Here is a 60,948-nt window from a genome sequence, read left to right as displayed (position 1 = left end):
AGGAAGATTTGAGTCCCCATCTTGCCAGTTACCAGCCTGTCTTAGGGAAGGTGGCCATCTAGGCCTTCCTAAATCCCAATGTCGAAGCACAACCCGTCAGGTCCCCGAACTCCAGAGGGTACTCCGGTCAGACCCAGGAGGCGGCTACGTGCTCTCTGTCAGGCTCTTCCGCGTGGTTGGGCCAGCGCTTCTCTCCCCCCGCCCACGCATGCCCCGAGGGCCAATCAGAGCCAAGGGACTTTCCCAGGCCCGCCTTTCTCCTCTTCCAGCCCCTGCGGCCTCTGCCTGGGAGACCGGGCGCCCTACGACCCGGAAGTGGTTGTTCTGGAGGAGGCGGGCCTGAGGAGGTGGGGTCTGTGACGCTCACGCCCCGGGCTCTGGCGCTTCTTTACTCTCCGCTAGCTGCGACCTGAGGGAAAAGTGTTGCTAGGTCTGTGGGGAGCCACAGCAATGCCCTCCGTGCTGTCCTACGAAAGCCTGGTCCACGCTGTGGCCGGAGCCGTGGTGAGGCGGGGTCTTCACGCCCGGGGCCACTGCGGGGTGTGGGGCTTCTGTGGGTCCAGTCCCGGGATATGGCTGGGGGATGGGGATGAGAGGGAGATGGTGGGTTGGTATCTGCAGTCGTGACTGTGGGACAGGGAGGAATGAGACGTAGTCGAGAAGGTGCTGGAACGATTTGGGGTGAGGGCCAGCACACCCTTCGCCGCTGTTTTGAGCTCTTAGAAAATATCTGGGATGTAGACAGCGACGATCCCACATACCCACAGAGAGCCTGGAAGAAAATAATTGCCGTTTTCTTTGCCTTCTGAAATTTAAAGACCAATCACCTCCCTTAAAGGCCGCCACAGACACAAACTTTGTTTCACTGGGCCGGAGGAAAACGTAGATGAGAAGCTGTGTTACTTAGTCACGCGCTTCCCTATAGCCGATTTTCATACCCTTGCTGCAGACAGGTGACAGTACTTAGGATATCTCTGGCCAATATTGGCAGAAGATACTTTTTTTTTTTTTTAATCAAGATGCGAGTTGCTGTCTACCACAGGTATGGTTTGCTGTGTGAGGTATGTGCGTGGGTCTTGGGTTTGTGGATGTCTCAGTTCCATTTGACCCCACTCCCTTTTCCTTGACATTTTCCACTCTTGGCTTGGGTAACTTCCTCCTCTGGTGGTCCTCTTAACTCTCTGACTGCCCTTTCTCATATCCTTCTCCAGCTGTCAAGATGCACCTTTAGCAGTTGGAATCACTGGGACTTCAGAGGCATATCCGAGTCGTTTCCTTTTAGCCAGCAGAACTTCACTGAGAGCTCCTCCGTGCTCACTAAGCAGGGATGAACCCCAACTCTATCATTTGTTAGATTGTAAATTTCATTTCCTAACCTCTAAAGTAGGAGTGTTGAAACCTACGTCCCAGATTTGTTTTTAGAGTTAATTGACAAAATACGTCATGGAAGTGCCTGATTCAGGAGTCTTGGTTCATTTAATTAAACCAGAACAGCCTTTCGGCCAGTACAAAGGCGGTGAAATGGAAGCTTGCTTGACATCATCTAGGATGGTCATGGAAGCCTATGTGTCTGGAGTGGAGGGAATAAAGAGGCAGAAAGGCTTCAGGGGACCAAACTATATCAGACTTTAATTCTGAGTAGGAAAGAAAGCTAGCTAACTTTTGGAGGTCTTGAGCATCCAGCAACTTGATGATTTTTACATTTTAAACATGATCACCCTGGCTGCTCTGATGAGAGTAAACGGTAAGGGAGTAAAGGTGGAAGTAGGGAAATTGTCAGGGGGCTGTTACGTCATCTCAAGCAAGAGATGATGGTGGCTTGGACTAAGATAGTAGCGTGGAGGTGGTTAGAAGTGATCATTAACCTGGAATATAGTTATAAGATAGAGTCGCCAGGATTTGATGGTGGGTTGGATATGGGGTATAATAGATTGAGGGTTGGTTGACTCCCCAAGAGTTTTTGGCTTGAGCAACTGGAAACATTTACATTTACTGAGATAATGAAGACTATAACTGAGCAGGTCTGGGAGAAAGATTAGTTTTGGATTAGTTCAGTTTGAAATGCCATGAGACTGGATAAGTGTGGACTGAGAAAAGTCTGGAAGAGTGAGTGAGCATGCCAACATTAAGAGATTTCAGAAGTGAGATAGCACCTGCAAAGGAGACTAAGGAAGGGCCTATTGGGTAGGAGGAAAACTAAGAATGTGGTGTTCTGAAAGTCACCTGGAGAACGGTAAAGATCAACTGGGTCAAATAAGAAGTGAGAATTAGCCATTGGATTTATTAACTTGTTTCTCAATATGATAAATTCATTGGCTAATTGACAAGTCACATTTTGGTAGATGGTGTAGTGAATAGTTGAAGTGCATCTTAGGAAGAATGGGAAGATGGGAAGTGTTTGTTTTCCTTTCTATCAATAAATGCCATTCATTCAGCACCTGTACAGAGTGCTTTCTATGTGCCGTGTAGTGTTCTAGGTGCTAGAAATATATTGGAAAACAAAGTCATTTTATTCATGAAGAGTGCATTTGATGGGGAAGTCAGACAGTAATTGATTAAACAATAAATAAATTATTTTTGATAGTATTAAGTGCTATAAAGAAAAGTGTTGGCAGACTTTTTCTGTAAGAAGGTAGTTGGTAAATATTTTAGATTTTGTGTACAGTCTGGTGCAGCTACTCAGCATGGCCATGATAGTGTGAAAGTAGCCATTGACAATAAGTAAATGAGTGGAGCTGAGTTCCAAAAAAAATCCTGTTTACAAAACCAGACAGTGGTTTGGATTTGGCTCTTGGGCCATAGTTTTCTGAGCCTTACTATAGAGAGTGACTGTAGGTAGAGGTAATATATTTCCATGTAACCCACAAAGACATTTCTGTATTTTTCTCTCATTAATTTTTTTTTTTTTAAGATTCTGTTTATTTGAGAGAGACAGAGAGAACGAGTGGTGAGGAGGGGCAGAGGAGGGGAGAGAGAGAGAGAGAGAGAGAGAGAAGCAGACTCCCTGCTGAGCAGGAAGCCTGGTGTGGGCCTAGATCCCAGGACCTAGAGATCATGACCTGAGCCGAAGGCAGATGCTTAACCAACTGAGCCACCCAGGTACCCCATCTCTTGTTAAAGTTATGCTTGAAATTATGCACCCTGAATTTGTTATGGTTTTTCTTTCTTCCATAAGCTGCATTAGATTATCTAATAGATATGCTTTTTAAGAATTTTTTTTCTCAGGGCGCCTGGGTGGCTCAGTCGTTAAGTGTCTGCCTTTGGCTCAGGTCATGACCTCAGGGTCCTGGGATCGAGCCCCGCATTGGGCTCCCTGCTCAGCGGGAAGCCTGCTTCTCCCTCTCACTCCCCTTGCTTGTGTTCCTTCTCTCTCTGTGTCTCTTTCTGTCAAATAAAGTCTTTAAAAAAAAAAAAGAATTTTTTTTTTCTCATGCTTCCCCTCAGGGCAGTAATGTTCCTAGCACATATCTGAGAAGTTGCATTATGTTTTTTTTTTTTTAAAGATTTTATTTATTTATTAGAGAGCGAGCGAGAGAGAGAAACAGCATGAGAGGGGAGAGGGTCAGAGGGAGAAGCAGGCTCCCCGCTGAGCCTGGAGCCCGATGCAGGACTCGATCCCAGGACTCCGGGATCATGACCTGAGCCGAAGGCAGTTGCTTAACCAACTGAGCCACCCAGGCACCCTGCATTGTGTTTTTGTTAATTTTTTTTTTTGAACTATTATGCTGAAGAATGTTCTCAAACTTTTTTTTTTTGCAAACCTCATGTTAAACCATGTAACGTAGGCCTTTCTTCTGGTTGCTACCAAAGGAAAAAAATTTCACCACAAAAATGTCACTACAGTTGATAAGAAAAATGGCATTGCTTTTAATGCTATAGTCTTGTCATGGCTCGTGTTTAATTAAATGTCCTGAGCATAGTGTTCAACCAAAGCTTTGAGATGATCAAGGAGTCGGCTTAGCATAGTGGTTAAGAGTACTTGAGTGCCTGAGTGCCTGATCTGAGCTAGGCATCCTGGGTCAGAATCCTGGCTCTGCCTCTCAGTAGCTGCATGACTTCCGTATAAACTCCAAGCAAGCCTGCCTAGAGTAGTTGCTTCTCCCCAAAGGATTGTTGGGTCATTGCTTAAGATGTTGATTTACAACCTTTTTGAGTAGACATGTTTCATGTTTGCTTATTTGCTTCCAAGTTCTACATTTTCACATCAAGTGTGGTGTTGTACACATACACACATTTAAAAATTAAAATAAACTGATTTTGAGTGTTTTGTGGCACACCTTGGGGTAACTGCAGATAATCTCAAGTATTTGAAAATTAGAATTGTACTATTTCAGGAGAATGCTATAGCTCTAATGGATGATTATTATATGATATATTTAATGGCCTCATTCATAAATATTTCTCAAAATTTTGAGTATAATTAGGTTTATAATTTTATATTTTGAGTTCTCATTAGATTAGTTTTGAAAGGTAGATTCTATTTGTAGAAATGTACAGTTGTCATTAAAAGAAATTTTATTAATCTACAATTTGAAAAGTGTAATTGGTTAGAATTGCCTAAGTGGGATTTAGACACTGAAACAGATTTTGGAATTGTAATCCTAATAATTAATCAGGGAACTTCTTTTCTCTCTATAGTTAATTTTAATTTTTTTTTGTTTTTTAATTGCGTAATTTATGTTTAGAGTAGGAGTTTGCTAGGCAAAATGAAACAGGAGGGTAATAAGAGACTTTTAGACACAAAAAGCATGGGCAAAGGTCCTCATATGTAAATCAGCATGTGGAGAACTTCAAGTTAGTTCTGACATAGCTGGTATAAAAGATGAGAGACGAGTAGAAGCCTATGTAGTTGGGGAATCTCATACTGTGCAAAGAAGTTTGGTTTAAATTTTATCAGAAACAGTGTTTGTCAGAATTGGTTGTGTCTTCCTCATTGTGTTTTCTCTGTGTTTATATACAAGTAAGTATTTACAAATAAATTTTTTGTTTATATAACTGGTATTATAGAGTTTAATATCCTGGGGGTTTTGGTGTGTTTGTTTCAGAATATAAAGCATTTCCCCATGTATATCAATTAGGGTTCTCTGGTTGCAAGCTGGAGAAACAGACTTCAGGTGATTTAACAAAACAAAAGTTTACTGGCAGGCTCTTTGGGAGCTTCCAGTGAGATCAGTGAGGAGGCTGAAGACGTGAGGTAGGAAAGAACCAACATACTCCACCGGAGTTTTCCTCACCTCATATGGCCAGTTGTAGATTCACAGCAAAATTGAGAGTGTTGGACACCACTAATGGAATCAGTGTATTTTGTCCCTCTACAGGATTCTGCTCAAGATTTAAAGTCATGGGAGAGTCCCTGTTAGACATGCTCAAGGTTCTGTGCCCAGTCCTTGACTGCATCAGGTGGGAATAGTGTCTCTCAAAAGAAGCCTTCCAGGACTCTTCAGCTAGTGTGGTGGAGGGTGGGCACCTCAATTTACCATCCTGCCGAAATTGTACATAGTGGGATGAGGTAGAGAAGATCAGGCTGCCCTTAGGAAGAAGGAATGATGCCATGTGGCTCAAAACATCAGATATCCACTATGTCATGTCATTAAAAAGATTTCAAAATGTATTGTTTTTTTAATACAAAATATTCTATCATATGAGTATTCCATAATTTATTTATGGACATATACATCATTTCTAACTTTTCACTGGTAAACAGTGCAATGTAAATGTTAATGTGGCCTCCCACACCCCGTTATGGAGAATCTATGGACTTGCTTAGTTAAGTGATTTCCCTAATGTCATTCATTAGAAACAAAAACCTCGGGGCACCTAGGTGGTTCAGTAGTTAAGCATCTGCCTTCCGCTTAAGTCATGATCCCAGGGTTCTGGGATCGAGCCGCGCATCATCCTGCTCAGTGGGAAGCCTGCTTCTCCCTCTCCCACTCCCCCTGCTTGTGTTCCCTCTCTCTCTGTGTATCTTTGTGTCAAATAAATAAATAAAATTAAAAAAAACCAAAAACCTCTATTTCCAGATTCAGTTTAGTTAACTCAGATTTTAATTTGTAAAATGTCTATAACCTCACAGGGTTTTGTGAATATTAATTAAATAATGTAAGTAAAACAGCTTTTATGGTATCTGACACATAAAAGGGGCTCAATAAATGGAAGCTATTAATCATTTTGTGCACAATTACATTTTCTAATTTTCTGTGCATCCTAAGTTGATTTAGTGAATTTGATGTTATATTTAATAGTAGTATTTAGTACTTAGAATTCCCTAACTTCTTTTTTTTAAAAGATTTTATTTTTTTAAATAATCTCTACACCAAATGTGGGGCATGAACTCACAACCCTGAGATCAAGAGTCACATACTCTACCAACTGAGCCAGCCAGGCACCCCTAGAATTACCTTACCTCTTAACCCCCTCTCACATCTGTTAACAACTCTGACCACTCAAGTGGTTAAAAGTATGGGCTCTGAAACCAGACTGCCTGAGCTCCAACTCTGCCATTTACCATCTGTGTGACTTTGGGCATGTTTCTCAACCTCTCTTTGCCTCAGTTTCTTCATCTGTAAAAAGGGGAAAATAATAATACCCACCTCAGGGTTGTTTCTGAGGCTTTTGGACAAGTATCTTTATTCTCACACAGAGACAGGAAAGTGGAAACAGGGATGTTAAATGACTTCCAGGGTTACCAGTGAGTTGGTTATAGGCACAGGGCCAGAATCCAGGTCTCCCCTCTCTGCTACTCTGTCTTCTCTCTGCTGTGCTTAGGTGCCTTCTCTTCCACTCTTCTTGTTCCATTCCTTTGTGTATTTCAAAACCAGACTCTGAATATCCTTAGATGATCAGAAAACAAGTGACAAATATTAAGTATACACGTGTATAAACAAACTAGAGGCACTTGGACACTGATTGTTTATTGGGAGTATTTTAAACTACAGTTCTAACAATGTATATGTTCAGTTCTCTTTGAAAGGGTTTTCCTTTCCACAGCTGATTCATCCAGACCCAGAGTTTAAATCTAGTTGCTCAGATTCCCCATAGAATTAACTTAGGTTGATGTACATCTGAGGGCATTATGTTACTTTGGTTTAAACATCTCAAAAAGTGGTGATTGGAGTAAGTCTTTGTTGTATTATCTTTACTTCCTAGCCTGCTGTTTTACTTCATTTGGGCTTCTGCTAAATTATGATTGAATTATTATGTAGCTTTTAGTCTTTAAGACTTCATTGCCTCACTACCTCCCATCCAAAATATATCTTTATTTCTTAGTAAACCTTTTTTTTTAAGACTTAATTTTTTAGAGCAGTTTTAGATTCACAGCAAAATTGAGAGTGGTGCATTTGTTACAATTGATGAACCTGCATTGACCTATCATAATCATCCAAAGTCCATAGTGTATATTAGTGTATATTCACTCTTGATTTTTTACGTTGTATGGGTTTGACAGTGTGTAATGACATGAAACCAGCATGATAGTATCATGTGGAGTACTTTCACTGCCCTAAAAATCCTGTGTGCTCTCCCTGTTTATCCCTCCTGACCTCCTTAATAAACTTTTTTTGCTAACGAGGTCACTTCCTTTCACTTCTCCTAATCTTAAAGGTTCTTATGCAGTCTTTATTGGGATTCTTTTTCTAACTTTACTTGGCTGCTTTATGCTCGAGTCAGAAAAAGGTTAAAGGAAATTGTATTGTCATACATATAATGGTCTATAACTTTATTTTTTAAATAAATATGGTTTAATAGCTGCAAAGAAGTTTTGGAGTAAAACTTAATTATCCATGTCATCTTGGGTCATTTATGTTTTCTTCTGAACCTGAGTTTTCTGAGCTATAAAATGGGGACAATAACACTTCACTTACTAGGGTCTCCTGGTAACACTTGTGGAGCACCTAGTGCAGTGCCTGGAAAAGTGTAATAAGGCCATAATTTATTTATTTTTCAGATATATCCTTGCAGATACAGTATTTGTACTCAGTTTCAGAAATTCAAAAGAACTGAAATTTTTTTCTCATCTCATATGGCCACCTCTACCCATTCACTTGTAGCAAATGATCTCACCTTTTATTCTCTAGATAAAATGGGGGCTACTGGGATGAGCTTTCTCACTTTTCCATTTTTTCTGATTACAGAGTCAATTGCAGTTGTACCCATGTTTCCTATATTCTGCTGGCCTCAGGAAAAACAGATGCATCCAGTCTCTGCTATCTTTGATCTTGATCTTCCCCCCTCACCCCATCCCCAAATATCTTTTAGAACTTTGTTCCATTAATTTTCACCTCTTTCCTATAGCTTTAACTTTTCTCCAGTGTTTGCTTCCCTTCAGCCCCCAAACATTTTAGCCCTGTCCTGTCATACCAGTCTGGTCTGGAGACTGCCTTTTTCTTAGCTGCTGCTGGTTCTCCTAAGTTTACTTAAAGGATATTCTGTACCTGTTGAATTTGCTTCAAACTATTGTATCTCTAGGCGTCTAAGTGTGAGAGTTAGCTTGATGGCTTTATCAAGGGAAAGACTTCTGTTAACTCTGATTAGGTGAATAACATTTTTGAATATCAGTGCCTCGGTAAGTAGCTTTCAATATTTGGAATTTCTTTGCTTAAGATCTACAGCTGGAAATGTAGTTTAGTTATTTTTCTTTCTTCCTTTTTAAAATAACCCTTCTATCTGGTAATGCCATGTACTCCATGAGGAGAAACCATAAACTGATTTCAGTGGTGCTGTGACTCAACCACCATTTCTAGACTCCTCTCTGGAAATTGACTTTGGAACTGGCGTTGCATTTTTTGACTGTGTTTCACTCTTCAGTGGTGAATTAACATTTTGGAAATGGTTGACTTTGGTGATTTGGTTGGTAAGCTAACCCAAACACATTGTACTTAGAGGCATGATACTCTGCTTCTGTATTTATGCATGTCTTTTTTTTTTTTAAGATTTTATTTATTTGAGAGAGAGAGAGAGAATGAGAGATAGAAAGCACGAGAGGGAAGAGGGTCAGAGGGAGAAGCAGACTCCCTGCTGAGCAGGAAGCCCGATGCGGGACTCGATCCCGGGACTCCAGGATCATGACCTGAGCCGAAGGCAGTCGCTTAACCAACTGAGCCACCCAGGCGCCCTATGCATGTCTTTTAATGAGATACCTGTGTAGAAAAGATCTAAATTCAGATTTCTGGCTTTTTTCCTTCCTGATTTTGTCATTTTCCTAATTTTCGTTCCCAGGGTAAAATAGTAGCTATTTTATGTCTGTTTTGATTTTCTTTAGTTTACTAAATTTTATAAATTTTTCAGAGGCAAGGTATTAAGTTAGAATTTCACTTGTTAAATATCCAGGGAACATAAACAAGTGGTGTTAGACACGTTGAAGTAATAGATTCGAAATGTGAAGTAATAGAAATCGAAATGTGAACCTGCCCTTATACAATCACCCAGTAAGCCTGGAATCCCAAAGAAATATGCTGTAGAGGTGAATGGAAAATGATCTTACTCTTCTGCAGGAATATCAGCTATCTCCAGCCTTGGCACTGAGAAATCACCACTGAGATTTTGAAGCCACAAACTCTCTCTTAGGTTGCAGCCTGAATTCTCACTACTTGCATCATTTGAAAACCTGAAGTGAATAATTTAACTTGGAATGATTCCAGGTTGGTGGGACCCCAGAGTGTCTGGCAGAAATACTTTCCAGAACTACTCATTTTTAGAAGGTTTAAAAGAATGCCCAAAAATAAAATTCTAAGGGAAATGAGCAGTTCAGTCCAAACTAACTAAACTCACAGAGAAACAAGGCATTGTGAACAAGAACAGTGGCATACAACTGCAACAATCAGAAAATGGAATTTTCAGTCACAATCTTAAAAAGCTATTTAGTATGTATAAGGAAATAAAAGAAAGGCTAGAAAATATGCATGAGGAGCAAGAAACTTAAGATTGGCTGAGCGTATTTGAAAGTTAACCTAATAGACTATCTAGAAATGAAAAGTAAAATAACTGAAATTTGAAAGTGAATGCATGATAGTCATGGGAATACTGAAAACTTATTTAAACAAAAATCATAGCTCTTAGGAAGGTAGGACAAGAAGGCAGAGGAGAATATAACAGAGCTAAATTCTCACCCTCCATAATATAAAACAAATAATGTCTAAAACTGATAAATCAGAAGATAACAGGATATTTTTTAATTATAGAGAGATGGGTAGATATCAAAAGAAACAGCTAAAAGAAGCTACAATAATTGCCTCTGGGAGGAACCCTGGGTAAAATGGAGAGGAGTGGGCAGGAACTACTGTATTTTGTCATTTAATATTACATGACTTTTTAAAACTATGTGTGCATCTTTTGATAAAATAAAAATTTAAAGCTAAAATAATTAGTGCATAGCTGTAAATTAATAATTGAAGCTGAGTGATGGATTCAAATTCAAAACATGTTTTCAATATATTAGACACAACTGAAGATGGAATTAGTGAGCGGAAGGATAGCTGACACCTAATGATCATTCGCAATGATGGTAGTCAGAAAATTGTGTTTTCTTCATTTTGCTGAGAGAAAATACATCTTCCTAGAATGCTATACCCAGTGAAAATCTTTAACACATACATGAAATAGAGACATTTACAGACCATTAAAAACAGTTTACCACTAGCAAGATCCTCATGAGAAATTCTGAAGGATGTTCTTCATACAGAAGGCAAGTGATGCTAGATGGAAAGTATGAGATGGAAGAAAGGATGAAGAGTAGAAAAAGTGGTAAACATTGCATTTGTCTAAATCTAAATAACTTTATCAAATAATAAATTAACTGTTGTGTGGGCATTGAAAAAGAAGCAAAAGAAGTTAGAATTAAAGCAGATAACAGTAGCATGAAGGTGAGTGGGAGTGAATGGAATTAAATTTGTTGTTTGGGAGGAGGACAAACCTATTGAATGTTTTTAGCATTGGTAAGTTAGGAATGTATGTTGCAATTACTAGGTAGCTTGTAAAATTTTATCATGAAATAACAAAATTGAATAAACAGCAGAAGTAAAATTAATTAAAAAAAAAAACCCCTAGTCAAAGAAAGCAGAACAGCGCAGAAAAAGCAGCATAGAGTATGTATGACACATAGCACAAAGTAAGATGGCAGCTTTAAATCCAAATACATGTTAGTGAACTAAATGCTTTGGTTAAAAGAGAATGCACTAGATTGTTTTTTTTTTTTAAAGGGAGAAATGCTATTTATAAAAGATGTGTCTAAAAGAAAAGGATACAGAAAGTTCAAAAGTAAAAATGTGAAAAAAGACCTATCAGACAAATACTAACCAAAATAGAGCTATCAACATCAGACAAAAAGACTTCATAGTAATGGCGTCATAGAGGGAAAAAGGCTCAATATGTCAGGAAAATAAAACAGTTTTAAGTTTGCGTTCATCTAATGACAGTCTCGAAATATTTACTTTTTAAAAGATTTTATTTATTTGAGGGGGGGGAGGGTCAGAGGAAGAAGCAGACTCCCTGCCGAGCAGGGAGCCCCATGTGGGACTCAATCCTGCGACTCCAGGATCATGACCTGAGCCCAGAGCAGTTGCTTAACCAACCGAGCCACCCAGGCACCCCTCAAAATATTTAAAGCAAAAATTTAAGAAGAAATATACCAACATCAAAATGGAAGATTTTAATATATCTCTCAGTAATTGATAGAACAAGTTGTGAGGGGAGCTATGAAAATAAAGAATTGAATAATGTATTTAACAAACTTGACCTAATAGACATACACAACATTGTACCAAACAACTACAGAATACACATTCTTTTCAAGCCAAACATGGAAAAGTTATCAAAAGTGACCATTTACTTGACTGTAAAGCAAAACTTAAATTTTGAAAAAGTTTTGAAATAGAATGAAACAAAATGGATTCTTTTTTTTTTTTAAAGGGAGATCCCTGAGCCAAAGGCAGACGCTTAACGACTGAGCCACCCAGGTGCCCCTCACAAAATGAATTCTTAAACCACAGTGCAGGGGATTGAGCCCCATGTCAGGCTCCCTGCTCAGCGGGAAGCCTGCTTCTCCCTCTCACACTCCCCCTGCTTGTGTTCCCTCTCTCGCTGTCTCTGTCAAATAAATAAATAAAATCTAAAAAAAAAAAAAACACCACTGCAATTAAGTAGCAATCAATAACAAAAAGGTAATTAAAAAAAACAACATGTTTGTTTGGAAATTAAATACATTTCTGAAACATCTATGGGTTAATGAAGAAATCATAATGGAAATCAGAAAATATAGAAGAAAGACAAAATTAATGAGCTATACATCCATCTCAAGAAGTTAAAGTATCAAAATTAGCCCAAAGAAAGGAAAAGGAAGGTAATAAAACAAAAAAATTACTGAAATCTTTTCAGTAATTATTTGTTGAGAGTGAAGATTTGACTATAAAAACAAAACAGTATGTAATCCTATATTTTTGGTAAAATAATGACCCCACCCACCCCTAAATGTTACAATTATTATTGCCTCAAAGGTGAGGAAATATTTTATATTTCAGTGACTCCCAAATCTACATTTCTATCCCAGAATCTCTGTATCTTCAGACTACTATCTGGCTACCTGCTGGACATCTTCAAGTAGAAGTCCTCGAGGCACTTAAAATTCAGCTAGTTGAAAGCCAAAATCATCTTCTGACGCAGAATTGCTCTTCCTGCAGTGTTTACCTACGTTATGACCATACTGTATCCCTGGTTCTTTAAGCCAGAAACCTGGGTGCCCTGCTTGAAGTTCCTCTTCTTCCTCTCCCCACATCTGTCTAATCAGTCACTAGAATGTTCCTTATTCTACTTAGCAAAAAAGCCTTTGATTTGATCCCTGCTTACCCCTAAAGACATTCATTCCACTCTTGATTTTGCTGTCTGTATTGCCAATAATAGCTCTTGAATTTCCAGAATGTTCAGCTCCCTTCCAGACTTAGACTTACTTCCCCTTTCAGCATCCTATCATATGTTCTTTAGGAGCTATCTAGTATCCCTGTCAAAAAAACAAGTATCTAATAAATGATTAGCTCTGAGGTGTTAATTATAGGCTACATTTGTTGTTCTTAGAGTTATTTGCTTTTTAAAGAATTTCCTGGAGGGGATAGTGACCAGCCCAAAGGTAGTTGGTGTTTTCAGTTGCTTATGTCACGCTGGTATAATGCTAGTTGAAAGGGATATTAGAAGTGAATGTGTAAATAATTGTGTTTTTTTAAGATTTTATTTATTTGAGAGAGACAGAGAGAGCACGAGCAGGGAGGAGAGGGAGAAGTGGGCTCCCCGCTGATCAGGGAGCCCAGCAGGGGGCTTGATCCTAGAACCCTGGGATCATGACCTGAGCCTAAGGCAGAGGCTTAACCAACTGAGCCACCCAGGCACCCCAATAATTTGTTAACAATGTACGGTTTTCAAATTTAATGGCATGTTTATAACAGCAGTTCTCAAACTTTTTGGTCTCAGGATTTCTTTATACTCTTAAAAATTGTCACAGATTCTGAAGAGCTTTTGTTTATGTGGTTGTAACTATCAGTATTTATTAGAAGTTAAAATTGAGAAAGCATTAACATTTATTTATTGTTTACAACATTAAACCTGTTACATGTTAACATATGTAACATTTAAAAAAACATTTTCCCCAAAGTAATAAGAGTGACATTGTTTTATATTTTTGCAAACCTTTCTCATGTTTGACTTAAGATAGCTGGATCCTTGTATCTGCTTCTGCATCAGTCTGTGACAGTATCCCATATCATGTACCCTCTGGAAAACTTCATTACCTGCTATGAGAAAATGAGAATGAAAAAGGCAAAAACTGTGATAGTATTCTTACGAAAATAGTTTTAATCCTGCAGACCGCTGCAAAGGGTTTGGGGACTTTGAAGGAGACCCAGACAATACTTTGAGAATCTCTTGGCTATATGCTCTTGTATTCTGATGTCTTTAGAGTGTATTTGCTTTTTCCCCACTTCAAAACTAAAACTAACACGTGCTTGTTGTTAAAAAAAAAAAGTAATAATTATATGGAGAGTCATAACGAGGGAAATAGGGCCACCTTTAATTCCTTTCCTCTCTTTACCTATTCACTGTTAAGGTTTATGTGTGTGATTTTCCCAGATTTGAGTGTGTGTGTTTGTACTGTGTACACTTTGTAAGTGGAAGAGAAGAGTCAAGATAAAAGACTGAAACAAGATTGAGAACAGGTAGAACAGTGAACAGTAGAACTAGGAGTCTGAGAGCTCTGGGTTCTAACTCCACCTCTGCCCATCAGGCTTTGGGCAGACCTCTTCACTACCCTGGCTCAGACTCCTTCGTTCTCAGGTGAAGGGAGTCCACCGCAAGATGATTTCTTTCTTTCTTTCTTTCTTTCTTTCTTCCTTCCTTCCTTCCTTCCTTCCTTCCTTCCTTCCTTCCTTCCTTCCTTCCTTCCTTCCTTTCTCTCTCTCTTTCTTTCTTTCGATTTTATTTATTTATTTGACAGAGAGAGACACAGTGAGAGAGGGAACACAAGCAGGGGGAGTGGGAGAGGGAGAAAGCAGGCTTCTTGCTGAGCAGGGAGCCCGCTGCGGGGCTCGATTCCAGGACCCTGGGATTATGACCTGAGCCGAAGGCAGACGCTTAACTGACTGAGCCACCCAGGCACCCCTTGAAGAATTTTTTTTTAGGTTTTTTTTTTTTTAATTTATTTGACAGCGAGAGAGGGAACACAAGCAAGGGAAGTGGGAGAGGTGGAAGCAGCCTTCTTGCTGAGCAGAAGGCCCGATGTGGGGCTCCATCCCAGGACCCTGGGATCATGACCTGAGCCGAAGGCAGACGCTTAACGACTGAGCCACCCAGGCGCTCTTGCAAGATGATTTCTAAAGGCTTTTCTAGCTCCAGGTGCCAGTGCAGTGTAGCAATCAATTCGTTTCCCAAGACCTAATGTTTAAATGCCAGAGGGGGATGGTAGAAAGTTGTGACTAAAAATGTTTGTTTTTGGTGAGACACCAGAAGGTTGTTTCTCTGGAAATGGATTCTTTTAAATTGTAATTAATGTCAGCAGTAGAACTCCCACTCAGATGGTTAGAATTCTGTGGGACTCAAAATAATGGATTTATTTTTGTGTCTCTCTGGCACAACAATATTGTACATTGTGGTTATCTTCTCGGTATTTTGTGCCTTCTAATTTTATATAAGTGAACAGACGGTCCTGGAGGAAAAAAAAAACACTGAGTATTTATGAAAGAGGAGTTTAATTCAAATTCTAAAAAGTCATGTGCTTATATAGCTTGGCATAAGACTCGCATATATAATAAATATTTTCCTTCAGGTAACAGCTGCTTATGAAAAGGAAAGCAGTCATCTGTGTGTTTGCTTGGTGAGGAGACAAATATAGCAAGTTCCCAATGTACAGAACAGCTATGTTCCAAATTTATCTTTAGCATTTTGAATACATTTTTTCATGGATATGAAGTTTATTTGTAGGTGCATACAGTCATACATTAATTAACAAGTTTAGGGCTTATGCTATGCCATGCTGTGTGCTGAGTTTCCGGACTAGTACACGAAAAAATATTTGACACATAAAATAGGTCCCATATTAGTACCTTTTTTTCTTTTTCAGTAATTTTTAGTACTATATTAGTAAATTCTCTTTAAAGTTTTAATTACGGGCACCTGCGTGGCTCAGTCATTAAGCGTCTGCCTTCAGCTCAGGTCATGATCCCAGGGTCCTGGGATCGAGCCCCGCATCGGGTTCCCTGCTCCACGGGAAGTCTGCTTCTCCCTCTCCCACTCCCCCTGCTTGTGTTCCCTTTCTCACTGTCTCTTTCTCTGTCAAAAAATAAATAAAATCTTAAAAAAAAAAAGAAAAAATAAAGTTTTAATTACAACCGTGGTTAAGAGTGTGGTCTCTGGAGCCAAGCTGCCTGTGTTCAAATACTAATTCTGCCACTTGCAAAGTGTAACTTTAGTAAAGTTACAAAATCTCTTAGTATCTTTCCTCATATGTGAAATGGAGAAAATACCAGTACTTACCTCATCAGGTTGTTGTGAGGACTAAATTTTGGGTTTTTTTTTTTAATTGTGTAATTCACATAATATAAAATTAAACATTTTGAAGCATATAGTTCAGGGACACCTGGCTGGCTCAGTCCGAATGAGTTTGAGCCCCATGTTGGCGTGTAGAGCTTACAAACAAGCAAACAAACCCACAAAACTTTAAAGTGTACAGTTCAGCAGTACCTAGTACATTCATAATGTCTCATTCCAAAACATTTTGAGTGGATAAACAAAATGTAGTATATATACACAATCGAATATCACTCAGCCATAAAAAGGGATGAAGCACTGATATACGCTCTAAGGTGGATAAACCTTGAAAGCATTATACTAAGTGAAAGAAGCCAGAAGCCACACACAAAAGGTCACATTTTACACGATTCTTTTTATATGAAATTTCAGAATAGATACATCCATAGAGACAGCAGATTAGTGGTTGTTCAGGGCTGAGTGGTAACATTCCATCTGAGTTTTGAAGAATACTAATAGGACAGCACAGTGTTCTCCCTTGTCAAGCAGGCTGACCTATTTAAATAGATAAGAGACCTGGCAAATGTTTCTTATCTATAAGGTTGACCTAATTTCCAGTTGTTATGATTATTATATGTAACTCTTATTAGATTATTAGCCTAAAACTTGATCTTATGCCTGAGAATATACACCAGTGGGCCTCCATCTGGGTTGAGAACCATAAACCCACTGGAAGATTTCATTCCAAACTAGATGCTTGTGGTTTTTATCTGTCATAGGATTTTTTAAAAAGATATTTATTTATTTATTTATTTATTTATTTATTTATTTAAGAGAGTCGGGGAGCAGGCAGAGGGAGAGGGAGAAGCAGGCTCCCCACTGAGCAGGGACCTTCCCCCCACCCCTCAATGTGGGGTTCCATCCCAGGACCCTGGGATCATGACCTGAGCCAAAGGCAGATGCTTAACCAACTGAGCCACCCAGGCACCCCTATCTGTCATAGGATTTTATGAATGGAAAGACTGGTGTTGGCTTCTGTCCCCGATATTTTTTGTCATTGTGTTACCCTGGATGAATTTATAGAATATTGAGCCCAGATTGTCCCTATTTTACTTAAAACACAAGCAAACAAAACTATTTTAAAGAACAATATGATTTTTATACTTCTTTTACTTTGTAGTAAATATATTAAGCAAAGAGAAAAGAAGTATTTATCTGTTTGATTACTGGATATTTTGGTTTGTGGGGTTATCAGAGCATAGGAGCAGCAACTGACCTATAAAAGGCTAAAAAATCCATTTATCTGCTATATTTTACATGTGTCCTGGGTTGCAAACCCCTAAGTTTGTCCTCTCTAGGGACCCACTTCATTTTCTTTTTCAGTATGAGAAAAAGATTTCTTCTGGAAAATCAGATCCTTATGTTTAAGTATATAACTATAGAACTTGAGCAATAATAATCCCAATATTGTATATGTCTGTTCACTGAAAATCTGATTTGACCCCTTGTTAATAATGAACTTTGGTTCACTTAAAAGTTGTGGCTTTTTGTTTTTGTGAGACTGTAATTGCTAAAGGCTTTTCAAACTTTTCAGGGAAGCGTGACAGCAATGACAGTATTTTTTCCCTTGGATACAGCTCGACTCCGACTTCAAGGTGAGTACCTTTTGTAGGCATCATACTCTTTTCATTTGGTGTTAGGAAGCAAACATATTTTTCTCATAAGTTCTAAGTTAACATAAGGATATCTGTTTTGTTAGCGATCTACCCTTGTCTGTTTCCACTGACTTTAAATACTGGTCATCATTGCTGTTTCCTAATTAACGGAGAGGCATTCATGGATGTGTTATAGTCTCAGCCACTCTCTAATCTGAGAGAACCTGAGTGGGTTTGCATTAATAATTTTGAATCATTACAATTCTTTTTAATAAACAATATGACTTTTTAAAAAAGATTTTATTTATTTATTTGACAGAGAGAGAGAAAGATCAAGCATAGCGGGGGGAGAGGCAGAGGGAGAGTGAGAAGCAGACTCTCCACTGATCAGGGAGCCCGATGCAGGGCTGATCCCAGGAGTCTGGGATCATGACCCGAGCCCAAGGCAGACACTTAACCGACTGAGTCACTCAGGCTCCCTGATTTTTTTTTTTTTTTTTTTAAGTAATCTCTACATACAACGTGGGTCTTGAATTTACAAACCCGAGATCAAGAGTTGCATGCTCTACCAACTAAGCCAGCCGGTGCCCGTACAACATGACTTTTTTAAGGCACAATGGGGAGAGTTTTCGCTGGGGGTAGATCTTCTCAAAAGAGAACAAAGAATAGGAGACACAGTGGAGCCAAACACCCACAGTCACTGCTAAATTGGGCATGTAGTCCTAGTTTGCCTCTCTTGCATTGTAGGACTAGGCAACTCTCTGTAATTCCTGCTTGTTTTTTCCCCAGTATTTCTCAACTTAAAATTATAAACCTGTGCCAGAACTTATGTGAAGAGATAAGAATAAGATTAGCTTTGAACAAACTAATTCCTATGTTAAAACCCTTCATGGCTATTATTATAAATTAATTTTAGAGTTTTGTGATAGGTTTTTTCATATGACTCAAAACCAAAAATATAGAAAACAATGCACAGTACAGTGGAAAATCTTACTTTTGTCTGTCCCCTTTCCCCTTTTCTGTCCTCTGCAGATAACCTCTTTATTATTCTCTCAAATAGTCTTGCAGAGTTTCATTATGGAGTAACAAGCAAATAAGAATATAGAAGTTTTCCCCCATCCTTCCACAAAAAGCATATTTGTCACACTGTTCTGTAGCTTACATTTTTCACTTAACAGCATATTTTGGATGCCTTCCAAATCAGTGCTTTGGGAGCTTCTTCATCCTTCTACCTGTAGAATGGTCCCATACTGTAGATGCACCAGAACCTGTTTCCCCTTCCCCTATTGTAGATTCTCGGATGGTTTCTTCTCTCTCTCTTTTTTTAAAAAATTTTATTTATTATTTGAGAGAGAGACAGAGAGTGTGATCGGGGGAGGAGCAGAGGGAGAGGGACAAGCAGACTCCACGCTGAGCGTGGAGCCCCATGCCGGGCCTGATCCCACCACTCTAAGATCACAACCTGAGCTGAAACCAAGAGCTGGATGCCCAACTGACTGAACCACCCAGGCACCCCTCTTCTCTTTTGTAGAATAGACTTGTTCATATGCTGCTTAGTTTCTGTAAGTTCTATGGGATAAATTCCCAGAAGTGAGATTGCTGGATCAAAGGGTAAGCCTGTTTGTAATTTTGATAGCTATGGCCAGATTGCCTTCTGTAAGAGTTTCCTATTCAACCTCCCACAAACCATATAGATAACAATTTTAATTCTTAGGAAATTGTTCCATTTCTACGTTTTTACATTTTCAAAATATTCTCCAAATGTGGGTAGGAAATGTGAAGTTAATTGAGGTTTTGTGATTTTCAGTGAGAATGTCAAGAAAAGCAGAGTTCTCATCCTTTTTTTAGTTTTAAGTAAGTTCTAGGCCCAAGGTGGGTCTCAAACTCATGATCTTGAGATCAAGAGTCACGTGTTCTACCAACTGAACCAGCCAGGCACCCCAGTTCTCATCCTTTTGAGACCTTTTATTTTTTAGATTAGGAAATAGAGCACAAGCCTAAAACTTTGAAACCTTGAGTTTCAATCCTGGCTCTGCTGCCAACTACATGTGTCCTTCACAGCTTTTGGTCTGGCCTCTCCACTAACAAGGAGATGGTAATTCATTTCCTCTTTACTTTATAAGATGTTAAGATAAAAATGAGAATATGTAACTTTGAAAAAAAAACAAAACAAGAAAGCCTTATGAAATATAAGATTCCTGTCACATCTTTTGCTTTGGGAATTAGGTGTTGAATTAAAATGCTTAAAGGTTCATGAATAACAGATGAGACCCAGGGAATCCTCAGTTGGGAATTTAGCACACAGAAACAAGGAGGATTGGTGAGTTCTGAGGCAAGTTAGGGAGCTCAAAGAACAGGGTGGGAGATTGCTCAGGTGAGGTAAATGGCATTTCAGTGAGACTTGCTGATGCTAAAGATAATAGTTCTCAAAGGATTTAGTTTAAACGTTTATTCTTTTATCTTACAGTTGATGAGAAAAGAAAGTCCAAAACTACACACATGGTGCTCCTCGAGATCATTAAGGAAGAAGGCCTGTGAGTACCACCTTGCCCATTTTGTTAGACAAAGCACCCCGTTAGGAGATTGCTGGGCCTCTAGCACACCTGCACTCACTTTCTTTCCATTCTCATAGACTTATAGTAGTTGTGAATCTGTAATTGCCTGACTTGCAAGTACATAATTGTTTTCATCTTTTAAAGTTTTGTAGTTGGCCATTTTGATTCTTGATCATAGAGTCTTCCATGAAACCAATGCTTTGTTTTATGTTTTATGGTTTTTTTACAGTGAGCTGAAGAAGCTATTGTTTAGTTCATTCCTATCAGATGCATTCAGATTATGTATTTTTTTTTGACTTTTTATTTGGAAATAATTTCAAGTTCACAAAAAGTTGCAAAACTGAAAGTAGTACAAAGAATATCAGTATATGCTTTACCCAGATCCACCTATTATTAACACTTTTTTTTCCATTTATTTTCCCAGTTGTGCTTATGTTCTCTCCCCGCTTTCTCTCTCCTTCCCCCTTCTGTCTTTATTACACACACACCACGCAGACTTTTTTCAGAATTATTTAAGAATAAGTTACACACCATACATCAAAGCCTTTTACCCCTATGATGTTGACATTTTTAAAGAATATAGCTCCCCTCCCCCCCTTTTTTAAATAAAATGTTTCTCATTTTAAGTTTGCCTCATGTTTCTTTATGATTAGACTGAGGCTATGCATTCTTGACCAGAATAATGCATAGGTGATATTGTGTCCTAAGGATATCACATCTGGAGTCACATATTGTCCACCTGCCTTTCATTGGTTAATTATGATTTCTCAGATTCGGGTTAGCCACTGAATAATTTAATTTTTCTTCTCTTGCAACTATCAGCAGTCTGTGAAGAGAAACTTTATTTAGTAGCAGTATAGACTCAAAAATTCCTGGTTTTTCAGTGGTTTACAATTGATTACTATACTATATTATTTCGGTGTTGAAACTGTCCCAGGTGGGAGCCCCTTCAGCCTGGTTCCTGTGCCCTAATAACATGCTGCCATCACTTCTTTTTTTTTTTTTTACACTTATTATGTCTATATTTACTTCATTTTCAAGTGTTGTCACCCTATAATATGTGAATGATGCTATATTAACTAAGAGCCATGAAGAAATTGTCTCTAATTTTACATAGTAATTTGCAGAAGGAAACCAAGGGGAGGAAACTAGTAAAACCAGTAATTGAAAGTGTGTTGTTTCTATGGCATCATTAATGGGAGGAAAGATTTCTTGGTTTGGATAGCCTTTAGAATGTGAGATATATGTACAGTTTGGAGTATGTCGTAGTGTAGGAGTGAACTTTGAGAATATGTGAATGATGATCAGCCTTTCCTAGGACTTTGCCCATTTCCACTAGCTTTTGTCCAGCATCTTTACATTGCTTATTGTGTTTTTCCTCTAGCCTGGCACCATATCGAGGGTGGTTTCCAGTTATCTCCAGTCTCTGCTGCTCCAATTTTGTCTATTTCTACACTTTTAATAGTCTCAAAGCAGTCTGGGTCAAAGGTCAACGCTCTACTACTGGAAAAGATCTAGTAGTTGGATTTGTTGCAGGTAACAAAGTTTTCTGAGTATAAAATTTTTTATATTTTAATATTTATCTTATGGTTCATATATTCCCTAAGAGGTTGTTTTAGCACAAAGTAATGCTACAAAGAATATAATTAATTTTCTGACTTGGCTGTGTGTATGTGTGTTTGGTAAAAACATATAACATATAATTTACCATTTTAACAATTTTTAAGTGTATGCTTTAATAGTAAGTTTATTTACATTATTGTGAAACAGATCTCCAGAACATTTTCATCTTATAAATGTGAAACGCTATAACCATTAGACAGCAACTCGCCCTTACCCCCTTCTCCGACCCCATTCTTTATGTTTCTATAAATCTGACTACTTTAGATGCCTTATATAACTGGAATCATACAGCATTTGTCTTTTTGTGACTGGCTCATTTCATTCAGCATAATGTTCTCAAGGTTCATTCATGTTCTACGATGTAACAGGTTTCTATTTTTTTAAGGCTAAATAATATTTACTTGTATGTATATACCACATTTTGTTTATCCATTCATCTATTGATGGACATTCAGGTTGTTCTAACTCATGGATACTGTGAATAGTTGCTGTTATAAACATGGGTTGTGCAAATACATCTCTTCAAGTCCCTGCTTTCAGTTCTTTTGGATATATACCCAGAAGTGAGATTGCAGGATCATATGTTAGGGGTTTTGTGTGTGTGTGTGTGTTTGTGTGTGTGTGTGTGTGTGTGTGTGTGTGTGTGTGTTTTGTTTTTTGTCTGTTTTTTTATTTCATGAGGAACCACCATACTGTTTTCCATAGCAGTTATGCCATTTTATAATCCCACCAGCAGGGTTTTTAAATTCTCCACATCCTTACCAGCTCTTGTTACTTTCTGGGTGTTTTTTGTTTGTTTGTTTGTTTGTTTTTTGAAAAGGAATTCTATTTATTAACATATAATGTATTATTTGTTTCAGAGGTACAGGTCTGTGATTCATCAGTCTTACACAAGTCACAGTGCTCACCATAGCACGTGCCCTCCCCAATGTCCATCACCCAGCCACCTCATCCCTCCCACCCCCCCACCACTCCAGCAACCCTCAGTTTGTTTCCTGAGATTAAGAGTCTCTTATGGTTTGTTTCCCTCTCTGGTTTCATCTTGTTTCATTTTTCCCTCCCTTCCCCTATGATCCTCTGCCTTGTTTCTCAAATTCTGTGTATCAGTGAGATCATATGATAATTGTCTTTCTCTGATTGACTTATTTCACTTAGCATAATACCCTATAGTCCCATCCACATTGTTGCAATGCCAAGATTTCAATTTTTGATGGCTGCATAATATTCCATTGTGTATATATACCACATCTTCTTTATCCATTCATCTGTTGATGGACATCTAGGCTCTTTCCAAAGTTTGACTATTGTGGACATTGCTGCTATAAACATTGGGGTGCACATCCCCCTTGGGAACACTACATTTGTATCTTTGGGGTAAATACCCAGTAGTGCAATTGCTGGGTCGTAGGGTAGCTCTATTTTCAACTTTTTGAGGAACGGCCATACTGTTTTCCAGAGTGGCTGCGCCAGCTTGCATTGTAGGAGGGTTCCTTTCTGGGTGTTTTTGCTTTGATAATAGCCATCCCAATCATAGTGTGAGGTGATATTTCACTGTGGTTTGATTTGCATTCTTCTGATGAGTAGTGATGTTGAGCATCTTTTCATATGCTTTATTGGCCGTTTGTATATCATCTTTGGAGAAACGTCTGTTCAAGTCCTTTTCCCATTTTTTAATAGAATTATTTGATATTTTATTGTTGAGCTGTAGGTATTTTTTATATATTCTGGATATTATTAGCCCCTTATGAGATATATGATTTGCAAGTATGTTCTCCCATTCTCTGTTGCCTTTTACTCTGTTGATTATGTTCTTTGGTGCTCAAAAATTTTAAGTTTGATGTTTGTCCCATTTGTCTGTTTTTGCTTTTCTGCCTGTGCTTTTGGTGTCATGTCCAAGAAGTCATTGCTATGTCTAATGTCATGAAAACATTTTCTGCTTTGTTTTCTTCTAGGAGTTTTATACTTTTAGGTCTTACATTTGGGTCTTTAATCCATTTAGAATAATTTTTTTAATCTTTAATTTAGAATAAATTTTTGTATGTGGTGTAAGATACAGTTCCAACTTCATTCTTTTTTGTGTGTGGATATCCAGTTTTCCTAATACCATTTGATGAGATTGTCCTTTCCCCCTTGAGTAGTCCTGATACCCTTGTGGAAGATCATTGACCATATACACAAAAAGGTTTATTTCTGAGCTGACTTGGCTTATTTTGTCTTTTTACTCCAGAGAAGATAGTTTTATCCCTGTTTAGCAGTGTTCCAGAATTTATGGAAATTAAAGCCTCTCTCTTTTTTAAAAAAAAGATTTTATTTATTTACTTACAAAGAGAGAGAGAGCATGCAATCAGGGGGTGGGGAGGGGCAGAGGGAGAGAGAGAATCCCAAGCCGACTCCATGCTGAGCAGGGAGCCTGACACAGGGCTCGACCTCACAACTCTGAGATCATGACCTGAGCCAAAATCAAGAGTCAGACACTTAACCAACTGAGCCACCCAGGTGCCCCAAGTCTTTTTAAAAGGAAAAAGATTACAATACCTTCCCTGCTTGCTTTCCATGATTTTTATTTTACTGTTTTTTTTTTTAATTAAGTAAACTCTACCCCCAACGTGGGGCTCAAACTCATGACCCCAAGATCAAGAGTCACATGCTCTACCAACTGAACCAGTCAGATGCCCCCCATGATTTATTTTTTGACTGAGGTCTACACAAGATGTTTAACATGAACAGGACTGACTACATAATTTGCAAGGTCTAGTACAAAATGAAAATGCAGGACTCCTTGTTCATGATTTATTAGCATTTCAAGACAGTTGACAATGAGATTAAACCAGGCACAAGTTGGGTTGCATACCCATGAAGCCCACCATGAGTGTGAAAACATTTAGTCAAATATAACAAAGATATTTTAGCACACAGCCCAGTGTAGTTAGTATCATAATGGTTGTTAATGTGTTAGAGGTTCATAGGAAGAAGAGAGATCACTTTTAGCTGGGAGGGATCTGCTTATAGAAAGCAGTGGCTCTTGAACTGGGCAGGATTAGTAACTTTTGTAGATGAGTGGTGACAGTTTTCTGATGGAGAGAATGGTAGGGAATTGAGGAAATACAGGACCATGTATAGAACAGTGAGCTCTCTAATTTAGTGAGTGAAGTGAGTACAGGAACATGAGCAATAAGGTTGGAGAAGTAAGCAGGAGCCAGATTTTAGAAGACTTTGGATCCTTGTCATCTGAGATTTTAAAAGCTCTAGGGAGGGGCGCCTGAGTGGCTCAGATCATTAAGCATCTGCCTTCGGCTCAGGTCATGATCTCAGGGTCCTGGGATCGAGCCCCACATCGGGCTCCCTGCTCAGCGGGGAGCCTGCTTCTCCCTCTCCCTCTACTGTGCCCCCTGCTTGTGTTCTCTCATTCTGTCAAATAAATAAATAAAAACTTAAAAAAAAATAAAAAATAAAAAGCTCTAGGGAGCCATTAACCTGATAGGAATATTTAGTTACTGTCTGTGTCTCCTTAGTGGAATGTGAGCTCCATAAGAGCAAGTATCTTAAATATATGTATGTTTAATATATATATATTTATATGTATATTTAAGATAACAATATATAGATATATAGATAATATATAGGTAGAAAATATATATGGGTATTTTATATATATGGCTGTATATACACACACACACACACACACACACACAAAGATACAGAACAGATATATATATATGTTACAATTAAATATATTTTTATATGTAATGTATCTTATATATAATTATGTAAGATTACATATATACATATGTGTGTTATATATATATGTATATATATATCATACCTCTTCTTAGGGAGTATATATACATGTTTCCTCCTCCTACTATGACTATATTCCCAGTAAGAACAATTCCTAGCATGTGCTCAATAAATATTTGCTGGATGAACAAAATATTTGTTCAATTAGTCAGACTTTTACTAAAGAGATGGAAAGAAAGTAGATATATTTCCTATGTTTTTTTGTGTATTTATCCATTTTAGTCTGTAACTAAATTAATTAATTAATTTATTTATTTTTAAAGATTTTTTCTATCTATTTGACAGAGAGAGCCAGAGCCAGAGAGCACAAGCTGGGGGAATGGCAGGGGGAGAGGAAGAAGCTAAGCAGGGAGCCCAACTCGGAGCGTGATCCCAGGCCCCCAGGATCATGACCTGAGCCAAAGGCAGATGCTTAACTGACTGAGCCACGCAGGCACCCCCAAATTAATTGATTTAACTGTTGTACTTTTAGTGTTCTATTTTGTGGAATCACTTTTTGGTATATTTGAAAAATTAGTACTTTGGGAGACACACAGTTGAATAATGTAAATGTCCATTTGAAATTTAAATGATTTAATTGAAAAATAGTTACCAGTCCAAGAGCATTCTTGCCCCACAAGTTTTCCTCTTTACCAGTATGAGGCCACTGATGTGTTTTGGCTTGGTCTCTGAGCTTTTCTTCTGCTTAATACTCTCGTTTTGGTCGTGGGTTGATTTAGATCTAATTAACTTTCACCTGTACCAACCTTTTTATTTTATTTTTTAAAAAAGATTTTTATTTATTTATTTGACAGAGAGAGACACAGCAAAAGAGAGAACACAAGCAGGGGGAGTGGAGAGGGAGAAGCAGGCTTCCCGCAGAGCAGGGAGCCTGATTCGGGGCTCGATCCTGGGACCCTTGGATCATGACTTGAGCTGAAGGCAGACGCTTAACGACTGAGCCACATAGGCGCCCCCTCCAACCATTTTTTTAATTGAATTATAATTGACATACAACATTATATTAGTTTCAGGTGTACAACATAATGATTTGATATTTGTATATATTGCAAAATGATAGTTAACACCCATCACCACACAGTTAAATTTTTTTTCCTTGTGGTGAGAACTTTTTTTTTTAAGATTTTATTTTTAAGTAATCTCTACCCCCAGTGTGGGGCTCGAACCCACAACCCTGGAGATCAAGAGTCACATGCTCCACCAACTGAACCAGCCAGGCACCCCTGTGATGAGAACTTTTAAGATCTACTCTCTTAGCAGCTTTATTTTTTTTGTAAAGATTTTATTTTTTATTTATTCATGAGACAGAGAGGGAGAGAGAGAGAGGGTCAGAGGGAGAAGCAGGCTCCCAAGGAGCAGGGAGCCCGATGCGGGACTCGATCCCAGGACTCCGGGATCATGACCTGAGCCGAAGGCAGACGCTTAACCATCTGAGCCACCCAGGCACCCTCTCTTAGCAACTTTCAAATACGCAGTACAATATTATTAACTATAGTCACCATGCTGTTCATTATATCCCTGTGACTTAATGTATTTTATAAGTGAAAGTGTGTACCTTTTGACCACCCACCAGGCCAACTTTTACACAGAGTATAACACACAGGATTTTATTCTCTGAGGAAATGAATAAAGATTTTAGGTAACTCAGGATAGAAATCCAGAAGTCATCATAGCAAGTGCTCTCTCACCCTCCACAATCGTTTGGTCATCAAGAACCATCAGTCTCAGAGATGCCTGACTGACTCAGTCAGTAGAGCATGTGACATTTGGTCTCGGGGTTGAGTGTTTGAGTCCTATGTTGGGCGTAGAGATTACTTAAAAAAAAAAAAGAACCACCATCAGTCTGTCTCCTAAGTATCTCTAGAATCCATTCCTTTTCCATATCCATAGCCATTTCTGTTGTTGCCTCTGAAGTCTTCCTTTTTTTTTTTTAAGATTTTATTTATTTATTTTGACAGAGAGAGACACAGCGAGAGAGGGAACACAAGCAGGAGGAGTGGGAGAGGGAGAAGCAGATCCCCACGGAGCAGGGAGCCTGATGCGGGCCTGTATCCCAGGACCCTGGGATCATGACCTGAGCCGAAGGCAGACGCTTAACGACTGAGCCACCCAGGCGCCCCTGAAGTCTTCCTTACTTACCTACTTTGCATAATCCTGACCAGCTAACCTTTCTGGAAGAATAGTTTTCTAACAGTGTCATAACTCAAAGAATTCAAGTTTGAGATTTGTTCACTTGGGGAAAAAATCAGAATAGATTCAAGGATATCCTGTACAGAACAAACCTTCTTTTTTACATAATTGCAACAAATGGCAATCTAGTATTATCTTTAATACCTGAGACCAAGTATTTGTAAAATTTTAATTTTAATACATTTTAGATTACTGTAGTTTTATGTATTGACATTTAAAAGTTTATGACTCACTGTCAAGGACTAACTCAATAACTTAACATGAAACTACTAATTCATGAAATATATGATGAAATCTTTTTAAATTTTATTTATTTATTTATTTTTATTAACAAAAATGTATTATTTGTTTCAGGGGTACAGGTCTGTGACTCATCAGTCTTACACAACACACAGCACTCACCATAATACATACCCTCCCCAATGTCCATCCCCCAGCCACCCCATCCCTCCACCCACCTCCCCTCCAGCAACCCTCAGTATGAAATCTTTTTTAATTGTCCAAAGCTGTTTATTTGCTGACATGCCGACATCCCATTCTCCACCAGGTACACAACACCCTTGTTATTCTTTCTCTCACTGTGCTCTGCTTTTTTCCTTTCTAACTCTTACACATCTATAATCACAGTAGATTCCCCCATACCTAACACAGCTAGACTGGTATGGTAGGGCAGTTAGTTTTTAAAAGTCAGTTGACATAGGGAGTATCATAAATAGCCTACTTACCTTGTATTTTATTTTAACTTAAGATGTATAAATATATACTTTTTCATTTTCTTTAATACATGGTGAAGGCTTATTGGTTCACTGATAGGAGTTTTGTGCCTTTTCTTGTACATACGCCATACCTATAAACTTTTGCCTGCCATAACAGATTCAACTGACATAAGCAGGTTTGAGAAAAGACATATCATTCTCATTCACTTACACTCTGAAGTGTTTTCTGGAGTATGTAAAAGAAAGGTGAAGTGGGTCTGTGTCAGTTATGAGCCTCATCTGTTATACGTCTTATCAGAGAGATGGTGGGGAACTGCTGTTCTGAAACCCAAATCTAATAATATTATCCCCAGCTTCAAACCCTTTGATGTCTGCCACTTGCATATAGGATAAAGTCATGGTACCTACAGCATAAAAGGCCCCCACCGTATACAGGATAAGAGCCCAACATACAAGATCTGCTGTGATACTGCTTACCTCTAGCTTGATCTCTACTGTTCCCATCCTCTCTTAGAAAACTGTGATTCCTTGAATGTACCAAGCCATTTAATGGCTCCATCCTTCTACAGCTACTGTTGTCTGTCTGATAGACAGTAACAACCCCACCTGCTGCCCAAACAAAGGATTATCCAGCCCACAATCAAAATGTGGATTGTATAACAGTTGAGAGACCCTTGGTCAAATGTATTTTATAGTCCTTTATAATTCTGAGATTCTCTGATTATAGGGTCTCTCTTTTTCTGAAAGTAAGGAATTCTTTGGGAATTACTTTTGTGAGTTTTAAATTTCTCCTCATAACATGTTTTCATATCTTAATACCTATGCATTCTTAGAATTAGAACCACTTTTTCTTTTCCTGCTGTGAGCCTTGTCATGTATTAAAATCACTGTAGAAATGAGTTTCATTGTCTCCAAGGAGAACTAGGAACAGTATAATTGTTATTCAAATTCTGCTTGAAACTTAGAAACTCATTACTTACTGTATTTTCATAGGAAAAAAGCTCATATAGCTTGATACCTTGGGGAGAGATTTGGGAACAGAATCTCACAGAAAATTTAAGTGAAGAAGATACTTGCCATTTTTATGAAATTGGGATTTTTACCAATAACTGTTTCTGAATGCCAGTGGTGTTATTGTTGACAGTTCATATTCCTTTCCTGCCCTCCAGTCTTAAATCTGGTAAGGCAGGTTTGTTCCTGTTGTGTATCAAATTGCATTCCTTCATAGGGAGCCAAGTGGTTAGATTTATGACCTTGATCTGCCTTTTTCTTGTATCAGTGGTCATTGCACTTATTTTCTAGACGTGCATACACAATTAGCATACTTTTTTGTTTTCTGTCCTTAACAGACTCACTGCTAATAAAACTATTTTGTTTTCAAGATTTCAGAAGTAAGCAGCTGTGTTCCAATTATTACTTGAATCAGTGAATAATTTCAGTGCATGTGTTCAGTTATTGTTCATCTCTTAATTTTGCTTCTGTTTTCTTATAAATGATTTTTTACAAAGAAAAATGAAAGTGGAGAATTGAAAGAAAAACAATTTCTGTTATTAAGTAGGTAAAGTAGTATTCCCATCTTAGAAGTGAAGTAATAGCCACAGCTTAGAACTGAAAAAACTTTCTACATGGGCTTATAAATAAGCAGACAACTTTATCCTTCAGCCATATCCATTATGCGTTAGTGAAGTTGGAATCCCTCATCATTACTCTTTGTAGCTTGTTTTTCTTCCATGGAATGCTGTCCTTTACTTCAGTAAAGTTTTGGATCTTCAAATATTTTGAGTGTCTTTTCCCAAAACTCATAAAATTATAGTGATTAAAAAATACCTCTCCATCTATTTTGGCTTAGAGGATGAACAAAGTACTTGAACTTCTCAGATAAAAAGCTTCAAAATACAAATGTTTTCACAAGGACTTTATATTCTCTTCTTTAAATGATATAGTGCATTTTTGTACTTGAGATTGTCCTTAGAATCCTCTCAGTCTTTCAGCTCGAAACAAAGATATATATGAAAGCAGAATTTTATTTTTTTTAATTTTTAAAGGACTCTCTCTCTCTCTCTCTCTTCTTTAAAGATTTTATTTATTTATTAGAGAGAGAGAGAGAGCGAGAGCAGGAACACAAGCAGGGGGAGTGGGAGAGGGAGAGGGAGAAGCGAGCTTCCCGCCGAGCAGGGAGCCCGATGCGGCACTCGATCCCACGATCCTGGGATCATGACCTGAGCCAAAGGCAGACGCTTAACGACTGAGCCACTCAGGCGCCCCCAAAGCAGAATTTTAAATGATGGTTAAATCTTAAATCTAGGCCGCATTGCCTCCAAAGTGTTTTGTGGGTAATTACCTCTTAAATAGAGCATGAAAGGAATTTTGATTTCTGAAGAGTGTGTTTAATAGACAACACGTTTCATCTGTTTAAAAAGGTTTTTACACTTTGCCTATCTACATTATCTACAGAAGCCTGTGATCTCTGTTTCTGAGCTCTCCTGTCTTCATCTGAAAAAAAAACAAATGCAATAGACTGCTCAGTAGTACTTTCTAGTCTCATTTTTCTTGCTGTTGATTTTTCTGTCAAGTGATGTGTGCATTGCATTCAATAGGAACACATTATAAAGTCTGGGCAAGTGGGCATGTATTGATATTCTTCTATCTTGACGTCTTGAGCACTGGCACTCTTTTTAAAAATGAGACTAGCAAGAATCTCTAGGTAAGGCTTTTTCAGATTATGATCAATGCCTTAAGTGACAATGCATGAGGATAGTGAGTCATAACTAAAGAAGACTCCTTGTGTGTTATGTGACTCTTTAAAAATGTAATAAATACAGCTCATAAAATTTTTGATAATGTCTTTTATTTTGAGAAAAGTGTTCTCATAATGCTCTTAAGAAAGATATAACAAACTTTAGCAACTATATACAACAGATGGAAAAATAGGATTTTAATCTCTTGGCTGTTTCATCAAGCTTGTCTTTGGTTGGACTTGTGTTTTCTGAATGGTGTGTTTTGAGAGTCCTTAAATCAAAACATTCTTTCTCCTGTTGTGTGACTTTTAGTAAAAGATATCTCTTCCTTAGGATTATGCCTCTTGGTTCTTCAGAGCCTGGCTAGAGCTAGATAGCTTGATGTGTGGTTGTTTGCTGAGTTTGCTCATTGGTTTATTTGTTCAATATTTATTTAACAAATATTTGTAGAGTATATACTATGTGTCAGGCACTTTGTTACAACTCTATCTGGTATTTTTTTTTAATCATTCCAGGACTGATGAGGAATATTTTAATATCTCAAGATGGTGTTAACTTGGGATCATGTGTTTTCAAAACAGAAGCACCTGGCTCATTGTATTGTTCCACTCTGAGGCAACATTGGGGGACCAACATCCCCATCCTTAAGCTTGTAAGGATCATGATGCTTGCAAAGCTATTTCAGGTGTTTTGTGATGGTTCATAACTATTGCTTGCTGCCTGCCTATCCTAATTCCCTAAGTGATGAGGAACTCTTCTGTGAGCCTCTAGCCCCTGGTGAAGCTCTTTCAAATGTCACCACTTTCTCCCACTTGTCACCCATTGTACAAAATCCATGCTCACTTAAAACCATGTAAGCTACTTACGTGAGAGTTGCAAATTATGTGTTTTATTAGATATTGTCATGGACTTAGCATGTGATCAGTAAGCCTTATTTAAAACTGTCATTTTAAAAATGTACTTAGAATTAGATAAAAATTACTACTTTGGATGCTATATAAGTTGACAAATAGATCATTTCCTGTTATATAAGTGTGGAAAGGTACTGCTGCCAGCCATTTTGCTCTCAGCAAGGCTTCTGAATTGCTTCTAACAGTAGTGGCTTGTGTTGTACCCTGTCACAGAGAGACACCTTACCTCAGGTCTCCCAGTAGGTCAGTGGCAGAAGTATAAATGAAACATTGGTATATAGCTTTAACATAAGACAGCAGAGCTTGCAAGGTTATAGTTTGCTTTCCCCTTGTCTCCTCTTTCTTTTTAAAGGAGTGGTGAATGTGTTGCTAACAACTCCACTCTGGGTGGTAAACACCAGACTGAAGCTGCAAGGGGCAAAATTTAGGAATGAAGACATTGTACCAACCAACTACAAAGGTATTATTGGTAAGTGTTTGTTGAGTGAGTTCCTCTTTAAGGAGTTTCTTTTCTCTCTGTGTCTGGAATTTATTGCCACAATAATGCTTCATATCAGACAGCCTCAAATCTCCACAGGTAACGGTAAGCCTTTGTTTAGCTCATGTGTCTGTGGGTTGACAGGGATTTGACTCATCTAGATCAGCCTACACATATTCTTCTCTTGATGATGGCAGAAGCACAAGAGGACACATCCAATTGTAAAAGCCCCTGTTTGCATCTCGTTTGCTAACGTCCTCTTGGCCAAACCCAATGTCAGGAGGTAGAGAAGTATGCTGTAGTGTTGGTGGGAGGGGGTCAATATTTCTGAAGAATAACCTACACTGTTTCTGTTAGTGTTGTCTTTGGATAAAGTTATCATTAATATCTGATGACTTTGAGTTTAATAATACTATGTTACCTGGTTCTCCTTTCCCATGTATCTGTCTTGGTAATGAAAATAGTGGTTTTCTTTTAAGTCAAATCCCAAGTAATGGATCCCAGGGTACTGTCTGTTGTCCTGGATTTTGCTGTGAAACACATGGGCTATAAGTTCACAATTCTCTGTAAGACAGAGTTCTCAGTCATGGTGGTGGTGATTACTTAGGAAAACCTGACATTCTAATACCAGATTGTCAGGAAGAGTTGCCTGTGATTTAAGTTGGTCTGTCAATAACATGGTGACTGTCAGTGTCTGATGATTATCAAAAAGTAGTTAACTGATGAACTTGCCCCTAGACTATCATTGCAAGAAGGAAATTTTAATAGAGCCAGTATGATTTGTGTTCTGGGTACATTTGAACAAAATTCATATTGTGTTCTCCGGTTAGGGGATTGTAATCAAAAGTCCTTGATTTCTTGCTTAGATGCTTTTCACCAGATCATTCGAGATGAAGGAATCATGGCTTTATGGAATGGCACATTTCCTTCCTTGCTGTTGGTCTTCAATCCTGCCATCCAGTTCATGTTCTATGAAGGTTTAAAAAGGCAGCTTCTAAAGAAACGAGCGAAGGTAATCCCTGATTTTGAAAGCAGCAAATAATAATCTCTGACACTCTCTTATTTGGATTGATGTGGTTTGCTCTTTCTTTGCTTTCCAGCTTTCTTCTTTGGATGTGTTCATCATTGGCGCAATATCCAAAGCAATTGCTACCACCGTCACCTATCCTCTGCAGACGGTACAGTCAATTCTGAGGGTGAGTGCTGGGGTTCTCCCTCCATTTAGTCAAACAACATTCTGAAGTACATGGTTTCTCTGTTTAAAGCAATGTTAATAGAGCAATAAAGTCAGTTGGTAGACTAGACCATTTTTCCACTTGTTTGATAATTGCTAAGCAGGCTGGCTATCAGTTGGTTTCCTCTTTGGTTTGGAACAAAGTTTACATTTGTAATTTCTTAGGTAACATAGTGTCTCAGAAAACCCAAATGTGGGAGGAGGTTCTTTAATGACTTTAGGAATGTATAAGCTTGTTTCCTTCTCATTTAAGTTGACTTGCTTAGGTTAATCATACAAAATCAGGAGTTGATTTGTTTAGTTCATTCAGGAGGAATTAATGATTTAGTTTTTCTGAAGTACTTTCAAATTTCTGGGTTTTTTCATTCAGTTATTTATTCATTCATCAAGGTATTTATTAAGCACCCACTCTGTGTGAGGACTGGGCACACATGGTGAGTAAAAATCATAATCCCTGTGCTCATGGAGGTAACAGGAAAGAATAAAATGGTAAATAAGCAAAATAAATAGTTAATTATAAGTTGAGAAAAGAGCTATCAAGGAGGTGAACTGCATTCTGTGATTTGGTGGAGAGGGGCATGTTGCTGATCTTCTTAGACAGGGTGATTAAGGATTGGGCTCCTCTGAGGAGGCATATATAAAAATCAAGACTTAAAGGAAGATAAGGACCCAGCCGTCAAAGAGCATTCTAGATAGAGGGAACATGATGTGCTAAGAGCTTGGTGCTGACTGAGAACTGAACAGAGGCCACTCTGGCTGGAGAGTGGCTCAAGATGAGATTGGAAAAGTAGCAGGGAAAGCTATAGATGAGGAGTCTAGATTTTGTTCTCACCTGAGTGGGAAGCCTTTGAAGGGCTTTAAACTGGAGCAGTGTGATCTGATTTACGATTCGAGAAGATTCCTGTGGTTGTTGTGTGGTGAATTGGTCCTAGGGTTAAGAGATAAGAGTGGGAAGGCATTCAGGTAGGAGGCCATTTCCATAGTACAGGTGAGAGGTGATGGTCCCTACACTAAGGTGATAGCAGTGGAGAGGAGAGAGAAGACTTGGACAGATCTACTTTGGAGAAAAAAATCGAAGTATTTATTGATAGATAAAATGGCGGTGATGGTGAAAAAAAATTTTTTTTAAAGATTTTATTTATTTATTTGTCAGAGAGAGTGAGCACAAGCAGGGGGAGTGGCAGGCAGAGGGAGAAGCAGGCTCTCCGCTGAGCGGGGAGTCCGACGTGGGGCTCGATACCTGGACCCTGGATCATGACCTGAGCTGAAGGCAGACACTTAACCCACTGAACCACCTAGGCGCCCCGAAAATATTTCAGTTCAAAAAATTTATTACCTTCTGTTAAAAGTGTTTCTACTGATGTGCTGTTTTTAAATTGGTACTTAATTTAAGGGAATTCAGCATCTAAATAAATGTATTTTGATACTTTTATAATGTAAACATATAATGTGAAGAGCTTAGACTGTAGTGGTTCTAACTGATTAGTTTATAAGAACTTTCTAAAGGACTAGAGGGTAAGCCATACCATCAATATCTAAATCTTCATTGTGGGCATGTTTGTTTTCTTTTGAGGGAGTATTTTCCCCATAATTCTCTGAAGTAAAAATTCATGCTTGCTTCATTGAAAAATATTTGTTATTTATTTATTTATTTATTTAATTTATTTGAGAAGAGAGCAGAGAGAATGGCAGAGGGGGAGGGATAGGGAGAGAAATTCTGAAGCAGACTCTACGCTGAGCACAGAGCCTGATGTGGGGTTCGATCCCATCACCTGAACTGAAACCAAGAGTTGAATACCCAACCGACTGAGCTACCCAGGTGCCCCCAAAAATATTTCTTATTTTCATTTATTTCAGTGAAAGAGACAAAATTCATGAAATCTACATACTCGGATATTTTTATTACTGTATACCGTAAGACATTACTCCAACATAATTTTCTCCGCAGGTAGAAATTGATCTGTTTTTCTTCTTCCCCAGTTTGGACGTCACAGACTAAACCCAGAAAACAGAACACTGGGGAGTCTTCGGAATGTTCTCTATCTTCTTCACCAACGAGTAAAGTGAGCTTTGTAGATGCTTCACATTCTGTCCTTTCAGCAGCCATCTCTGCCAGGAAGTGGCTGAATCTGCTTAACTTGTACTACTGCCTTCGCAGTGGCAGCCTAGAAACCTCTCCTCGCATGCTGTGCTCAGACATTTCTCATTTTAGGGGCTTAGTGCAATATGGCAGCATTTAGGGAAGTTATGGAAAAACTTCAGGTCTTTATTCTTTGTAACTTAGAAATACTCAGAACTCCTTTAGAGAGGGAAGCCTGCTATCATCTAATGTAGAGACTGTTCTGCCTTAGCAGTGCTGCTGTCAGTGGCTTAGACTGTGACCTCTCTCGGAGATAGAAATAAACAGATATTGTAGAGCCGTAGTCGTAGTGAGAAAGGGAGAGGGGAGTAGGAAGAGTAACAATAATTATTGTAATGATGACAGCAGTGCTGATGAGTGTTTGCTTTGTGGTAGACACTGAGCTCCGTACCTTAAACGGGTAATCTCACTTAATCCTGACACTGGCCCTATGAGGCAGGTACTTTTGTCATTTCCCTGTATCATTCCATTTAGAGAATCTCAGGGATGTCAAATAAGTCAGGAGCCTCCTTTGAAGCAAAAGCTGCTATAATTTTATAACTGTTCCTAGATATAAGATATTTTGAAAGTAAATAAATTTATTATAAAAACAATATGCTTGGGATAAAAAAAATCAAAGATAAAGAATTGGTATAAAGTTAAAACTAAATGCTCACCATACCAAGTATTGGCAAGAACGTGGAGCAACCAGAACTTTCCTGTGCTGCTGGTGGGAAAATAAAATGGTCCGACCATTTTGGAAAGTTTGGTATTTTCTTCAAAAGTTAAACATACAACTAACATAGGACCTAACCTTTCCTCTCAAGTTATATACTCAAGAGAAATGAAATATGTCTGTGCAAAAACTTGTACACAGATATTAATAGCAGTTTTATTTGTAAGAGTCAAAAACCGAAACAACACAAATGTGCCATCACTGGGTGAGTAGACACAAAAGTTACTATCTATCTACGTAGTGGAATACTGCTCATTAGAAAGGACTTACTAATACATACAACAACATGGGTAGATTTCAAAATAATTATGCCATGTGAAAGAAGTCAGACAAAAAAGAATTCATACCATATGATTCCACTTATATAAAATTTAGAAAATGCAAATACAGTATTCCCCCCTCATCCACAGTGTCCCTTCCCATGGTTTCAGGGATCCACAGTCAACCGTGGTCTGGAAGCAGATGATCCCCCTCACTTATCGTCAGAAGGTCAATAGGACCTAACGCCAAGTCACAGTATCTACATCATTCACCTCACTGCATCTCAATACATAGATATTAGAGAGAGAGGGAGAGACCACATTCCTGTAACTTTTATTACAGTATATTGTTATTCTATTTCATTATTAGCTATTGTTGTTAATCTCTTACTGTGCCTAATTTATAAGTTAGACTTTATGATAGGTATGTATGTATCAGTTTCAGGCATCCACTGAGGGTCTTGGAACATCTTCCCTCGGGGATAAGCGGTAGCTACGATAGCCTGCTTCTTTGATCCAGGAGTTGACTTTTATGAAGAAAAGCTTTTATTTTTTTTTCAAACCTCTTTTCTTTTAGGCGTTTTGGAATCATGGGACTCTACAAAGGCCTTGAAGCCAAACTGCTACAGACAGTCCTCACTGCTGCTCTCATGTTCCTGGTTTATGAGAAACTGACGGCTGCTACCTTCACAGTTATGGGACTGAAGAGTGCCCGCAAGCACTGAGACACCCCACACTGCAAAGTGCAGAAAAATGCTCAAGATGGGGGGTTCCTTCTGTGTGAAGGGAAGTGATTCCCTTTTTATTCTTGCTGTGTGCACCATGAATTTTACCCTCATTGGCTGGAAAAGCGTCTAAGGGTAAACATGGAATATAGCCAGCTGGACCTGTCCACAACTTTAATTTTTAATTTTATGATGGTTGTTTGAATTTTGTGGGGGAGGTTAGTCTAATGGTCCTACAAAAAAAAATCCATTATTGAAAACCTGAAGATGGAAGTTTGTGGGTGTTTATTGTTTTTCTTAAGGTGAACGGACTATTGCTCACAATGTGTAATCTTTTCCAGTTAAAATCTTTCTTAAATTTACCAGCTGTTCTTTTCCTCTGATTCTAGGGACACATTTAATACCATATAATTCTCCTCATATACTTTTGTATGTTTTAATCTTGGTATTTTTCTCACTAAAAATATTATGATTGTTCCACAGGCATGACTTTATTTTGTTGAACTTCTTTCCTCCTGCTTAAGGAAAGGTGTCTCCTTTAGTACATGAGCTATTTATTTTGTGGGAGAAATGAAAATGATTAATCCCAAATGATTCTCTTATAAACTATTTGTGAATATCACTTATTCATTAGTATTTGACATAATTAAAAGTATTTATTTTGAATCAGCCCTTTCATTACAGAAGGCTTGAAGTTTTTATGTTCATCCATACAAGCCCCATCAAATCAAGCCCCAATAAACTGTCAACACAGAAGACATTTTAAAAAGATGCCCTTTATTCAGATACCACATTGGGTTTACAACTAGCTCGTAAAAATCATAGAAAAGGGAGAAGGAGCAGGTACCCTGTTTAGGCTCTGGAATATTCTCTCCCTTTACAAAGTCTTGGTGGAGGCTATCTCTTTTGAGTATAAACATCTGATTGAGATTATTTCTATTTGGAAACATTTCTTATAGTCGTACTATTCAAAGTATATGCATCAATCAGCAGCATTGACATCACCTGGGAGCTTGTTGAGCATGCGGTCCCAGACCTTCTGAATCATAGTCTGCAGTTTAACAAGATCCCCGGGTGATTCATACTCACATTAAAGTTTGAGAGACCTTAGAGCCCTTGACTCAACAGAAGCTGTGATTGGTTTCAATGATAGAAACCAAGACAAAGATTTTTCTCAAAGGAAAGTTGGAATTAAGGGATTAAATAAACAGCCCCTGAGAAAACTGAGTGCCCCACATCATCCTTTACTTTCACCTCATAGCACGTTTGAAGGTGGTTGGACTTTTATTATGCAGCTAGGGGTGAATTTAGGCCTCTCAAGGCCACCCGAGAAGCAAACTCTGAGAGGTCATTTGAGAATAGCCCTTTGGGTTCCTGTGACTTAGTTTTTGTCCCTATAACCAAATGATAGGCTTTTCATTTGTAAGTCTAATTCAGTTGGAGTCAGAGAGAGGAACAATGAAGTGTCTATGGACTCCAGTATTTAGTTCAGTTTTGAAAGTGGAAATGTATTTCTCTTGTTTCCTCTCTGGTCCCTGTGGTAATTTCAAAATATGTGATTATCAAGCTCCTGATAATTGGAAGATGGTTGTGTTGTTCTAGAAAGCAAGATTTAGGAGGAGCTCATAATCTGGGAACTAGACTGAACACTAGTCCCCTACTGAAGACAGAGAATTGCCCTCATTCTACCCTTTATTTTACTTTAAGGTTTGTGTGTGTCTATGGTAAGGCTTGGGTGGGAAGCACAAAACTTACTTTGATTTCTATGCAGGAGAAGAATGAACATAAAGGTGCAATGTGTGTGATTTTGTTGTTTTAATTATGCAGTTCACTTTGGAAACTGAATTTTGAACTCAGGTTGGTATGTTAGAATAATTTCCAAGTCAAATTACATAGTTAAATGAAATGTTTATGATGTGAAAATCTATTTGATGCTTCTTTTTTCTGATTTTATGAGCGAACAATTTAATACTGTGGTTTTATGCTCCCTATGAAAGGAAGCTTACAGACTCACTAGTTGAAACTAGGTAATGACTCACCCAGTTTTGTAAAACCTTTGATTAATAATAAGTTATTTGAGAAGACTAAGGAGCTGAAGTGTATGCTGCAGAAATGGAAATTTTTATTTTTGATTCTTCATGCACTTTCTCTAGAATGCGAGGATAAGAGCCTTTGGGGTTATATTAGTGTCACTGCAGTAGAAAATTTAATTTCTGTAAGTATTTAATCTGTGTTCTGAAGTGGACACTGATATTTCTATCTTCCTCTATTTTACAATTAAGTTTGAAATGCAGAAGCAGGATTGATAGTAAGAACATAAGCAGTGGGAGCTAGAATCTGGGGTTTTATTCCCAGCTCAACCACCGACTGACTAGCACATTACTTCATCTCCTTATGCTTCAGCTTTCTGATGAGTGAAGATAATACTTGCTACCCACTTGAGAGGATGTTTAAGAGCTAATGATGTCAACTAAATCCCTTTATGATCGCCAGAGAGGGAAAATCTGAGTGAAACTTTTGACTGTGCCTAGATTTATATAGCAGTTTTTCTTAAAGCTTCAGCACTTTCTTATCTTATAACCCCCATATCTCTGTGAAGGACAAGGAACAGGGTCCCATTTAAGGAACAAGGAAATCGAGACAGAACTATGAATTGACTTGCCTCGTTGGAATCAGGACAAGAGTTGAGTTTCCTGCAGTCAAGTGTAAGGATGAAAAGAATGGATTCTGGAATTAGACCTAGGTTCAACTCTGGCCCCACTCCTTACCAGCTGTGAGAACAAAGTGATTACTGAACTTGTATAAAACTCAGTTTCCTCAGCTGTGAAATGGAGGTCTTGATAAACCTACCTGTGATTGTGAGGATTAAAGAGATCATATATATAAATTGCTTAGCACAGTGCTTGCCATGTGAGAAGAGCTAGATAAATGTAAGCAACGACTTTTATCATAATACGATTATTACTGTCGAGGGGGCTGGCTGTTTGAATAGATCACACCAGTGAGTGGGAATCACTCTGGGTTTTGAGCCAGACCTGGGTTCAGATTTTCATTCTGTTGCTTAATAGCATCCTGGCCACAGACAAGTTGCTTGCTCACCTTTCTGAATCTGTGTCTTCATCTGTCCGATGGAAATGATTACCTCACAAGGCTGTAATATATGTACAGATATATATATCTTCTTTAATCCTCAGAACAGCCTTGCAAGGTGACCCTTTCTACTGGACAGATGGAGAGATATATATGTGTGTCTGGCACAGTACATGAAATATATATATATGCTTAATGCTGGTTTTTATATTGAGATATATACAACATTATATTAGTTTTGGGTATACAACATAAAGATTCAATACATGTTTATATTGCAAAACAACCACCACAATAAGTCTAGTTAACATCTGTCACCAAAATGTCCATCAGATAAATGCCGTTTGAACCAAGAAGATCAGCTAGGTTTTACTTTGGGGCAGTCTTTCCTCTTTCCATTTGTGTGAATTGTGGCCATTTCTTTTCTGGGAGCCTTATCGGTGTATCTCCTCAAAAGAGAAGTCGAAACCTGTAATTTCATGTTTTGTTCAATATTCAAATTAAGCCCCCCAAATATTGATCAGTTAATCAGTAAAATACAAACTGGTTCAACAGCAGAAAGTCACTGGCTGTGATAGTGTCTCATCTTGACTCTCTGGAAAAACTGGGAAGAGTGCCTTTGTGGAGCCCAATGCCACACATCTAAGGAGAGCCCTTCCTCTGGGCAGGTGAATTACTTACCTGGCAATGTTAAAATGTCAGCAGGATACCAAATATATACAAAGGCTCAATTATAGCATATTTACATATGCAGTACATATAACTGTGACTTGTACGGTTTTTACCACCATCGGAGTGAAAAGGGCCTTGGGTTATACTGGTAGCCCCTGAAAAGCTTGTTCAGTGGGACATAATGGACAAGAAAAAAGTTTTCCACGGACTGGGCAAGAGAAGGAAAGAAAGTTACTATTTAAAGACAAAATGAGGGGCGCCTGGGTGGCTTAGTCAAGGGTCTGCCTTCGGCTCAGGTCATGATCCAGGAGTCCCGGGATCAAGCCCTACATCAGGCTCCCTGCTCAGTGGGGACTCTGCTTCTCCCTCTCTCTCTGCTGCTCCCCCTGCTTGTGCTCTCTCTCTCTCAAATAAACAAATCTTAAAAAAAAAAAAAGACAGAAGGTGAAAAGGAAATTAGAAGATGGAAATGGGAGTAGGAGCTCCCTAGTGAACCTAGAGACACTCTGCTACTTGAAAGATCATTTCCTGTCCTGAAAGAACTTGTATCTAGCAGAAGACATGTCTTGGATTTTGAATCGCAGTAGTCTGTCTGTATCTCTGTCTTCCCCTAGATAAAAGCTTTTTATTTTTTAAAAAATAAAAGAGTGTACATGTTTTTAGAATTCTTGCACTCTGGTGTTTTCTTGGTTGTTGATTTTCAGTTTTTCAGATTTCCTTAATTAGTTCACACTTTTTTTTTTTAAGATTTTATTTATTTATTTGACAGCGAGAGACACAGCAAGAGAGCGAACACAAGCAGGGGGAGTGGGAGAGGGAGAAGCAGGCTTCCCATCGAGCAGGGAGCCTGATGCGGGGCTTGATCCCAGGACCCTGGGATCATGACCTGAGCCAAAGGCAGACGCTTGACGACTGAGCCACCCAGGCGCCCCAGTTCACACTTTTTTGAGTATACTTTATTTTGCTAGTCAATTGACTCCTTTATCCTTCATTATTTCTTTGCTTTAATTGGAGTCATCAAAATTATCTACCTTGTGGTACACCAAATTCTTTCATGTGTGCTTTATTCTTGTTTTGCTTTAGTTTCTATAGATGCCATTGGCAGAGTAGATGGCCAGCCAAGTAGGTGATTCCCTATGGAGGAACTTTTATTGCAGATTCCTATTCTAGGAATAACATTTTATCCATTTATTCAAGAAATATTACCTATCATATCCAAGCACTATGCACAATTGCTGGGATTATCCAGTCTCTGTCTTCCTATAGCTCATTGTGCAGTATGGGAGACAGACAAAAAACAACTTGGAATTTTACCACTGAGTTCTGATGAGAAATGTAAGTGTTCACAGTTGCTTCGGGAGCGTGGAGAGGCTGGGGCTGACTGTCTTCGTCTATGTGATCAGAAGGCAACCTATGAATTAGTGACATACGAAGAAGTAGGTAAAGGACCTTCTTGACAGAAGAAATAAATAGCATTTGCAAAGTAGAAACAGGATGATGCTTTGTACCTTGTACATTGAATTAGATCTAGACACTTCTCAACCTAGATCTTGGAGTTGAACACATGTTGGAATCGGGAAGGGGTGGAGCATCTTCGGGTCACTGAGAGCCTGCAACAAGGGAAAAGAGGTGTTTATGACCCTCAATTTTTGACAGTTTTGACTACAGTTACACTTGGATCTAAAGAAGAAAGATACATTCCTATAACTATGAATTTAAAATCTAATTTTACACATATTTTGAAAATTAGACATAACACAATCATTTAGTTCCACCTCTGTGAAGATAGGCCAGCAGGAGCGGTTCAGGCTTACTGAGAACTGCTGTTACTGTATAGACTTACACGTTATCTTGATCAATATGGAGATGTTTACTTGGTAAACAGTTTGGAGCCAAGTTGAGGCTAAAATCCTGAATACTTTCTCATGCATTTGTTAGTGTGTTAAAAAAAAAAGCAGGGTGCCTGGCTGGCTCAGTTGGTAGAGCAAGCGACTCTTGATATTGGGGTCATGAGTTCTAGTCCCATGTTGGGTGTAGAGATTACTAAAATAAATAAATAAATAAATAAATAAATAAATAAAAGCAGTGAAGACTTAAGGGGAATTTAAAAATTGAGGAAGTCTTTTGTTTTTTAATTTGCAAGTAGGTGTGACATTTACAGATTTTTTTTCCTAACGCATTCATTCTCATTCCCTATTGTGAGATTTATTTAAATTACTTATTTACTGTATAGATGGGGAAATTGAGACACGTATCTGGCTTAGATCACATAGCAAAGGATTGGACATCAGAAATAGGAATTCAGACCTCCTGATACTCTATCCAACAATCTTTCACTGGCTTGTACTGCTTGGAGATAACTGTATTTTCTATTTTGGTTTAAATTTTTTCTTTTAGTTTTTGTTTTTTCTTATAAAAATAATACATAGTCATCATAAAAATTTCAGAATATAGAAAAGAATGAAAAGAATAAAGTTATATTCCTATATATGTGTGTATATATACCTATATTCCCAATGTCTAGAAATCACTGCTAATATTTTAGTATATCTATTTTCAGACTTGTTTAAATATGTACATGTATATATATATATACACACAGATATGTTTAGATAGGGTTTTTTTTTAAGATTTTTTTTTTAAGATTTTATTTATTTGAGAGAAAGAGAGCATACATGAGCAGGGGGAGGAACAGAGGGAGAGAGATAAGTAGACTCCGTGCTGAGCACAGAGCCCGTTTGGGGCTCAATCCTACAACCCCAATATCACAACCCAAGCTGAAATCAAAGAGATGCTTAACCGACTGAGCCACTCAGGTGTCCCTAGATAGGTTTTTTTGTTTTGTTTTTTTTTTTAAATGAAATCACAGGTATATTATAGGTAGGGGGTTTAAAAATAAAATCAAACAGCCAAATTCTGTAAAATTTCATCTCATATAATTTAATGTCAAATATCTGCATCATAATTTTAGTTCTTCCTAGAATTGTACTGTGTGTATGTATCCTTAGTTAGTCTCCTATTGATGGACTTTTAGGTTGTTTCCAATTTTTTGCTATTATAAATAATGTGACAAGATCCTTAATATATGCATCTTTTTGCCCTTTTCTGATTATTTTGTTAAGAAAAATGTTCAGGAATCCAGTTACTGGGTCAAAAGTTATGCCTACTGTGACATTATGTTATTAAATTAAAACTTCACCTATTCCGGGCGCCTGGGTGGCTCAGTTGGTTAAGCGACTGCCTTCGGCTCAGGTCATGATCCTGGAGTCCCGGGATCGAGTCCCGCATCGGGCTCCCTGCTCAGCGGGGAGTCTGCTTCTCCCTGTGACCCTCTTCCCTCTCGTGCTCTCTGTCTCTCATTCTCTCTCTCTCAAATAAATAAATAAATAAAATCTTAAAAAAAAAAAACTTCACCTATCCCTTTATGTTCATTGTCACTTTGGACTATGTAAACACTTTATTTCTCCCTTCACCTCTACTTTGCCAAGCTGCAGGAGAAATTCCATTCAGAGTATGACAGGGAAGAAGTACTGTATGCCACGGGGTGGGCTTTAGATGCTTTTGCTTTTAATTCTTCTATGAAATACAGAATTAAATGAGGTGTATCAAAAGTTCTAGAGGAGTTTAGAGCTGAAAATTAGATTTCTTCCAGCAGGTGGCTGAGATCACTTAAATATCACATACTAAAGTACAATAATAAAAGCTACCATTTATTGAGCATCTACTATATACCAGATGCCATAGTAGATGCTTTGCGTATATTATTTAATCCTACAAAGATTCCAAAGCCCATGTACTTTCGGGCAGAGGGAGAGGGAGAAGCAGATTCCCCACTGAGCAGGGAGCCTGACATGGGGCTCGATCCCAGGACCCTGGGTTCATGACCTGAGCTGAAGGCAGACGCTTAACCGGCTGAGCCACCCACGTGCCCCGAGCCCAAGTACTTTCTATAGTTCTCCCCTTCGACCTTTGCTTCTACGTCTGCATCCTAGTCCCTGTGCCTTTGTTAGATGGCAAATTCCAGAGGGCAGGGACTTGCTGTTCATCATTTTGTGAATTACCATAAACATGGGGTTACATGGGGCGCCTGGGTGGCTCAGTCGTTAAGCGTCTGCCTTCGGCTCGGGTCACGGTCCCAGCGTCCTGGGATTGAGCCCCACATCGGGCTCCCTGCTCCACGGGGAGCCTCCTTCTCCCTCTCCCACTCCCCCTGCTTGTGTTCCTGCTCTCGCTGTGTCTCTCTCTGTCAAATAAATAAATAAAATCTTTAAAAAAACAAAACAAAACGTGGGGTTACATTGGGCTGGGGTCTCTATAGAAATGCTTTATGATTATGAAGCTTTTGAAATCAAGGACGACTTTTCCAAGTTATCCGTGTTGACTTAATGTTTCTAGTTTTTATTTAAATGCTAGTTAGTTAATATATAGGGTAATATTGGTTTCAGGAGTAGAATTTAGTAGTTCATCACTTACATAACATCACCCGGTGCTCATCTTAAGTGCCTTCCTTTATCCCCATCACCCATTTAGCGCATCCCCCACCCATCTCCCTCCAACAACCCTCAGTGTGTTCTGTATAGTTAAGAGTCTGTTTGGGTGCCTGCATGGCTCAGTCAGTTAAGCAGCTGCCTTTGGCTCAGGTTATGATCCCAGAGTCCTGGGATCAAGTCCGTCATCGGGCTCCTGCTCAGCAGGGAGCCTGCTTCTCCCTCTGCCTGCGGCTCCCCCTCCTCGTTTTCTCTCTCTCTCTGACAAATAAATAAATAAATAAAATCTTAAAAAAAAAAAGGTCTGTTTTATGGTTTGCCTCCCTTCCCCCCCCATGTTCATCTGTTTTGTTTCTTAAATTCCCGATGAGTGAAATCATATGGTATTTGTCTTTCTCTGACTGACTTATTTCACTTAGCATAATACACTCTAGCTCCTCTGCTTTGTTGACTTTTTAATTTATAAATAACCTCCTATTTGATAGAAAATGGCTGGGCTTTCTTTTCATTTTGCAATTGCAGATATGGAAAAATCTTCAGGCCACCAGAGGGCCTTGCAGTCAACCTCCTGTATCATCCTCATTGTAAATCACTGTTGTCAGAGATGCTTAGTGAAATTTGGTCTCAATTAAACCAAAAAAGAGCATTCTTAGACCCACTTAGCAATCTATATAGGAACTGTGGCTTGAACTTGGTGGAGCTCTACCTGGAAACACCTTTTTTTATCTATAAAAGCAAGGGATGGAATAGGAGGTATTTTGCTGGAATTATATTCTTTTACTTTTTCCTTCCCCATGCATAAGCCTATGCTTTTAATTTGTCATCCATAATTTATAGTCTTCTCTTGGCCAGATAATAAAGCCAGTAGCTCTCAATATCAATAGAAATTGAAGTCAAAGAAACAAAGGGCAGTTTTTGGCCAGTAGCTTCCACCGCTTTCTAAGGTGTAACCAACTAGAGCTCTCATTGATCTGTGATATTAATTTATTTCACAAATATTTACAGAGTACATTCGTACCAGGCACCTGCTAAGCAATGGCCTACAGATATGATCATCGTCCTTATATATTGCTTTGTAGTTTGTAAAAACAATCTGGCATCGATTGTCTTACTTGGTACTCACTTCATCTGTCTGAGATGAATTAGGCAGATGATATCTCTATTTTCTAAGGGTGGAGACAGGTTCAGAATGGTTAGATGACTCACAGATACACAACCAGTGACAGAGTGGGATGTGAACAGAAAGAGGTCTTCTGACTCCAAATCCCACCCTTTCCCACAGCACCATGCTGTCTTCCTGGAAGAAGTGAGCCTGTTATTCTCCAGGGAGGACTTGAGGGGTATAATATGCCAAAGGACTCAAGGTTGAAAATGGATATGTTTTAGCTACTTGATGGTTTTGATTAGTAAAATAAGCTACTTAGAAAATAAGTTCAAAAGCTTTCCAGTACTGTTTCTCTTCTTTCCAAAAATGGAAGGGTAGTTTCAGTATGCAGGCAATGGGGAAAAAGGGGGATTTTTTTTTTTACTACTTGATTGACATATTTGCTGAGAATTTAACTCTTTCAAGTCTCTGAGTACCCGCATCTTTCCCTGAGGTATGGTTTATGCAGTAATGCCCATGTTAAAAAAAACAAGCCCATCATTTGAATATCAAGCTGGGGTAGGGCTGTCCCTCACACAAAGTGCCTTTTATTTCTTTAGTCGTTTTTGGAGCATAATACCCTGCGTAGAGCTCTATGCAGTACCTTCTGCACTAAGTTGTATTTCTCTCTTTACTTACCTACCTCCCTCAATAGATTAAGAGCTCCGAATCCTCATCACCATCCCAGGCTTTATGAGTACTCTGTGACTATGAATTTATATATTGAGGGAAATGGGGCATAGTATTGAACTTGGGTTTTTCTAAACCAGAGTACCTAGAGTTGCAATCCCTATGATAATATATATTCTGACGAAAAAGTAAGACATAGGTTCTCTAATATTTAAGTACCTTAGCAATTCACCATATTAAATACAATATGGTACATGCACGCTTAGCTTAGTCTGAACTGAATAAAGTATGGGATGTGTCTAGGCAGAAGGGAGCTGAGAAGTAAATTCATAAGCTTAAGAGCAGAAAAAATTCAAGGTAATTAAAGCAAGAATGCCAACATTATCCTTATCACATTATGTTATTTGTTCGTCTAGTGCTTCTGTTCATGGAGTGCAGGTTTCATTCTTGTGTCTCCAGTACCTAACAGTGAGACTTAATAATGGTGCTTAAGAAGTATTGTTGCTTATACCAAGGATACTCTGTTAATTGAGAAGTCAACAAATAATTTTTGAGCATCTGCCATGTGCCAGCCACATTGCTAAGCAGCAGGAATACACTGGGAAGAAGACAGATGATGTCCCTACTCCTGTGGGACTTGAATTGCAATGGAGAGAGACAGACAAGCATATAAACCAGTAAGGTGATTTTTGGTACAGATAAGTGCTGTAAAGGGCATAATGCAGGGAGCATATTCATCTAACATACTTTAACAGATATTTTAGTTACCAGCATCCATGTAAGAGAGAGAGAGTATTCATACAAAGTGGGCACAATTTTTTGTATATTGATCTCATCCCTCGCCACCTTGCTGAACTTACTAACAGTTTTTTAGTGGATTCCTATATACAAGAGTGTGTCATCTGAGCATATAGGACTTTTTAGTTTTTCCTTTCCAATCTGAATGCCTTTTATTTATTTTTCTTGCCTAATTGCTCAGCCAGAACTTCCAGTACAATGTCAAGTAGATATGGTGAAAGCAGACATCCTTGTCTTATTCCTGATATTGGACAGAAAGCATTCAGCCTTTCACCACTGAGAATGATGTTAGCTGTGGGTTTTTTGTAGATTCCCTCCATTGTTTCTTTGCTTGCAATCAGTCCGTTAACCTTGGCCTGAGCACTCAGCACTTTTAGCCATTCTCAGCAACATGTGATAATACGCTAATACGGTATTTCTATCATCATTTGCAATGCTAATTCTTTGTGCACTAAACTGTTTTCATTTATTGCTTTGTTTTGTCTTAACCATTTGTATAGAAATCTTTCTAAAGTGGTAAATATTCCTGGCCACTTTAAGTGTAATAGAATACATATGATACATACATATTATATGTTTATAATAAATATTATATACATTTAATATATCATATATTATACAATAAATACATATAATTCAACTGTTGCTTTAAAACTTGGACATAATTGTGATGTGTTACCATACTAGCTAGTAAGGTGGGGCTGCCTTTGGGAGATTATTGGATAGTTTGTCCCTTAAAAGAGTCCTTCCAAACTGCTGTATGTTTTCAGTATCTGTCTGCTTTTTACAATACAGATTGTCCTGTCCCTAGTTGTTAATTGGCATTTTTTCTGACCTTAATGTGCCTGCCTCTGAGAACATTCTCTTCTAATAGGCGATTTCTAATCTCCTGAGGACCAGGCTGCCAGAGAACCAAATATTTAGAAGATTTTGTAAAATAAGGGTAAATAAACTGAGGACTAAATTCTCCTGTGAATTAAGTGCATGAACTTTCCAATTCCTTGTTTGGTTAAATGCCTTTCATTTCCTAGGTGCTCAGTTCTGTTCTGAATGAATCACTGTTGGGTGCGAGGTATTACTATATCATAAAAAAAATTCTTTTTTAGAGGCTTGTACTAGTTCTCCCCACCTCATCCCCATTCCTAGTCAGTTTTCATGAGTTGAACTCCCCCTATTTCTCTTACTCCTCCAGTACATGAATGTTCATAGCAACCTTATTCATAATCACCATAAAATCAAAACAACCTAATGTCAAATAAATAATTGTCATATTAATTTGAACAATAGAATATTTTGTAGCAATGAAAGCAAACAAATTAGAGCTATACTCAGCAGCATGGGTGAATCACACAATGTTGTACAAAAGAGACCAGACATAAAATTTTACTTAATATATGATTACATTTATATAAATCTCAAAAACAGTGTTAGAAGCCAAGAGAGCTGTTACCTTCAGGGAGAAAGAAAGGGGCAGTAAGACACGACTAAAATAAGGCAGAAAGGTAGAAAGTGAAAAGGTGAAAATAGATACACCAAGCAAACACTAAACCAACGGAAACCTGGTTGATGTTAAAGGAAAAAGCATTTTGCAGGTTAGGAAAGGTCACGAGGTAGTGGTAAAATAGATAAATCACCAGGAAGAGGTCAAAGTCCTAAACCTAGATGCACCTAATAACATAGACTCTAACGCATAAGATGGTCAGAATTACAAAAAGAAACTGACAGATCCCATAAGCACATGGAGATCTTAACATATCTCCATTCTGAAAATTAGGTACGGTAAGACTTTCTGAGCCATATCTGATAATTATTCACCCCCAAATTAGAAAATACATTTTCAAGCACACTTAGAACACAACAGTTCACTATCACATATTGAGCTGAAATCTGTCTCACTGAGGTTTTTATCTTCTGGTCCTAGTTATGTCCATTGGAACCATAAAGACATGTTACTCTTTCAGAGACAACCCTTCTAATTTTTAAAGACAGCTGCCATGTGTCCGGTGAGTCACATATCTGGTTTGATCAAACAGGGGTGATTGAAGAATGACCACCTCATCCGGGTGGATGGTGGTGCCATTTATTGGAATAGAAAGCATTGGTGAGCCTGGCAGAACAGGCAACAGAGATCTCCCCTTGGATGTCTAGTGGTCTTCTAAAGCTTTACCTGTCCAAAATTGGTCTCTATTCTTACATAAAAATCTGCTCTCCCAGTGTTCCTTACCTCCATGAGCAGCATCACCATTCACTCAACTGTTCAGGCCAAAAATCTTGGAATCATTCTTTCTCCTCCTTGCTCCACTATAACAAATCCTTCCAGAATATATTGCTGTCCTACCATTTCTCCCCTTTATCTCTACCACTGAGTCCAAGCCTCTATTGCTCTCGTCTGGACCACAACAATAGCTTCTTCTTTTTTCTTCATCCAACAAGAAGCCATAACTTTATTAATGATAGAAACAGTACAAATTTCAAACCAAGCTGCAGTTATTCTTTGAAACACCGAAAAAAAGTCCTCATTTTCATATGGTTACTTTGTTAATTCCATAATCGCATTTACAATATCATTACTGTTGTTCTTCAGGGCTTGGACTGCCTTTGCTCTTGACACATTGGCTTGTGACATGACCAATTCTATGTCCTTAACCTCTACATCAGTTTCATCAACCTCTTCCTCTTCACTCTCCTCTTGCACAGCTGGAGTCTGTGTGTTTTCTTGAATGTTTGAGACGGCTTCACTTTGAACTTTGAATTTCTCAGCAGCTGCTAGTTGTGCTTGCTGAGATAAATCCTCGATCTTGGCTCCCCCAAAAACTATGTAGGTATCTGAAGCTGGGCTCTTGTAGACATCTGGTTTTGTGATGACAAAGAAGATATTCTTAGATTTCCGGATAGTGACTCCTGTAACCCCTGTAACCTGTTGAAGACCCAGTTTGGACATAGCCTTCCCTGCCTTCTTTTCACTCCAGCTCTGTTTTGCTTTACTGACTGGTTCTTCATCAATTTCAGCGGCTGTGGTCAGCTGGGCTTGTTGTGTGGTTGCCTGTGTGGAATCCTGTTCCTCAAGCTCTGGTACTGATTCATCACTGTCAGATTCTGTTCCAGACCCTGTGTCTCAGCCTGGGGCTGTGGCAACTCCTGCTCTGTAGCAGGGATGGTTTCTGTGGCTTCACCAGGCATTTTGTGCGGGGAGCACGGAACCAAGATGGCCGCAGAAAGAGAGTGAGGGAGAGCATGACCCATGCCTGTTGCAGAAGGAAGCCTGGTGGGGTGCCTGGTGGCTCAGTTGTTGGTGAGGGCGCCTGGGTGGTTCAGTCGTTTAGCATCTGCCTTCGGCTTGGGTCATGATTCCAGAGTCCTGGGATCGAGCCCCACATCAGGCTCCCTGCTAAGCGGGGAGCCTGCTGCTCCCCCTGCTTGTGTTCCCTCTCTCACTGTCTCTCTCTCTCTGTGTCAATTAAGGAAATAAAATCTTAAAAAAAAAAAAAAGAAGAAGAAGAAGGAAGCCTGGGGGAGGGGGCATCTTCTTCTTCTTTTTTTTTTAATTTGAGAAAGAGAGTGTGCGTGTGCATGTGAGCAAGGGGGGGGGCATAGGGAGAGGGATCGAATCTCAAGCAGACTGCCCACTGAGTGTGGAACCTGATCTCACAAGCCTGAGAGCATGACCTGAGTCAAAACCAAGAGTCTGACTCCCAACCGACTGAGCCACCCAGGCACCCCACGACCATAAAATAGCTTCTTTACTGATCCCCCTGCTTCTACAGTAACCCCCCCACACACACATTTTCTTCTCCATATTGGAACCAGAAAGATCCTTTTATATGTAAGATGGACTCTGTTTTTCCTCTTTCTCTCATCCCTACAGTGACTTCCAACAAACTTAGAATAGAGTGCAGAGTCCTTTGCATGTCCCCCAAGGCCCTTTATGATCTCACCCCTGGCTACCTCTCTAACTTCATTCGTTCACCAGACTCAAGCAACTTACTGACTTGGGGTCTTTGCACTTGCCATTCCTTCTGTCACTTTCTTACTTTGTCACTTCACTCAGTACTGTTCAGGTCATCTTCAGAGGCTTTCCTGACTACTCTATCTAAAATCACACCATTGGGGCACCTGGGTGGCTCAGTTGGTTGAGCCTCTGACTCTTGATTTTGGCTCAGGTGGTGATCTCAGGGTTCTGGGATCGAGCCCTGTGTTGGGCTCCCCACTCAGCAGGGTGTCTACTTATTTCCCTCTCCCCTGTCCCTCTCTCTCTGCCCCTCCCCACACACACATATGCTCTCTCTCTCTGAAATAAATAACTAAATCTTTTTAAAAAATAAAATAGCACCAACCACTTTTTATTCCCTTAGCTTGCTTTATTTTTCTGCATAGCACTTATCACCACTTAATATTTTATTATTTATTTGTTTGTTTATCTGGTCATGGTCTATTTCCTCTAGTTTTAGCCTCTTGAGGGCAAGACTTTGTTTAGTTCACCACTATATCTATAGTGCCTAAAACAGTTCCTGGCTCATAGAAACCGCTTTATAGATATTTAAGTGACTGGGTATTATTTCACTATTTAAAGCCTGGAGCAAGGTTTCTCAGAAGTGGTACTGTTGACATGTTGGGGAGACTGTCCAGTGCATTGTAGGGTGTTTAGCAGTACCTCTAGTTTCTACATGCTACATGTCAGTAATACCCACCCTTAGTGGCCATCAAACATGTACCCATGTGTTGCCAAATGCCCCTGAAATGTACAAACCAACCAATTGGGAACCACTGGCCTAGAGCAAGTCAATCTAAACCAGATTCACCTGGAAAGCTTAAAGAAAAAGCAAATCCCAAGGCTTACCAGAGGCCAGTAGATTCAAAATCTCATAGGCTTAGGTTGAAGTTGGCTAGTCAACAGGTACAAGGGAATTGCTGGCTTGATTATCATCTAGTCCCTTCCTGCCTCTCTAAGCATTGCTTCTTTATGTCAACTGACCCTCCAACTACACCGTGCTACCCATGACTACCTTTCTCTGCATGTGTTTTCCTCTCCGAAGCACAGATTGCTCAGTTGCTTACTAAGAGCATTTCCTCTTTCATCATTAGCAATAGAACTCTTGTATTGTTGAATCATGACCATGCACCCAGTTAAATAACACGTTTCCTGACCTTCCTTACCGATGATAGCACCCTCCCCTCTTCCCCATCCTCCTCTTTCCTCTTCTCCCTTCTCTTTATTGGCAGAAGTTATACATGAATATGTTCTGGCTGTACAGGCTTCAAATAATACAAATGTATGCCTTTCACCTGCCTTCCACCCAAAAATAACTCCCATCAACAGGTTACTATATGACCCAACAATTCCCTTCTATGAATTTAAATCTACTTATTTTCTCCATAGTCATCCAATGGTTTTGATTCCTTATTTCTCAAATAATGTTCATCTAGCCTTTTTATTGAGGAATTTCAAGGCACATTTAAAAAAAATATCCCTTTCTGAGGAAAAGAAATCCTGACATTTTAAGTTAGAAGAGACTTCTGGAAGGCACTGCCCTTTTAACTTCAATCAGGACTCACCTGACGTTGAGTCCTTGTTTCCCAAAGAGTGATAAAAATCTGCTTTTCTCCCCTTGTCCGTGAGTAGCCAGGTCATCTGGATTTTGTCATCTTCGGAGAGGAAGCACCTCACCCTCCTTAGGATAGAGGCACCTGCCGGCTATATATTCAGGTGTGTCGTGTAATTTCTAGTCCAAAATATTTATGAACTAAAGAGCCTTACTGTATTCAAGGCACTCTGGAGACACCACAGAGTGTGTGAAGCAACACAAAACAATCCCAGCCCCCAAGAAGCTTACAGTTATTGTGGAAGACAACCAGCAACACAAGGTTGTTTACTTTCATGTACTTTAAAGTTAGGATCTACAAATCTTCCTGTATTGCCATTTCTTCATGCAGCTGCATTGTAAGCTCCAGGAGAACAGAGACTGTACCTTGTGTTTCGTTGCATGTTCCAACACAGAAGCTCTCCATTTGGATTAAGATGATACTGAGTTGTATGGAAGATAACGTTCCTGCGTGTAAGCTTGTTTCTCCGATGAACAGTTGAGCTTATCTGAAAAAGAGATAGAGCACACTCTGGTTTCTCTTCAGATCGCATAAATCTTTCCGCCTGAAAAAGAGATAGAGCATCATCAGTTGCCAGAGATTTGATGGGAGGACTTTTGTGCACTACCAAGGAGGTGTTACTAACAGAACAGAACGGGACCAGTTGCAGAGCCTAGGTATGTTCTTCCTCTTCCCTTCCCTCTGGCTGCAGCCAAATAGGCAGGAAGGTGACAAGGAATACTTAGATTCAGCTGTGAGGGTCAGAGATGTGCCCTCTTGGTGCCTCTAAAACCACCTTGTCTCAGCATGTGTAACCAAGCAGCAGAAAAGAAGACTGGGTTCTCTGGCTCAGGTGGGGTTGAGGTGACACCTGGCAACACCCCCCCAGTGTAGTACCTGTGTGGTCCACTGAATGACAAGCAGGGTTGTGTGCAACCTCCGCATCCCCTTATTATGCTTTCTTCCCAGGCTAGCCCACCATCTAATGCCAAGTTCAAGAACAAATCCTGTCATGGCAACCTGAACTTTGAAACTGTTTCTTTTCTTTTCTTTTCTTTTAAGATTTTATTTATTTGTCAGAGAAAGAGAGAGAGAGCACAAGCAGGGGGAGTGGCAGGCAGAGGGAGAAGCAGGCTCCCTTTTGAGCAAGGAGCCCGATGCGGGACTTGATCCCAGGACCCTGGGATCATGACCTGAGCCAAAAGCAGATACTTAACCGACTGAGCCACCCAGGTGTCCCTGAAACTGTTTCTAGTCAACACTCCTTACTCCCAGGCGAGTTTTACCTATATTACTCCCAGTTGTGACATGAATTAAAATGTTATACCTTCATTATACAGGTTTCCTCACTGAAGAAAACTTGGGCCAATTAGATCAATGGATGGAGTAAAAAAAACAAAACAAAACAAAACAAAAAACCACCCAGGCTTCTACCTCCCTCACAAAACAACTGATGTTCATATTTAGTCTATTTCTCATTTGTCTTCATATCTGTGTGTGTGTGTGTGTAAAACTAAGATTGAGATGTATATGAGTACAGTTTTAAATCAGAGTGTAATGGGCAGTTTTGCATCCTATGTTTGCTACTCCACATCAGGTTATTCCTGTTTCCCGTGTTATGATATGGGTCAGTAAGCATAATTTTTAATGGTCCACCGCATTGTTAATGTAGCCCAGTGGGTGCTGGGGATCTCCACATCTCACAAATTAAGAACCAGTGACTGGGTGGGGAGAAAACCCAGAAGTTTTCTGTCCAAACTTCTCCCCTCAGGAAGAAGACTCAGATACATCTCAGACTCCGTCTTATGGTTAAGACCTGGACTGGCCCTGGGGACGGCTCAGGCTCCAATCTCAGCTCCACCGCAGGCTGGCTCTGTGACCTCAGGCAAGCTTCTTCACCTTAGTTTTCCCATCCACATAGTCAAGATGGTATCAGGTCCTTCGTTCTAGGGCTTTAGGGAGGATTAAATGAGTTAATATATGTAAAGTGCCGAGAACAGGGCCTGGTATATGCTAAGTGTTATGTATTGTTGGCTATTTTTCTTAGCTATGGCCAGAGGTCCTACAGGGAAGTTAGGGGACTGTGATATTTTTGTTTTGTATGCCTCTGCTCTGATTAAACAGTTTTTATGCCTTTAGATGGTCCTTTATTTTACTCAGGAACAAATGTGTTCCTTCAGTGTGAATATTATAATTTAATTCAGAAGGAAAGGAAATAGATTCATGGAAGAAAATCCTTTCACAAACCTCGCTATGATTAATTTTTTCCTTCAAAAGTGCCAGAAGACTGATTCCTCTTGATAAATCCGCCACAGGGCTCTGAGACGCCAGTTTATAAAAGCCTCTCATGTGGCCCTCTCTGTGAGTTCTGTGATCACGTCCATGATATAGAAAATCATTTCATCGAAGTTGTTTCTCCAAGGATTCAGATAGGAAAGGAAGTTATTTTTTGAATCATCCCTGGATGCAGGAGCAAGCTCGCTGGATGGAGGGTGAGGAGTTTCCTCAATCCCTGCACTAATCCTCTGCGTGGTATTGGGCAAACTACATAACATCTTTGAAGCTTGGGTTTAAAGGGACATCTGCTGTGAATGGGAGTGGGTGTTGAACTTAACAGCCCCAGAGGAATGTTACAGGATTACGTTAAATTCAATCGCGCAAGAAAGTGTTGTGTGGGACACCTGTGTGGTTCAGTTGGTTAAGCATCTGCCTTTGGCTCAGGTCAGGATCCCAGAGTCCTGGGATTGAGTCCTGCATCGGGCTCCCTGCTCGGTGGGGAGCCTCCTTCTCCTTCTCCCTCTGCCACTCCCCCTGTTTTTGCTCTCTGGCTTTCTCTCTCTGTCAAATAAATAAATAAAATCTTATTTAAAAATGTTGTAGAAATTAAAGGCATTGTATGGGTATGTCATTCTTGTTTATTAGATGGAGTACCATAAACTTGCTCTGATTCCCCATCTGAAAGGGGTTTGGCTTTTTTTTTTTTTATTCCCCCAACGTGTCTCCTGCATGTGCCTTCCAGAAGCATGCCACGTCCAACAGCCGAAGATGTTTCACAATGAACAAATAATTATAGGGTCTAGCATTTTGTTTCCCCTCGGCTCTCATAATGGACTAGCCTGTTTATTTCCATCTGAGGGAAGCAGACCCATTATTTTTACTGTATCTTGTTCTGTCACGTGCACACTATTGAGTGTCACTTCATTAATTATAAGTTCCAAGAGAAAATATCTCTATTGAGGTGGAGATCTACAGCTCATATGACCAGCACGGCCTTTTTAGGGAGCCTACCGCATGGTGTGCTGCGCTCCCTAAGAGGCAGGCTTGTAGCTATAGTAACTGAAATCTCCTCCAGGCCCGGGGCGTGGAGAAGGCAGGGGCAGTGCTGACTGTTGGTTACTCTCTTCTTCACTGTGGCTCTGAATCCCCTGGGACGTTGGTGAGATTATTGAGAGCTGGTTCCCCTGCTCCCCAACAGTGTCTTTTGTCCTTTTAAGGCATTAGATGTAAAACTAAAGAAGACAGCATGGAGAGAGCCGCATATTTTAATTATTTAAGTTTATTTTTGGGGGACGCCTGGGTGGCTCAGTCAGTTGAACGTCTGACTCTTGGTCTCAGCTCAGGTCTTGATCTCAGGGTCATGAGTTCAAGCTCCACATTGGGCTCCATGCTGGGTGTGGAGCCTACTTTAAAAAAAAAAAAAGTTTCTTTTTTTTAGTAATCTCTATACCCAACGTGGGGCTCAAACCCACGACCCCAAGATCAAGAGTCACACGCTGTTCTGACTGAGCCAGCCAGGAGCTCCTCCTCCCCCGGCTTTTTTTTTTTTAAAGTGTGTTGAGTGTGAACACATTTAACATCCACCTTTGCAAAAAATGTTTTCAGGTTCTGTTTCTTACTGGTATTATGTTTGCACCAACAGAAGAACATACACTTTGTTTTTCACGGTTAAGAGGGAGTAGGTGTGGTGAATGGTCTCCCTCCCTCTCTCTCTCTCTCTCTCAATCTCGGTCCTCTTTGTGGACTGCAAGGACTTGCCAAAAGTCTGGCAGGGGTTAGAAGTGAACCCACACTATGACCAAATCTGAATTTGAACCCAATGTCCTTTGATCAGCACTTATTAGGTATCCTAACTACGTGCCAGTCATATTCCCAGCTAAGTGCTGGGAATACAGAAATAAATGACCTCTGTCTGTGTACTAGTGATTCAGTGAGGGAGACAGACATGGAGCAAATGACTAAGAAAGGGTTGGTCAGAGATGTGCTAGAACGCTGTGGGAACATACAGCCAGGGTCTAGCTGGCCAGGCATGTACTCCACGCCCCTTCTTTCCCACCAGATGGCCCCCTGCAGGAGACGCCTTTCCAAAACTTTGCCACTTGGATAACGCTCATCTGACCTTCCAAATTCAGTTCAAAGGTCACCTTCTCTAGAGAACTTTCTTGATATTCTGCCCACCCCCAAACCTGTTTCCTTAGAACCCCCTATTAAACTGTTGGTTTGCAAGACACCTGGGTGGCTCAGTTAGGTAAGCATCTGCCTTTGGCTCAGGTCATGATCCCGGTGTCCTGGGATCGAGCCCTGCTTGGGGCTCTTTGCCTCAGTGGGGAGTCTGCTTTTCCCTCTCCCTCTATGCTCTCTCTCAAATAAATAAATGAAATCTTTAAAAAAAAAATAGTTGCTTTGCTTGCCCAGTTCCATATTTTTGACTACATACTATATATTTAGCAATATGCTTAACACAGAATTAATTTGGCCCTTTTGAGGATTGGCTCGTTTGAGCCACAAACCAAACTCACAAGAGAATAATATATTAACCAGAGAGTCATTTTCCTCATTTCCTGGGAGCATGGGGGATTCAAGGGGGAGAGCAGAGGAGAAGACTACATATTTCCAAGGCCCCTCATCTGGGCTCCTGCGGTCCAATGCACACCTCCGTTCAGTGGCAGGAGCCTGTGGGAGCCTTCTCGCAGCTGGACTGGGAGATCTTGAAGGACAAGCACAGGGTCTTCATGAGGTTGGAAAGAAGAGGACAAAGATTCTACCTGAAGGCTGTATCGGTGTAGTGGTTAATCTTACGTCAACATGGCTAGGCAAGGGTGCCAGCTGTTTGGTCAAATACCAGTCGAGATGTTGCTGTGAAGATATTTTTCTTAAATGTGCTTAGCATTTCAGTCATTAGACTTTGAATAAAGCAGATGACCCTCATCCCGTCAGTTGAAAGCCTTAAGAGCAAAGACTGAGGTCCCCAGAGGAGAAAGGAATTCTGCCTCCGGACTGTCTTAGGACTCAAGATGCAACATAAACTCCTGTCAGAATTTCCAGTCTGCCGACCTTACCCGTAGATCTCCAACTTGCCAACCCCCATAATTGCATGAACCAATTGCTATTGGTTCTGTTTCTCTGGATTGGTACCACATGGGGATTTGTACCACAAGACCACAAGAATTAGTGCTCTTAAAGTTTTGGACTTTTAGTCAAAGCCATCAAATCTTAAATTTTTAGACTTGGAAGTACTCTAAAACGTTATCAAAATTAAAATTACAGCTTCACGTTAGGGGCTCCTGGCTGGCTCAGTCAGTGGAGTATGTGACTCTTGATCTTGGGGTCGTGAGTTCAAGCCCCACGTTGGGCCTAGAGTTTGCTTTTTAAAAAAATTACAGGGGTGCCTGGGTGGCTCAGTGGATTAAGCGTCCAACTCTGGATTTCGGCTCAGGTTATGATCTCAGGGTCATGAGAGGGAGCCCCATGCAGGGCTCCACACTGGGCATGGAGTCTGCTTAAGATTCTCTCTCCTTCTCCCTCTGCCCCTCCCTCTACCCTCCCTTTCTCTCTCTCCCTCTCTAAATTAATTAGTTAATTAAAATTTTTAAAATTGCAGCTTCATTTTATCGAGAAAACTAAGGCTCAGAGAGGTCAAGTTTCCTATCGAAGGTACCCAGCAGGAAAGTAATTATAATGGGTGAGGCTGGTACCTGGTCTTCTGACTTACACCACTTTTTATATATCAAAAGAACATCAGTGAGATGATAAAATATATAATGTCTTTACACTGTGCCTTGATTTTATGATGGTGTAAGTAATTAATATCCTTTCAGGATCTGACTTACATGTAAGAGTCACTCTGGTTCAAATATGAAGAATAAATAGAATGTGTGGGGGAATTGTAGGAGCTGAGATATAGGTTAAGATGCAGGTTCATAGGGGCGCCTGGGTGGCTCAGTTGCTAAGAGTCTGCCTTCGGCTCGGGTCATGATCCCAGGGTCCTGGGATCAAGCCCCGCATCGGGAGGCCTGCTTCTCCCTCTTCCACTCCCCCTGCTTGTGTTCCCTCTCTCGCTGTGTCTCTCTCTGTCAAATAAAAATCTTTAAAAAAAAAAAAAAAGAAGTAGGTTCATAAAAGGAAATCGATTGTAAACTCCATTTGTTACCTGGTGATACCTGCTTAAGGAAATACTAAAACTCCCATAGAGGGTGAGTTTGTTTCCCCAACTAATTCTAAGAGAACCACCTTCCTACTCCAATTACTAAAACTGGGGAAAGTCTTGAGGTTCTGGATCCCAGTGACCCCTCTGCTGTTTAACACTTGCCTGCCAGGCAGGTTATACATTTAGGCATGGTTGGTGACAGCCTGTGGATTTTAAAGGACACCAGGAAGACATCTCCTATCAGTTATTCTTGTTACTGTCTGAAAGTCACCCACCGGAACCGGAAGCATCTGTGTTAAGTATCATCCTGTCCCAGATGTTTATTGAGCACCTACTGTGCACCTGGCCCCATGCTAGTTATTGGGAACAAAGAGATGAATAGATGAGTA

The 60,948-nt window shown here is 39.4% G+C and overlaps 1 protein-coding gene and 1 pseudogene across 1 annotated transcript; one reads left to right on the top strand and one right to left on the bottom strand.

The window, feature by feature from the left end:
• The first annotated feature begins 337 nt into the window (after window positions 1–337).
• SLC25A17 (solute carrier family 25 member 17) lies at window positions 338–42,161 on the top strand. The gene is made up of 9 exons (XM_028115625.2): window positions 338–504; window positions 17,591–17,651; window positions 20,119–20,185; window positions 21,591–21,742; window positions 32,535–32,651; window positions 33,527–33,672; window positions 33,761–33,856; window positions 35,875–35,957; window positions 37,587–42,161. The coding sequence occupies exons 1-9, from the start codon at window positions 451–453 to the stop codon at window positions 37,732–37,734; spliced, it is 924 nt and encodes a 307-aa protein (XP_027971426.1). The 5' UTR covers window positions 338–450; the 3' UTR covers window positions 37,735–42,161.
• An 8,924-nt stretch (window positions 42,162–51,085) lies between these two features.
• Window positions 51,086–51,735, bottom strand: LOC114218497 (nascent polypeptide-associated complex subunit alpha pseudogene; annotated as a pseudogene).
• Between the last annotated feature and the right edge of the window lie 9,213 nt (window positions 51,736–60,948).

Source organism: Eumetopias jubatus, unplaced genomic scaffold (genome assembly GCF_037043125.1).
Source record: "Eumetopias jubatus isolate StellerSeaLion01/CBP00866 unplaced genomic scaffold, mEumJub1_p1.0 scaffold_8, whole genome shotgun sequence".
Taxonomy (NCBI): Eukaryota; Metazoa; Chordata; class Mammalia; order Carnivora; family Otariidae; genus Eumetopias; species Eumetopias jubatus.
Note: the sequence above shows the minus strand (reverse complement) of the source record. Positions and strands in the feature narration are given on the sequence as shown.

Bases quoted from the DNA above. Each gene is read 5' to 3' on its own strand.
- SLC25A17 (XM_028115625.2), top strand. From the start codon at position 451: ATGCCCTCCGTGCTGTCCTACGAAAGCCTGGTCCACGCTGTGGCCGGA. The intron at 17,652-20,118 runs GTGAGTACCTTT...TTTATCTTACAG, and splicing joins AGCTCGACTCCGACTTCAAG to TTGATGAGAAAAGAAAGTCC. The intron at 20,186-21,590 runs GTGAGTACCACC...TTTTTCCTCTAG, and splicing joins ATCATTAAGGAAGAAGGCCT to CCTGGCACCATATCGAGGGT.